Source organism: Ochlerotatus camptorhynchus, unplaced genomic scaffold (genome assembly GCF_037179485.1).
Source record: "Ochlerotatus camptorhynchus isolate MF236.1 unplaced genomic scaffold, CSIRO-AGI_Acam_v1.1 ptg000119l, whole genome shotgun sequence".
Lineage (NCBI taxonomy): Eukaryota > Metazoa > Arthropoda > Insecta > Diptera > Culicidae > Ochlerotatus > Ochlerotatus camptorhynchus.
In genome coordinates, this window is record NW_027040609.1 from 536510 (window position 1) to 608598 (window position 72089).

Consider the following 72089-nt stretch of genomic DNA (forward strand, 5'->3'; position numbering starts at 1 on the left):
TATAGCATAACATAAACCTAATGGTTGTATCTTAGCATTTCGTAGTCCAAATTGAGAGCGTTAAGTTATATTTAAGCTCTATAACTAGCTTGCTGGTTTTATTCGGTACAGCGAATCAAAACAAAACAAAAACCATGACCACCTGTCAAAAAGTCAACATTCCAAGCGATCCTCCTATTTTCGCTTGTAATCAAGATGTAAGAAATGCTTATTGGATCCACTAAAAGCTTTTTCAATACAAGGTTTAAAGCCGTGATGTCAATACTGGCCATCTCCAAACGGATTTAGTGAAACTGTCGGCGTTGCTTTAAGAAGGGTTCGTGGATCTTTCGGAAGTGTATCGGAAAGCCGCTTGTTCAATATTTTTAAGAGCTCCTTCACCGCACTGTGCCTTATGTAGGGATCGTATAACTGTAGTTCCTCCAGGAGTTTCATATTGTCGATCGTCTCATCTTCATCGTGTTCAGAAGCACTGAAGGGGTTTTCATTTCATATATCTGAATAGATTTGTTTTTTATAATGACAAAAAATTTCAGAGTATTTTTTGTTGTAGCAGTATATTTCTTATCTGTGAATCTTAGGCCTCTGATAAAGATGATAGTTGTAATGAAGCTTTAATGAAGGTCTAAGACTGCTTCAAGTTTTATATCGGTTATAAAAAGTGTACCATAAAACATAATTGTATGTTTTGTTTTGGTTTTATTCTTCAGTTATAAGTAGTGATGCAGAACCACCTTACAGCTACCGTTAAAACTATGAAGTCTGAGTTTTAATTTAGTAGTCATAAAACAGTTTTATAGATGGCTTGACGGCCTGATTTTATGACAAGCACACAAAACCGTAATACAACCACAGGCTGGAAGGGATGCTATGATAAAACAATGATAAAATAAGAATAAATCTTCCAAGCATTTAGATTGTTACTTGGGAATGATTCAATATGACGGAAATGAGCTTAGTTCCATATAATATTGGGTGAGCTGAGGAGACTTTTCTGCCCGAAAGATACTTCTCGAAAATGGAGTTAAAGCTAGTCTATCATATAATCATTATCAGAAAAATAGAGCTTCATACTATGATGAAATTACGTTTTTTAGAGTAAATAATCAAAATAATAATCGAAATCATTTTCTTCTTTATTTTGTATCGAAATGTAATCAGACACTTGAAGATAATTTTTAACACGCCCCTGGTTCACTCCTGCATTTAGAAGCTAGTTACGCCACTGAGAAAAACTTAATTTGGTCTTTAATTTAAGATTAATAGACCATCAATGCACCAACTGACTAGCTAAGTTGACACAATCAAAAATTAAAGTGCTGTGTTGCGGGCCTCTTGCATAACATACTTCAGTCACAAGGAACTCACTGAAATACGTGACATACAAACATGTAGCAACATTGATTAATTTGTGAGATACTCTGTATGTAGTCTGCTCACAAACAGACACACTTGAACTTGACGCGCATCATTACTATCACGTGGAGATGCTTACATGGTGTTTGTTAGCTCGCGAGTGATGACGACTGTTTGCTTGTTCGTGGTGATTTGCGCATTCGCGACGCCCACCAACTCGCCCTTAACACAAGGTTTTCATTTTCGCGAGAATTTGCGATTCAAACAAATGTAGATTTATTCACATAGCAGGGCGATATGCGATAACTTTTGTTTTTTTTTTACTTTAGAAGATCTTTATTTCTTTAATTTGTGTGGTTCACATGTATGCGTCTTTTCAACTTTAGTTCATTTGAAATTTTATAATTGGTATTTAATGTTCCTAGTCATATCAGGCCTGTTTTATAGAATGACCACCTTGATGGGATTGGTTTGTTTTAAATTGAAAAAGGAGACTACTTATAACTACTATTAACAACTACAACTATTATATACGTCTAACCTACTATATACAAATTGCTTATCAAAGCATGTTCTGATATATAATATTTTCCTTGATTTGCTTTACGTGCTGAGCACCAATGCTACCAACACCAGGGAGGCAGCTCCCACACCTGGACCCTACCTATCGAGCCATCAACTTATGAACCGGGAACCAACGGCTTTACTTCCCTTCCGAAGGAAGGCGCGATCAGAGATGTTATGCCTCAGCAGTGATGGAAAAGTTCGCGAAAACTCACTATGACTCGCGAACTTTTCCCTTGGTGAACTTCGTGAAATATCGCGAACTTTTCCAACACTGTGCCTCAGAACATCCCGGCAGCGCCGACAGGGAAAATGTAGTCTTAATTTCGTTAATTATGGAATCTATTTTGGTAATGTCTGCCTCTTCGTGCCCTAAGCACTCTGTTTTGTGCCACCTGGACTTTGCTCCTGTGAGTTTGAGCACTTTATTCCCTCACGATCTTCGGGATTTGCGACAAATCAGCGGATACAAACACCTAACTAAGCTTCAACACTTAACTAAAGTATTTTCTATATGCGAGTGGAACAGTAGCCTCTCATCGAATACCAGTCTAAGGTATGTAACTTCAGCAGACCACTCAACCCTTGTGCTATTAATGATTACAGTACAAGATGGAGCCGGTTTTAGTTTGGGCGATTGCCGATGGAGGAACATGATTACTTGAGTTTGTAGGCATTGATTTTGATTTTCCAGGTGTTTGCATAATCAACAAAGACATCGTTGAAGTTTGTTCGTTAATTCTAGAGGCATCTTTCCTTTGACGGCTATTGCGGTATCATCTGCGATCAGGAAAAACACACAACCGTCTCCGAGAGGAGGTATGTCCCAAGTGTAGAATAGGGTGGCCAGTGACTTTTTTTTTCCCGGTTCTTCCAGTTCAAATCTTAAAAATTTTCCGGTTGTTAATATTCAACAAAATACGAAATATACACATTTTTTTAAACGTATCCAACTGTAATTGTTTTGAGGTTATTTGTGGGAAAAATATAAGCAACATTACAGAAAGTATTTTCTAAAGTTAAAGGAAAAAAATCAACTCTATGAGTCGCTTAATGTGTTCAAAACAATGTATTGATCTTTATAGATACTTTGCAAAATCAAATTCTACCTTTTTTATGCTCAATACATCTTATGATTTCAAAGGCCTAGAATTTATTGAGTAACAGAGATTAAGGTCACTAGGCCAAATGCTATCTCTATCTGGATGAATAGGCTTTAAGACAGAATTGTGAAGAATAAAAGTTTCAGAAAAAATGAACTTGATACAAATGAGAATTAGTGTTTTAAACTAACGCTCAACAGGTTAATAGAAATGCTAAAATAAATAGGTGTTCTAGGTTATACGAGAACGCTCTGGAGTAAAGATCTTGATATCTGTTGTAGTTTATGGATGGGGTGATTATTATGGAGCTTCAAGAGTTTTTATCAGCTAGTTATTTTAAATTTAATTACAAATCTTTAATTATTTTTTTTGTCGTTTTCTTTCTGTAGTCATGTTATTGGAAATTTTAATTGAACTTATGTTTTTTTTTACTGATGACGGGAAATTAATCAACCTACCGAAAAAGAAAAAAATATTCTAGAAATTAACGATTTTTTAGTCTTCTTTACCTTTTACTACTCACTCTCGTCGAAAAGCACACTAATATAATGAGAAAATGCCTCGTCATTGTCGCTGGAATCGTTAGATAGATCTGGAACTAGTGTACATATGGGGGCGACCCCGGCGTAGTGGTTAACATCCATACCTCTCACGCCAAAGTCACGAGTTCAAATCTCACCCCCGGACAAGTCACGAATGACCCAAGAGTGTTAAAGTTACTGTAATAAAAAAAAAGTGTACATATGTAGCCTAACAATTCAAAGGCCTTTTCAATTGACGCTCATTCTCTGGTTCTCATGACTGCGACAGTCTACTGCAAAACCTCCAGAATTGTTTAAATCGGTATCATGGATTGGTATGGCAGCTTGTTGATGATCCGTTTTCTTTTTCAGTTCCAAGCAGTCATTTAATTTTTGAACATTTAATTACAATTATTATAATTTATTATTATTAATTATTTTTAGTATTATTATTATTATAATTATTATTATTATTATAATTATTATTATTATTATTATTATTATTATTATTATTATTATTATTATTATTATTATTATTATTATTTAATTTTTTGCGCGTTCGATGCATGGCACATTATCAATGAAAAAATCGCATAACGCTTCAGGTTTGATGATGCCTTTTGTTAGTTTTATGGGGAAAAATATCTGTTGGATTTTCAAAATGTGTTTCACATTTCTCGTATACATCCTTATTATCTTAATCCAGTTCATGCACAATTTCAATTAGTCGTCGACATCAAGTGATTCATACTAAAGCAAGACTTCCACATTTCTTTTTGAAAAGCCACCATCATTAATTATTTTCCCTAGCTGAATGCAGCGATTTTTTAGATAATATTAAAGTAATGTTGACAAATTTGTTTTTATTTTTACGAACATATCCCTTTCCAGAAGTTAGTCGTGATTTTTCATGAACAAAAGAAAGTTTGTATGGAAACCACTATGTTGAGTTTCAAAATTGGTCCTTATACTTATACTGAACTGATTGGTTCAGAACCGTCCACTAACTCTAGCGCACATTACGATCATTTCCGGTCAAACTTGTTGTGCTGAACAAGTTGCGTGTCCAAGTGGGACCGAAATTCAATCTCGAGCCCAACTTAGATTTAGCTGGAAGAATAACTAAGAATGGTGCCACTTTAAATTCCTATAAGCGTGCCTCATAGAAATTGACAACACCTGTTTTGTAACCCGAAAGTCGCACGACCGTGATACGTTAATGACCAAAACATACACAAGCACCTGTTTCAGCTTCTACTGCTTGGAACCAATATAGCGGAAAAGCGGACAATAATGGTGGTAAGCTCCAACCGGTACTAACCTAGCATAAAATAGCGGCGCTGGTGGTGTAGTGGTAAGCGTGATTACCTCTCACCCCAGCAGACCTGGGTTCAATCCCAGTTGGCACCACCGGGATGTTCTGAGGCATAACATCTCTGATCAGGGAAATATAAAGCCGTTGGTCCCCGGCTGATGAGCTGATGGGTCGATAGGTAGGGTCCAGGTGTGGGAGCTGTCTTCCTGGCGTCAGTAGCATTGGTGCTCAGCACGGAAAACAAGATCGACGGAAAACAAAACAAAGGAAAAAACCTAGCATTAAATCCCGATCAAGAATGTCCGGCATCTTTGATGCCTTCATCAGACTTAATCAATATAACTAGCCAAGGGCTAACAATCTCTCTTGTAAAGTCAAAAAAAAAACATAATCAATATGATTCTAAGCAAACATTTTGCAAATCATTCAAACGGGGATGGGATTATTAGTTAATCCGAGTTGGAGCTTACTGCCATAAAAGAAATAAATTATGGCTTAAAACGTGATTTCAAGACTTATCTTCACTCTGAACTTGAAAAATCCAGCCGTGTCACTTCGTTGTCGTCATCATTATCACTCACCAACAGCACCAAATGTGCGTCGCGTGTGTGTTCGTATTTTTCGCTTGATGTGCAAACTTAAACACTTCATGCGTCGCGCCGGTCAGTCGGTAGTTTATCGAAGCCGACGAGCAAGCACACTAGTTCCCGGTTGCCGGTCGATCGCGGTGCCATATTTTCGCGGTATCTTAAGTAAGCGTGACCGGTTATCAGCGACGTCGGTAAACATCGGGTTGTGAAGCTCATCGAATTCGATGAAGTGATACCAGTGCACATCTTGAACCCTGTGACAACAGGCGCCGATTTCCTCTGTGTGATTCTTGAGGGATACATCTTCACAATGACTGAAGCTGCTAAATCTATCAATTACATCCAATCGGAGCTGATTCCGGAAATGGTAGAACGCTGTGAGTTGACCATCGATGGAATCGACCGGAATGATACCGTGCGATTGGATTCTGTAGAAGCCAAACCTTTGCAGGCTGATGGAACGTTCATGCTGACAGTTTTGTACAAGGTCAAGGTAACGTTGAGCAGTGCAAAAGATGGTCATCTTCAACAAGAACATCGTTTGGTTGTGAAGGTAAGTTTGTCTTCTCACTAATGACATGTTTTTGTTAACGTAAACTCAAGTGATAAAAGACTAGTAAAGTGAATTGAATTGACCCTCCGCAAATAATGTGATTCCATCAGCACGTTTCATCATTATCAAGTATGCAGAATAAAATCAAGTGATGAAGTGCTCAATCGCGTAATTGGTATATGAAAGGCTTGGCAACAAAAACGTGACTTCATTGCAAACAGTGTTCGCCCTACAGCGCGTTATACAAACACATTTATCTTAAAATTTTGCAACACAAATATGTGAAGACTAAATGGTCACTTGTGCATATTTTACAAGATGTCGGTTTGGTAATTTCCGTTAAATTTATTTCTGCATTACATATCAAATCGTAAGTTTTTTGAAAAGTTTTTCAACACAACAAAATCCTAATTCTCAGCGGTTAATTACACTGTTTTGAGATGACAATTATTTCATTTAAAGAATTCTCGATTGCTTTTTCATAGGGGCATATCTGCTTTTGTAAACAAAGATTCAATCGTCAATTTGTATAAACTTAGCACTCCTACGCAAACTAAACCCTTTGGGGACGGCCCCGACGAAGTGGTAAACATCCATACCTCTCATGTCAACGTCACGAGTTCAAATCTCATCAATGGATAGGTCATGAAAGACCCAAGAGTGTTAAAGTGACTGTAATAAATAATAATAGCGGTGCCGGTGGTGTAGAGGTAAGCGTAATTGCCTCTCACCCCAGCAGGCCTGGGTTCAATCCTAGTCGGCGCCACCGGAATGTTCTGAGGCATAACATCTCTGATCACGCCTTCCTTTGGAAGGGAAGTAAAGCCGTTGGTCCCCGGTTAATGAGTTGATGGCTCGATAGGTAGGGTCCAGGTGTGGGAGCTGCCTCCCTGGTGTCGGTAGCATTGGTGCTCAGCACGGAAAAAGTATAATAAATAATAATAATAATGATAATAATAATAATGATAATAATAATAATAATAATAATAATAATATTAATAATAATAATAATAATTATAATAATAATAATAATAATAATAATAATAATAATAATAATAATAATAATAATTTTTTTTTTATAATTACTTTATTTGTACAGGCTCAATCGAATAAACTTTACAGAGCCGAATTATCATTTGCGTTATACATTATTACTGTCTTAAATTTAAAGTTAAAGGAACTGGACCGAGTACTCGCGGTTGTCTCGAGGTTAGTGGAGATTTACAATTTTTTGGATGGGAAAAGGGAAGAAGGAGGTTTGAAATGTGGTTTACGATACAATTATTTAATTAATCCTAAAGCATGAAATTATTTCTATTCATCTTGAAAACAAACATTGAAAAAAAAAACCCACACGTACAAAATACAAACTAAACACAAGGTTAATCAAACTTACAATCTAAGGTTAATATCCTTAAAGTAAACATATATGAGTTTCATAAACTCCAGATCGCGTCTAGCCAAAATATCCCGAACTGGAACATTAGGTTGTCTACCTCGAGCCCGAAGGGAATCATAAAAATGTGATCTGACTCCACGATACTCCGCACAAGACCAAAGGATGTGATCAGCGTCTTGGTAACCTTGTCCACATTCACAGAGATTGCTGTCTCCCAACCCCACACGGAACAAGTGAGCGTTTAGACAATAGTGATTGGACATGAGACGAGACATCACGCGTATGAAGTCTCGACTCAAGTCCAACCCTTTGAACCATGCAAACTTCGACACCTTAGGGATAATTGAATGTAGCCATCGTCCCAAGCTAGCGATGGTGTTTTCTTACGAATAGACGATCGCGGCACCGGTCGTGTTTGAACTTGAAGTGCGCTGTCAATGATGAGATTAGAGAGGAAATTATATTCCTCCAACGGCGGAAGCTCTTCCACTGACGATACTGTATCGTTTATCGTTAATTGGAACTTAGTCCAATCGATGTTACGGGTTAGATCATACGCGACGTTAACGGATTCTGACGAGTTGAACCCACTGGCAATCGAAATTTTGATCGGCAGATGATCACTACCGTGCGGATCCTGGATTACATGCCAAGTGCAATCCAACGATAGTGAATTGGAGCAAAAGGTGAGGTCTAATCTGCTACCATTCGAGGATGGACCAGCCAAACGTGTTACTTCTCCATTGTTAAGTATTGTCATGTTGAAGTTGTCGCAGAGATCATAAATCAAAGTAGAACGGTTATCATCGTACAGCTCCCCCCAGCCTGTACCGTGGGAGTTAAAATCTCCCATGATCAACCATGGAGCGGGAAGTACCGCACATATGTCGAAAAGTTGTTTGCGATTAACAGAGACTCTAGGAGCAAATATATACAGAAGCAATACAAAGGCTCTTACCTTTAATGGTAGCCTGACATGTGACAACTTCAATACCGGGGAATTCGGGAAGATTCACTCTATTGAAGGAATGGCACTTTTTGATCCCTAAAAGTACCCCTCCTCCACGTGAATCCTCACGATCCAATCGAATAATGTTAAAATCAAAAAAAGGGAGATCAATTTCTGAAGAGAGCCATGTTTCACAGAGGGCAAATGCATCGCAATTATTGTTATGGACTAAATACTTGAACGAATCTAATTTCGGAATAAGACTTCGACAATTCCACTGTAGAACAGTAATCAAATCCCCGACCTCGTTTGGAAAATTATCCATCGAAGGAGACGATAGCTGCAAGAAGGGGCCATTTTGAAGTCAATTGCTTCAAGAAGGATTTCACAGTGGGAAGCAATGTGAGGACAATGCTTTTCAGAGGATCAGAAATGTTGAGGTATTTGAGAATACCGTCCACAATGTCATCAAATGAGAACAGCCCAGATGAAGAAGGGGTTTCTGTTCTTAAAATTGGGGCATCAGGGGTTTTGGATGTCCCCGGAAGAGGTGGAAAATCCTGGGTATAATCAGTTCTGCGGAATCCAGGAGGAGTAGAAGTCTCCTTTTTTCCACCACTCCTTGATTTGGGCAAGCTGATTTGGGGTTCTTGATCTGCAACTTTCCGCGAACGGATGCGTTTTCGTTTCCGGGCAGAACCTTCCGGAAAACTGAAAGAAACTCCCTCCTCAGCCAAGTCAGAGCCAGACTCGTCATCTGACAAAAGAGCGAAGGGATTTGTTTCGTTGGTCGATGGCTTGGCTGTCTTAAGCATTTCTGCAAAAGACCGCCTGGAACGTTCCTTAAGGGAGCGTTTCATTTTGTCCCCGAGCTGTTTGTACGCCGGGCACGACGAGAGAGCATGAGGAGGAGTTCCGTTGCAGTACACGCATTTTGGTGCAATAGCTGCGCAGGCGCCATCCTCATGCTTCTCCCCGCATGTGGAGCAGCGTGCCTTGTTGCCGCAGTGAGAGGCCGTATGTCCCAACCGCTTACAATTCTGGCAGTTCATGACCCGAGGTACAAACAACCGCACAGGAAGACGAAGTTTTCCCAGCTCGATGTATTGAGGAAGGGCAGATCCAGAAAAGGTCACCCGAAACGAGTCTGTGGGGGTAAAACTCTTTTTACCCTCGCTGAGCGATACTGACTTCATTCTATGAACGGCCAGTATCTTTACCGGAGGAAGCAAGGGGTTCTTGAATCGGCCAACCGCTTGCTTCTCCAGTATCTCGGGGTTCAGGCTCGCCTCAGTGACCACGCCTTCGATCTCCACATCAGAGGCTGGAATGTACACCCTATATTCCAGTGTGAAAAACTGGGAAACAGCAATTTCATTGGCCTGTTTCAGGTTAGCGACGGTCACACGAAGTTTGTTGTGCCTAACCTTCGTTATTTCGGTCACGGCAGAGAATCGCTTTGTCAGATCATCAGATATCTGAACAACATTCAAGGATTTGTTTTTGGGCTGAAAATAGACAACCCATGGGCCAGTCGAGTCATTCGGGTAGGCCCGCAATCTGGAGCTTTTCTCAGCCTGCCCATTGTCAGACTGAGACGACGAACCATGGATGACATCATCATTTTTCTTAGATGAATGGTCATCCATGTCGTCTTCTGACAAAACATCCATTTTGTTCAACTAGTGGGAGCGCAAAACGCTCTCCCACTGAACGCACAGAAAACACTACAAACACAGAAATACAAAATGAAAATTTAACTAATGGGGGAGGAAAAGAAACAAGAAAAAAACAAAAACTTATCTGATAATCCTATACTACTACCACCGAGCGTTATATGTGTAGGCGTTTACACAGATGGCTGGAAGAGACGCGCTGCGTGGATGACCTTCGTTGTGGTGCACTTGATCGAGGCTCGGTACTCAGCGCACACAGGCGCACGATGATTGATGAACGATGTAGATGTAGAAACGGGTGCTCACACTCGATGATGATGATACGTGCGCGGGTATGCGTAAGCGCGTATGCGTGACCACGCAACGATGATGCCCAAATTGGTTCGCGAATTTCCAATAGCACGGATAACTCTTTCCGAAAATGACACTTTCTACTAAAAAAAACTCACTTTTCGATCAATTTACCGGGAACTATGCCAGGAGTCACTAAGTGAGAAAAAAAACTGATAATTTATATCAAGCGAATACCGAGAAAACTTCCAAAACAACGGAGCGCGAAACAAGTCGACCGTACTTCTTGCTAGGACGCAGTGAGAGGTGAATAATAATAATAATAATAATAATAATAATAATAATAATAATATAATAATAATAATATAATAATAATAAATCGTCGCACTTCAGACTAAGATTGGTCGGTTGACACAGTACAAGAGGGGAAACCGATCATCGAGGCTAGTTCGTCACGTTGCTGAAATTGTCAAGCCCGCAGAGCTCCATGACCTCACTGAAGCCGATATATCTGAGGTGCTCGACACCCATGTACAGCAGTTGAGTGCTCTTGATAAACGGATGCGACGTTATGGAGAAAGTTCGAAGCGGAAGAAGGAAAATCGAATGTTCAGCACTAACGAAAGGGAGTTCTACAACCACATCCGTAACAACAAAACTGACTATACCCAAGTAACAATTTTGGTTTTATAAGGGTTCTAAAGACCGTGATTTAGACTTGTAGCATGCTTTAAAACCTCGATAAAACTTGCAATGTTACTTGGGTAGTGAAAGACTCCCGGAGATTGGCGATGTAACACAGTTTTGGGCCGATCTGTGGGAGAATCCTGCTCAACATAACAGTGAGGAAGAGGATAGGAGTAATGGAATTGTAAGTATGCCCACGGTCATTGTAACCGCTCAGCATATTTGGGAGGCTACCCGGTATACCAGGAATTGGGCTGTACCAGGACCAGATTTTGTGCATAATGCTTCAATATGGTACTAGAAAACCTCCAACAGAATTCATTACCAGAGGGGTAACCTATCTTCTTCCCAAGGACAAAAACACGGCTAATCCAGCCAAGTACAGGCCAATAACATGTCTCTCGAGCCTGTACAAAGTGCTCTCATCAGTAATAAATCGGAAGATACAGAACCATTGCAATGTAAACAACGTTATGGCCCAAGAACAGAAGGGCTGCTGGCAAAACACTCAAGGCTGCAAAGATCAGGTCATCATCGATGCAGTTATTGTCGGTCAGGCGAGCCAGAAAAAGAGAAACCTGAGCATGGCGTACATCGACTACAAGAAGGCGTACGACTCAGTACCGCATTCGTACCTTCTCAAGGTACTGCAGTTGTACAAGGTGGACGATGGAGTCATCAGGTTTATGCAGCATGCAATGGGAATGTGGAGCACATCTCTCCACGTTACTGACGGAGCAGCGGTGTTACGGTCCAGAACTCTCAGCATAAGAAGGAGGATTTTCCAAGGCGATACCTTTAGTCCACTATGGTTCTACCTTGCGATGAACCCCCTCAGCAGAGCACTCAATCAATGCAACTTATGGCTACCATTTGAAAAGTGGAGGAAGAAGCACAAATGTTACCCACACCTTCCACATGGATTACTTGAAGCTGTTTGCGGAAACAGTGGAGAAGCTTCACCGTCTCTTACAGCTTGTAACGGTATTCAGTAATGACATCCGGATGGAGTTTGGAGTCGATAAATGTCGAACAGTTAATATCCGTCGGGGTCAAGTAGTGGATACTGGCAGTTTCCGCATCAACGAACAGGAGGAGATTCGGAATATGGTTGAAGGCGAAACTTATAAGTACCTAGGGTTCCTGCAACTGAAAGAGATTCGCCATACAACGATCAAGAAGGAGCTGCAGGAAAAGTTCTCGCCTAACTTTTCAAAAGGTCCTATCTAACATTTCACTCTTTTCGAGAAAAACGAGGTTGAAGATTGACAAAATCTTTTTTGATACTATTTTAAACCAAATCAACTTCTGACATTTAAGACCTTTAATAGTAAAATGCGATAGTAAAATTGAAATTGAAATTATAATCTACCCGTTTCATACATTTTTTTCTATGAAAACGTGCAAAATGTTACATAGGACATTTTGCTCTTGTCAGGTGTACATTGGACATGTTATATAGGACGTTTTGTTATAATCACAGTTACATAGGTCATTTATGTTTTCAACATTATTTGTTTTTTGTTTTAAGCATTATGAGTGCATAATTTAAGTTATACGAGTTAAACGAACAATATGAGTATTGGACAATGCATCAACTTTTTTTAACGGTATATCGCAACACTGCCCACAGATTGTTTTGGTCGATCGTTGGTGGTCGCGTGAGCTGCTTTTTATTTGATAACAGTGTTATTTTACGGGCTGTTAATTAACTACGTAGACAGCTTTTCGGTATTCTTGACCCCCCCCCTCACCATGCGTAGACAATTGTCCATATAAAAATTTTAAAATTTGTCTGGCCGTGGATAATTGTCAAATCCCCCCCCCCCCACGCGGAAATAGTAGAAAAATGCTTGACATGAAAATTCCGATGTGCACAATCACATTGTTTTGGTTTGTTTGATCATTTTAGACGTTTGATTCGTATAAACACAAAGGACCGAAGTACAGATCTGCATTGTTTTGGTTTTTCTGATACTTCAGACGTTTGTCTTGATGAACATAGTCAAACGTCTTATGTAACAGTGAAACATTGTTAATGGAAATTTGGACTTCAGACGTTTTGTTAATTTAGAATTTTCTCAATTCAATTGACATTAATCTGAATGTGTGTGTGCATAAAGTTCTAAGGTACAAATGTTACAATGTGCATTTATAAACTCGATTTGTTTACATTTGTTACTTAGGACCTTTTGAAAAGTTAGGCGAGAGCTTTTGTATCGAATCAATCGTGTTCTGAGGTCGTTCCTGTCGGCCGGCAACAAGATAAAGGCGATAAACACATTTGCCGTGCCCCTGTTGACCTACAGCTTTGGGGTGATCAAGTGGACCAAAACAGACTTGGAGGCGATAGAACGAGCAGTACGAGTGGCGTTCACTAAGCATCGCATGCATCATCCAAAGTCGGCCGTCGAGAGAGTCACCTTGCCATGTAATGAGGAGCAAGAGGCATCACTGATATCCAAGCGCTATTTGTTTCCCAGATTCAGCAGTTGCGAAGCTACTTCGTAGAAAGCCAGAACCGTCACGAAGTCTACCGTGCTGTTTGTGAGGCAGACCACGGGTTCAGCGCCCTGCATCTGGCGCAGGAAGACTACCAGTTGAATAGCGACCTAAAAACTGTCGAAGATAAAGTCGCATCGTGGAAGCTGAAGGAGCTGCATGGGACGCATCCCCATCAGTTGGAACAAGCGCATGCCGTTGTGGATTGGTATGATTTTTGCTAACTTCCAGATACTTGGAAAGTAGTGCATTTCCAAGCATCTGTTGAAAATAGCGGTTAGAAAAGACTGCACTTTCATACTGAGTCTCTTCAAGATCAAGTTGAATATACCATCAAACCCGGGAGCCTTCATGTTCTTGGTGCATTTCAGCGCTGAGAAAATATGTTATACTGTAATCAAATCCGCCCGAGGCACGATACAAGGAGCGACATCTAGCTTTTGAACGCTTTACGCAACCTGATCTTCGAGCGGGTTTTGGATAGTCGAGCCAAGCAAATGCGATGAAGTGACATGCTCGCCGATCGGATTTGCTTTCTTCTGTGGGGTGATTAAAAGCCGATCGCCATCATTGTATACTCTGTTAGGAGGAACGGGTTTTGGATGAGTTTTCAAGACGTTGGCTACCTTGCGGAATGGTCTGGAGCCCTTGTCCAGATTCTGGACAACACATCCGAAACATTCATTTCGGAGTGAGTTCATTCTGGAAGCAATCTGCCTGTTCAGATCGGATAACGTATTTTGCCCAGGTCTCCAGTCCTCTGAAACTGGCGTCTACGAACATTTCTCAACCGAATCAGTAAGTCGGTGTGGGAATCAATAGCAACAAACTAACCCCTCACCTCACAGGAATTTGTCGAACACACGCCTCGTCAGCTGTTGGAGACCTTCCAATGTCCGGTCGATGTCATCTACTGTGTCGAGCGGTGGATTTTCAGCGCTGTTGTTGTTTACCATTCATCCGTACTGCACCCAGTTGACATGGTGGTAGTCTTCACGCAGGCAGCTTCTAGCAGGAACCACGTTGACACCGATTTTAGTCACCAGGTCAGGTTGATGGTCGGAGCTGAGATTGTTGTGTGCTTCTGGCTTGGATAGTAAGATGTTCGACAGGAAAAAATCCACGGTGGAGGGATTTCCCGCTGGAGAGATGAAAGTTGATTCATCCGGAAACTGCACAGTGTAGTGCATGTTGTGCGTGGTCGAACATCAGACATCCGTTCTTGTTCCACTGGTAGTTCCACCAAGCTTCATGGTAGGCAATTAGGTCACCCCCAACGATGAATCGGGAGCTAGTATGCGTGATGGTGGTCAGGTTGTTCTTTAATTTGATTTCTAGTCCGTTGCTTGTGGTACACTGGCGTGGGCAGTAAATAGAGATAAACCGGACGTTTCCAGTTGGTGATTCCAAATCCATACTAAGGGCCTCGATGATAGAAGTGCGGATGTGCGGCAGAGTGCAGAACTTGATCCCTTTCTGACGATGACCGCTACACCACCCCCCCTGGAGCTAGTGCGATCAAGCAGGATAATGTTGTGGTCACCGGAATTTAGGTGGGTTTCGGTTACAAGACCCACGTCGATGCTGTGCGTGCGGAAAAAGTCGGCAAGCTCAATCTGCTTTGCTCTTACATGGCAAGCGTTACAGGTAGCAATAGTTAGTGGTTTAGACATCATACTGAATGATGAACTTACCGAGAACTTGGATCTGCTTGGGTTTATTGCGGCACTTACGAAGAGCATCGGTCATGTTGACGAAAATTTCCATAAGTTCATCCACTGAAAACAGATCGGGGTTGTTGTTTGCATTGTTGGTTGTCTCCAGAATCCAGGTGGTGGAGAGTTTTGTCCAGCAGAAGATCCAGACGTTTCTTGAGGGGGAGAGGATTGCACCCATGAATTCGCTTGTCCATGAAGAGGCGGAAAGTCCTCCGCCCGAAAGCTGGGATCTTATCCTTCCTTCGTTCTGGTTGAATGTTGGTAGATGCCTATTTTCGGATGCGCTTTAAATCCTCGCGTTTAGGGCACTGTTTGTCGAACCGTTGATGAGCACCACCACAGTTGGAGTATTTGATGCCACAGCTTCATCCGCATCACATTCGAAGGAGACATCGTCTTGAGTACAATTTCCGTAGCGTGGCTTAATGTTGCAGTTGCGGGTGCCGTTTGGTACGATCTAAACAAATCGGTTGATGTGCTGTATGAAGCGAGCTATCCACTTCCATGGCCAGCCTTTGTATTAGTCGTCGCCGTTCTCGATGTGGCTGCCGTCCTCGACGTTGGGTAGAAGAAAAAGAAGATGTCGAGGAAACAGCTGTACTAGCACCGGTAGCACCTGTTACAACATTTGTTACTATATGTGGATTTTCTGGGCTTTTACGCTGAGCTCATCCATGCTTTTTTGTGCCTGCACAGCAAAAGATTAATTTTGATATCACATCAAAGCGGCTGCACTTCAATCGTGTCAAATATGTGGTGTAATATTACTTGCCAAAAAGGACAAAATTATCATTAATTGAGTGCGTGAACTGACATTACGCTGCTTTTACTACATTTGTTTATTTTAGTGGTAATAAAAATTACATGAGATTTTCGACATGATTGGAGTGCATCCTCTTGGATGTGATATAATTTTTTTTTTTTTTTGCTGTGTGGTCTGTGATTTCATTCGTGCAAGTAGCTGAAGAACTGGCCAGTTATTTCATCTCCATATCCCTATCACCCAATCGAGACCCCGGTGGCCATTACCGGCGTTGGTGCTAATGTTATTGGTCAATTATTGGACGGTGGCCTCCTGCTTCAGCAGCATCTTGTCCGGATCGGTGGGATGTGGCGCGTAGCTGAGCGTTTTGTACACCGACAGGAAGCTTCCGAAGGTCAGATCTACGGTCTTCAGCGTCATCATATTCTAAGCTGGATACACGGTTCCCTGGCATAGCACACAAAATATCATTTGGAACTAACTAATTGATATGTATGCAGAACGCAGATAACAACCGTATTGATTGGATTCGGGTACTTGCGCCTGGGTACAATGATATGTATGAATACATACTCTGAAGTCCAGATTTTCAGAGACAAAAACCTTTTGCGGAACTAAAAACTCGAAACAACGAACGTGTCGCTACAGCTTGTATTCTAAAGTGAGCAAATTAATGGTCGTCTTCAGTGGCCGCGGCCGGTCGCGGAAAAACTGGCGTTTGTCAAAGAACAGGCAAACCCAATATTGATACCCGGTTCAGGTTGGAATTGAATCAAAATCGAATTCGGTATTAGTAGTTTAAAATGGGGTAAGATCAGCGAATCCAAACACATAAAGCAACCAACGACACAGATAAAACGGTTGCTACGACTACCATGACAAACTCGCTCTGTAACATAGCTCGATCGGAGTGGTAGATGGATAATGATATATTGCTTGCCTGCTTTGTTGCAATATACATGGATGAAGGCATCGCTTGATCTGAATCGAGAAAAGACAGAAAAAAAATCCCATTAACACGTGTTTTATCTTCGGCTTTATTTCGTGAAGCAGCTTGCCAACAATTTGCTCGTTTCCTTCTACCGCCCCGAGCGAGCTGTGTCGCACGGGCAGCTTGTCATGAAAAAAGGAAGAAGATTATATCATTATTGCTTTCCACTTCTGACATAGCTTTATCAGTCGGTTCGTTGATCACTTGTCATTTTGTCATTTGAAGATATGTTTGATTTTTTGGGCAAGATACACGTCCGGAGAAAAATGACTCTAAAATACACTGATAAAATTCTGAATTTTCATTGTGATGTAAACATTCATTCACGTAAACTTGTATTTCATTTCACGCAACCGAGCAACTTGTAAACAATGGCAGCCCTACATTTGCTCAAGAAAACAGATGAAATTATCCTTAAGAAGTAAAAAATCCCCTTAAAATAGATCGGGTTGCTTCTTAAATGATTAATCAAAATACGTTAAAAATCTTAAAATGCTCAGTAAATATCTAAAGTACGCTCCCTAAAATAGAGAAAACTGTACATTAAGCATTTGAAAATGCTCCTTAGGTGCTCCATGGTGCTGAGGTGAGAGGTAATCATGCTTAACACTACCCCACCGGCGCCGCTCTATCAACTTTACATGATGTATAATGTAAACTTATATGATATGTGACGCTCCATTTATGTGCATCATATTGAACAGATATTTATGCTTCTTTTTCTAACTGTGTAACGTTTTTACCTGAATCGACTCGAGAGCGCCATACAGATCGGGTGTGTTTAGTGTTAGCTCCTGTAATGTCTGCATTGTCTGCATTATTATTATTTTTTTCGGTTGTTTTTGTGAAACTGTTATCTAACTATAATATGTTCAAACCTCGAGGTAATAGTTTACTCTAATGCAATGAGAACTTTGCAAACGCTTTTTTCTTCAATTGCTGCTGCAATAAAGGGTGATACGGTCAAAATTTGGTCAATATCAACTTGACGTATTTCTTTCAATTTTGCATTTAAAAAACCTGAACACCCCTCATTTTGAAGGTGTGTGTGTAGAATGTTGCTCCTATTTTGATTTTGGAATTCACTCTTCAGTTGTCAAAATGCCGCCCAAGCAAGAAGAGCAGCGTATCAAAATTTTGCTCGTGCATCGCGAAAATCCGAGCTACTCGCACGCAAAGTTGGCAAAATCGCTAAAAGTTGCCAAATCAACCGTTACAAATGTAATTAAAGTGTTTGGGGAACGTTTGTCGACAGCCAGGAAGTCTGGATCGGGGGGAAATCGAAAACCGGAAGCCGCTGAGACGACAAAGAGAGTTGCTGGTAGTTTCAAGCGAAACCCTAACCTCTCTCTCCGAGATGCCGCAAATAAGCTGGGTGTATCGTCTACAACCGTGCATCGAGCCAAAAAACGAGCCGGACTATCGACTTACAAGAAGGTAGTGACTCCAAATCGCGATGATAAACAAAATACGACGGCCAAAGCGCGATCCCGGAGGCTGTACACGACGATGCTGACGAAGTTTGACTGCGTGGTAATCGACGACGAAACCTACGTCAAAGCCGACTACAAGCAGCTTCCGGGACAGGAGTTTTATACGGCAAAAGGAAGGGGAAAGGTAGCAGATGTTTTCAAGCACATGAAACTGTCAAAGTTCGCAAAGAAATATCTGGTTTGGCAAGCCATCTGTACCTGTGGCTTGAAAAGCAGCATTTTCATAGCTTCCGGGACTGTCAACCAAGAAATTTACGTGAAAGAGTGTTTGAATAAACGTCTGCTGCCTTTCCTGAAGAAACACGGTTGTTCCGTACTGTTTTGGCCGGATTTGGCATCTTGCCATTACGGTAAAAAGGCCATGGAGTGGTACGCCGCCAACAACGTGCAGGTGGTTCCCAAGGACAAGAACCCTCCCAACACGCCAGAGCTCCGCCCAATTGAGAAATACTGGGCTATTGTCAAGCGGAACCTAAAGAAGACCAAAAAAACTGCTAAGGGCGAGCAGCAGTTCAAGGCAAACTGGCTTTCTGCGGCGAAGAAGGTGGACAAGGTGGCTGTACAAAATCTGATGGCAGGGGTCAAGCGTAAGGCCCGGCAATTCGGATTTGGAAAAGCGGAAGCCTAACTGAATATTTTTCCTGAATTTTATACTAATTGAACTTGAAAAAGAAATTTAATTTGATTTTTTAAATAAACGATTTCACCGATTTACACGCGTTTTCCCTTGACCAAATTTTGACCGTATCACCATTTAGTGCTTTATTTGCTGCTCTAACATTCGCTTTTGTTCGCGACCACTTGTAGTGTATTCATCGGTGCACAGAAGAGTAAATAGGACATAAAACTGGCCAAAACTATTGACTACTATTTTGAGTGATATTAGGTACTGAAACAATGTAAAACGTATACGCAAACCATAAATTTATTACATTCAATGTTAGCTGGATTTCCTATCATCCTCCGTAGCAAATACGGCAGAGACCGGTATAAGTTGGTCATGCAGACGATGCAATGATTTTATTTATTTTTTATTTCGTGTTCTGTCTACGCTTTCGACGATACCACCAGCTTTTAATTTATAACATTGTAGAACGACGCACACACTTGCTTCGATTCTCTCCAATTCGCGTTCAGCAGAAAAAGCATGCATCAAATTATTGTACTATGAGCGCTTCTTACTCGCTTTTAGCAGTGGAAAAAGCACAGGTCTGATAATCGCAACGTTCATGGTTCGAGTCGAGTCGGTGTCAGTTGTATAAGGGACAATATTTCATTGCATATTTAAAGAGTATACGATTCGCAGATTTTTAAGGTTAGCATATTTTTATCTCATATGAAGCAAGCAATAAAATACATGATCCATCCTTCATTATTTGATGCCATCATGAACATGGCAAAATGTGACGGCAACAACAGGTAATCAGATTTTACGATGAATCGATAGCGCTTTCCACTTTCACCTTAAAATGATCGAAACGCTGGTTATGCTTCTTGATAATGCTAATATGGATGGAAAGAAGCAACACGTGCCAGAGGGTCTTTTATTGCCTGTCATCCAACATCCTTTTTCGCAAAATACAGGGAGGTTTCAAATTGCCATTCAAATTTAATTTAGGAAGCAATGTGCTGAACGTTGGCAGCTTACTGGCACATGGATCGGTTGAATTTTTGATTGGCATGCCTAACTAGAAACAACAATAACCTTGGACGTCGATTTCAGATTAAAATTCCCTTGTGGAAATATTTTCCAGATTACCCCTCAATGCGCAGAGGAGATGTACATAGGATGTCAATTTGATACTTTGTTCGAGAATGAAACAACCGCCTACACCGACATCATTCCAACTCTAGGAAAAGCAGACCTGTATCCCAGGTATGAAATCAAATTTACAGCAAGCATTTCAACAAATAAAACTGATGGGACCTCTATCACTCGAATAGATATTTTTACTCACATCGTAAGCCTTTTGAAGCTGTTATGGTGCTCAGTGACTATTCCATCGACGGATGGAAAATGGCTCCGATGGTTGTTAATCTACCCCTGGAATACTGTCTGCTGGGAGGTGAGCAAGAGCATAACTTTTGAGGAATTTATCATCATTCAAAAATTATCTGTTTCAGCTCGGGCGTTGGGACGATTTCATGGTGAGTGTTACGCCTTGAAAGAGCAGCACCGTGAATCGTTCGATAGTATCATTGGCAAGTTTAAGGAAGCACGCTACGGAAGTGATCCGGGTAATATGAAGTGGATGGACATCATGAAAACTGGACCAGTACGTGCGGTGAAGGCCGTCCGTGAAAGCGCTTTCGCCGAATTGATTCCGGATGAATTTCTGCAGCAGTTTGCCGCTTTGCTTTCCGATCCTTGGGAGTATCAGAAGAAGAGTGTCATTCCGGAGGAGCCACTGGCAGTAATTTGTCACGGAGACTACCTGCGTAATAATATTGCATTCAAATTTGCTGATGGAAAGGTATGTCTGGATACTTATTTGAGATACAGCATTTTTACAGGTAGAATGTGCTTTGTGAAGGTGGAATGGATGGATGGATGTTTAAGATTTTAGAAATATGCACTCGAGAATGATCAAGTCAAATTAGATTTTCGTGGGATTGCTGTTCAATAAAATAGGTTTTTATATGATGATGTCATTTGGCAAACATAATACACTCAATTATGTTCTGCCTTACCGAAATATTTTTATTTTGATACGTAAGCATCAAAATGTAATGAATATGTCCGAAAAGAACTGGTCTTTAGACGTCACCTCGAATATATAATACATTAAATACAACAGCACCGGCTCTGTTCTTAAATTCAGAACATCATCCTTGTGAACACAAAACCCGGTACTCGAAACCAGATCCGCACCGGTGCGGTTTTGCTTGCAACAATAAAACCGAACCGATCTATACCGTACACGTAGTACAACAGATCAACACACCGGTATTTATTTAGAAATCCTGATATTTAGGTGCTGAACCGGTGCTTTGCCCATCACTGGGACCACGAGTGCCTCTTAGTAAAGTTACGGTCGTTTTCTGTGGTCTCCTGTAGATTTTTCTAAACTATGAAGTGCCTATTTACAAAAGCGGATGGTGGACGGAAAACAAAATCGGCTATGGTTCAGAAGGCCATCCACATCAATTTTGGTGATATTTTTATTATGATTTATGTTAGGATACAGCTCACCGATACGTTGCGTGCTGCGTTGGTCGACATGTTTGTTCTCTACTGGATTGTTGTTGGCTCTGGCTTCGGAAGAATAAAGGCCTCCTGATATTCTGACTTCTTCTTGTTTTGCTGTAATCCACAGTTCCTGTGACGTTAATGGTGTAATGGCCAATTTTAAATAGTAAATTTCAATCAATTTTTACAAAAAATCTATTTCATTTGAAGACTTTGAAAACACTTTTTAATCGTATGTAGCATATTGATTTTATCAGGAGATAAAAATATAGGCCACTAAATGATCGAATTGAGGACATTGGGGACAAAACCCGCGGAAACCTCATCTTACCGTACATTGATCAAAACGAAACAATTTCCATTCGATTCCTCGGCGTTTCTGTCATTGAGTTTGCCAAAGTTTTTTTTTTTTTTCATTGATATTAATGTAAAGGCTGAACACGAAAATAACCCGGACACATTTAAAACGCTGTCATTGAGGCATTTTTGAGCAAAATTTTTCAAAATTTTACTATATCAAGCTAATAGTATAAAGAATCACAGTAGGCATTGTTTGTCAGAATAAGTTCATTTGTTTACATCATGGCTTCACCGGAGCAAGCACGTCGCGATTCGATCCTGCACGCTCGAAATGAAAATCCCAGTGTATCCGCTCCTGGCAGTTTTCGATCAAAGTCCTGGTTCATACCTCGGCTGACCGGAAGAGTGCCCCGGAAGAATAAAATCAAAAAGATGTTGAAATTACCCAAAAAGACACGTAATCTGCAGTTGTGGGATAAAAAGTGAAACTTTCCTTACTTCTACACACTTAGAAAAAAATAATGTAAATTTAGGTGCTCTGAGACTGACATATACGAGCGTCAGTTTTGACATAAAATTGAGTCAGAACAAACGCGCAATTCAATTCAATCAAACGTACTTTTCGACGAGTAACGAACATTTCAGTCTCGGAGCACTTAATTTTACATGTCATATTAGTTTACGTTTGATCCTTTATGTCAAACATAGATTCCGTCACGTGTAAAATTAATTATTTCTAAGTGTGTAGAACCATGAACCAACAAAATTACCACGAGGAGTTCCTACGGAAGAGACTACTGTCTTTTCTGCAGCAGCATGTGGTGGATTGCCTATTATGGGGTGGCTGAAAATAAAAATATCTGACGCCATTTTGATGCAAACGTGTAGAGGTGTTATTTTGAAACCGGAAGTCACCATCTTTCATTCCAAAATTTGTATTTTTGGAATGGAGTCAACAAGTAAAAGCATAGAAGATATTTAGAGGTTAAAAATAGATGTCTGATGCTATTTTGGAATCCACGATGGCTACTTTCGGTTTGAGGAAAAAAGCAGAACACCTTGCAATATTGGTATTTTCGGAATCAGGTTGCATTTTTCCGAAAACCAGAAGCCACCATCTTGTATTCTAAAATGGCATCAGACCTTTTTTTTCGGTCTCTAGTCATCTCCTTTGTTCCATAAATAGCATTCGACTTATTTTGCAATCCAAAAGTGATCATGGCAAAATGGCAATAGTATCTAGCTATTTCGCAAACCGGAAGCCGTCATCTTGGATTCCAAAATGGTGTCATACAATTATTTCTGGTCTCTACAGGTCGGCCTTGTTCCGGAAATACCCTGTGCGATTTTTGTTGCATCTCGAAAGTCACTTGCACTATTTATCCGAAACCACCCAATAGTGAACCAATCCATCGTTTATTACCAACCAAAATTTTCAAAATAATCACGTTCATTAAAACATAATTTCAAATTTCCCAGACTCCAGATAAACCAACCCATGCGATGATGTTCGATTTCCAAACACTCCGGTACGCATCGCCGATGATTGATTTTGCCACTTTCATAGCCAACTCAACGGGGTACGACGTGCGGGAGCAGCATTTCGAAACCATATTCAAAACATACCACGACGAGCTGGTGCAGACGCTTTGCAGTATTATCGAGACCGATCCGGGTGACTTACCGCAGCATTACAGGTGAGGAAGCAATTCCGCTGATAATACAATCGGACCGGCTTGTCTGTGAATCCTGACAGGTGCATATGTTGTCCTGTCGAGATTATTGCTGTTGTTAATATATGAATAAGATGCATTTATCATTTATGCTGCTCCACTGATTGGCCATTTCTCTGTTTCATGTTCCGCGATGTGTGATGCGATGCAGCTATGAGTCGTTCCGGAGGGAGTTTACGCATTATTATATCTATGGATTTCTGATAGCTAGCAGTTTCCTCATGATTCTACATGAGCCAATGGAAAATATTTTCGCAATGGAAGACTGGACCCTAGAGGAAACCATCGAGGATGCCATGAAGCGTGGGGGAGCCGTCCTTGATAAGGAGCTCGCTGCAATGATTTATGAAATCTACAAACTACATATTAAATTCGGAATGGACCTAAGATAATCGGTGTCAAAGTATTTTTACTGGCATTTGTTATTTAATGGGGTATTATGATTTTTTTTCTTTTCACTAAAGACTCAGATTAAAAAACATAAATGTGATAAAAATACAGGAAATGGGATAAAGCTCTTTTGAGTATATTTTGTTGAATCGATATCAGTCCCTCATAATCAGGATATTACGAAATGGAGAACAATCAATAACAAATAAATTTTTTTTTACTAGTTCGTTTATTTACTAGGCTTAGTCGTGTGTGACACTTTGCGCAGCTAAAAATCCGAAATGTTTTAATTAACATTTTAAACAGTAGTAAATCTATGTTAGTATTGGGTACCAATTACTCGTGGCGGGCTCGAGGTTAATTGGTAACAATTTCGATTGGAAGGAGCTAGGCAGGAAACAGGGTTCTGAAGCCTCCTTCAGATACTACTCTAGAATTGGTTGACCAAATCCTGGCTGGGCAGGGGCAAGTAGCACAGAAACAGGTGGATAATAAGACTGGGACACAATGGCTGGAAAATGTGCGGAAAAGAAGGGATGATCACAACAAACTTGTCAGACAAACAAAGGAATTCGTAGATCACCTGCATGTAGGGAAGATCACGGGTTCCCAATACATCTCTCTACCATCTTGTCTACCTCGGGCCACTAGGGTATCCAATAGTCGTGCTCTGAAGGCGTCATTATCCGGGTAATGCCAAACTGCGTGATCGGTGTCATCATAACCGGTTCTGCACCTACATATATTGCTATCAACGAGGTTTATTCTGTAGAGATGTGCGAATGAATCCCCGATTTACATCCAGACTTTGAACCACGGTCTCGAAGAAACATTTGGAGTAATGGAATGTAACCACCGCCCAAGAAAATTAATTGTACAATCGTGTTGCCAACTTAGAAGATAAATCTGACGAACTAATGGGAAAAATTCATCATGTGAAAATCTTCAATCATAATTCTCAACTTGTTGTGCGCCCACCTTTGGGAGAGAGTCTGCATTCTCATTGCCTGGGATTAAGCAATGTGAGGGGACCCACACAAAGGTAATCGTATATGTTCTTTCAACCAGCAAACTCATCTGCTTCCTTACCTTTGAAATGAAATGAGATGAGTGCCTACCATGTTTCATCGACTGAATAGCGTCAATCGAACGGATACTATCCGAGAAGATGAAGTAATGGGACAATTACAATGTTGCGTGACTAATATTAACTGCGGCTTAACTTGATCGAAAATTTGGACCCAGACAACCAGAAGTCGTATAACAATGTACAGACAGTATCGTAAATAACTACAGTTTAAGTCAACATCGCGTATAAGTATGACATACATCGCATTATGTGTAAGTTAAATCGTATAGAAGGCAAATTTCCGCTTTATATACGATGAATCATTTTTCCATCGTACTGTATCACCAATTAAATCGGATTACATCGTAAGACTTTTCAAATTCAAATTGTTATTACAGATAAAATCGTATATGATGTCAAATTAACTCGTTCTAAAACAGAAGTTCAAATTTGCACGTATATGGCCTCCACTTTTGTAAATATAAACCCTTTTTTTGCATTCTATACGATTTGTTTGTTTGTATATATGTTTGTATATCACAGAAACAACTTTGAATATACGTGCATTCTGGTTGTCTGGGGAGGTGACAAAATGTGTTGCATTTGTTGTGGACTAGGGACATGATATGTAAAATGGACTTGTTTCGCTCTGTTTCTGATCAAAATTGTTCATTTGGCTTGTTTATTATTTAAAATAGTATTCTAAACCGGTGAAGAGTCCCACACATGGGAAATGCAACTATACTAGCCTTAGTGAGTGAAAGCGAGCATTTTTGTCAGGGGGGACGGAATGGAAAAGGTTGAAAACCATTGGTTAAAAAAAATCCTTGATTTGTTTTCCGTCGATCTTGTTGATACGAATGCTACCGACGCCAGGGAGGCAGCTCCCACACCTGGACCCTACATATAAACCCATAAACTCATGAACCGGGGTCCAACGGCTTTACTTCCCCAGAGATTGTATACCTCAGAAAATCCCGACGGTGCTGACTGAGATTGAACCTAGGCTCTCTGGGGTGAGAGGTAATCGCGCTTACCACTACACCCCTGGCACTGCTAATGGTTTGTAATGATGAGAAAAAACTGAGACCAGCTTCATTTTATAAAAGTAAAACAAAATCCTCATTGTATTTTATGAACTCATTTCAAGAGTCGCAAACAAATGAAAAACTACTCAACAGAACTCAAACCCGAAACGAATGCTGTGAAGGAAAGTTTCCATAAATGAAAGAATGTCCCACCAGCAGCAGAAACCCAGGAAACGCGTAACGTTACGAAATGGTCGTCAGATGGGGTCAAGGACCATTGGAATACTTCTAAAGAGTGCCACAGTTTCTTCGCTCAGCAATGTTCAATCAATTATGAATTTTCTTTCCTTCACCTTTGCTGTAAGCCCGTTGGTGCCCCCGGTTTGCTAAATAAGACCGGGAATGCGAAAGTGCACCGAAACATCTTCCAACCGGAAAAGTTTACATTTTCTAATTAAAAATATGACCGGAAAAAGTTTCGCGAGAAGCTTTTAACATTATTTATGCCCTCAGCAGGGTGGCGCACAGGTTGCAGTGAATATATTTCCTTAGATGAGATTTCCAAACGCTTGTCTGCTTTGACGGAAGAATTTCGAAGACTGAAACTATTTGCGGGAGTTGATTCTAGTTTGTGATTAGCTTGAGGAAACCAATGTTAATTGTTCCATGGTGTGTTGATACACTTTTATCAGTACTGGACTAGCTATTACTTTATTGGGCTATGGTGAGTCGGCAATGTGGAAACTGCGTAATACTTGGCTATTTCCGAAAATTACAAATGTTACAGAAATCACCAGAGCATGATATACTTTGGTGCATATTCGGAAAATTTAAACACAGTTTTTTTCAGGCATTAATCCAGATTGAAAAAAGCTGTCATCAGCTTATGTAAATGGTAGGAGTAATTCAATGACGACTAGTTTTTGCAGTAGTTTTAACTCAAATCTCATGACCAGTCACATATAAGAGCGTTGCTCTATGATCCAGAACCCGTTTGTGCCCTAACCATTTGTTTTAGGTAAATAATGTCTGCGGGAAAGCATTTTCATTTTATTTTAGCCAATGATGTTCATGACATTAGGATGGTTGATGAATTATAAATATAAACTATTGATTGACTGGCTTAACGTTCTACAAGTTCACGTTTGGCTGTAAACGTTAGCGGTTCAGTTCGTGCTGTCTGTGCATTTATTTTTCTCCCCTTCACTTGCTGTGTGCTGGCGTTCCGCCTCCCGAACGAAAGGCGCGTTGAGGTTGTGTTTCAGAAATACAATCGAAGGGTGCCATGGCCGGTATTAGACGCGTTTATTTTCGGTCACTTGAGTTGCCGGTTCTGATTTCGGCGTTGGTCGCGAGTTGATTCTGCCGGTGAGGTGCTGGCGCTGCGTTTTAACAGACTGTACTGGCGAACTAAAGTCATTGTGTCGCGAGTGATTGGTGATAGAAAGTGGACACAGTCCATTTTTCTCTGCTGAGATCCCTCTAGTTGGAGCAGCTAGTGTGTTTGGGGGTTTTTTTTTTAGGGTTTCCACTGCTGTGAGAGGAAGGAGAGGCGAGAGTGCGGCAGAATATATATGAGAGCTCTTCGTTCACCAGGGCGCCCGAAAATACAAAGGTGACATACAAGGAAGAAGTGTTAATTTGTTTACTAAAATGAACTATGCCCATTTTGTTATGGCAAGTTTTGCTGTAAGAAATGCTCGTCGTGTTTATTAGCGAAATTCACATCAAAGGTTGATTAATTGCGTAGGAAATCAGTTTGGCACGGCATTTGTGACCATCATACATCTTCCGGTCGTATGAAGCATGTCAAAAACTTTCCAAATCCACCGATAAAATTTTTTGTTTTGAATTTCTGTATGGCAAAATAGTGAACTTTTCGGGAACATCAATATTTAAAAGTTCAAATTTGAATACTTTTTTCATGGGCATCAATCAAGTAAAGGCAGGAATGCACAAATATTGGTCGACAAAAATCGTTTCGTTCAGTCAATATCACAAATATCTGCTTATTTTTCTTTTGGTAGTTCAATTCATATATTTAAAGGGAAAAAAAAAAGTTCGTTTATTTTTTTTGGTTTGCCAAATCCAAACTGCCGTGCCTTCCGCTTAACCCCTTTCATTAAATTTTGCACAGTGGTCTCATCGACCTTATTCGCCGCCGAATGCCAGTTAAATTTAAACTGCTGCTCGTTTTCTATGGATTTATTAGTTTTTTTGAGATTCCGTTTGACCAACGCCCAACACCGTTCGATAGGGCGGAGTTCTGGGCTGTTGGGAGGGTTGTGGTCTTTGGGTACCACAACCACGTTGTTCGCAACGTACCTCTCGATTGCCTTTTTCCCATAGTAACAGCGCGCCAAGTCCGGTCAGAACAGCACAGGGCTCCGCTTGCTGCTCCTCAGGTCTTTTTTATGCATTTTTAGCAGAAATACACCAATTTGAAGATGACCAATTTTTGCGCGTTCCATACTTTATAACCACAAACAAAGTAACAGACTTGAAAAATTTGGTGACGAACCTGCTATTGCAATTTTTCAGTGTACCACATGGCAACACTACTACTGGATTGTACTAGCATTTTCACCAAATGTACTAGAATGTTTTGGTTCTATCTCTTTCACTCTACTTAAAACTGAAATGAGTAAAAAAAAATACAAAATGATACACTCTTTTCACCCTGTCAAAGATCATTGCACACAAAATCAACTTTGTTCAAATTAAAAAAATACTATCCCATATGGTGGCTGATGGCATAAACTTCTAAGAAAATTCTATTAAAGCGAACTACATTATTTTAATTGATCTCTTCACCAGTTAGTCTTCTGTCACTTCGTTTGTGGTAATTCAAACAGAGTGGAACGTTAAAAAACATTATATGAATTCATAATAATAATTCATAATAAGTACAGATTTTACTACTTAAACAGTTGCTTACTTATTTACCAACAGGATCTATATACGGCTGAAAAAAAACGCATTGCATAATTGAATATAATTTCAGTTACTCTTTAATATAACCATCCCTAGTAGCACGATTGTTACAAATCAATTGTAGAAACTTATATACGACTTATTTCAGTCATAAACAAGTTGCTGTAACTTATTGTGATGAAAGTGCCGAGTAGCAGGATTACATTACAGAATAACTAAGCATATCATTTTACTTTTGCAGAGTGTTCAATATTTACAATTATAGATAACCTAGATTTTCGGTTTTTAGCTTCATCACTCAAAATATTCATAACATCGCATGGGGCACAGTATCAATATATGGCACATGTATAATGTTTGTGCATAAGTACTATTGAATTATGATGATTTAAGGGAAGTTGAATCACAAAAAATTAAAATCCAGTTTGTTTTTAATTTGTCATACTTATCTACTATCATATATTTTGTTTTACTATATATTTTAAACACATTACATTTTTAATTTTATATTTAAATGTAAAATATTAAATATTTCTGGAGGGAGCATCAGAGCATCATTGAAGTTGTAACTGGTCAATGGAGTGAAGTGCCAGCCGGAGTCTAGGAGGCAATGTGTACTGTCATTTTAGATAGTTGCATTTTACTCCAACAGTTGCAATGAATTTGAGCGCTCTTCTTAAACAAACCATCTAGTGGAAAGCAAATTTCGTAGTTCATTTTGTTGGATCATATTTTCGGAAGGAGATTCTCTTATTCCAAGGAGCACAACTTAGTCCTTGTTACTTTTTATGCCTTGTTGATAGTGACAAGACTGTCCAGCGAGGATGATCTTGAAACAAGCAAAAAATGAGTTAGTTAGTCTTCATCTATTTGATTCCTAATCTGCTATTCGTTGTTCCCTGGTTTGAAGTGGTTAAGACTAGGGTTCTGATGCATGGTCATAACCGGTGTCATTCCTTAATTTTGTTGCTAAGGAATCCAATTTTGCCTGACAAAGAGGCGCGCCTTTGGAGGGAGTTTCAACACTCCGAAGAGTATAAATAACGGGACTTTTCAATTAGGGTTGGATCCTTGCGATGAAGGCAAGAATGACAGCTGTATCAAAACCGAATCCTTCATCATTTCTCAATCGTGATTGAGTAATACGACATGCACTAAACTAAGGGGACGAGATATACTACAATAGATCAAATTACTGGTCACAGTGTTGTTAGGTCCCGAACAAAGGGAAAAAAAAGCTAGGTGGGGGCTTTTTACACACATACATACATACATACATACATACATAGACTGGCTTAACGTTCTACAAAGTTGTGCAATTTGTTTTAAAGAAACCATTTTATATTTCTGATGGTTCACGATTTACACTCGTTTTTAAAAAGTAACTTTCTTGACGGACTTTGACTGATATCATCGAGGCAATTCTATTAACCCCTGAATAGACCAAATTAACGGTGATCATAGCCAGTTCCAAAATAATTAACTTAGGGTGCTTCTTAAAAATATCCGTTTTTGTACAGTAACGTTACAGACCATGCTTTTTTATCATTATTATGGAGATTTTTAACCACGGGCTAGTTCATCTCCAATAACCGAGCATGTATGATTTTTCTAGTGATGTAGTGATCAGCATCCATGCCTCCAACGCTTGAGGTCACGAGTTCAAATCTCATCACCGGACAAATCACGAATAAGGTAAAAGGTGTTAAAGTGACTTTTATTTAAAAAATAGAATTTAGTTTGAACATAATAACATAGTAAATCTTTGTGTTTATAGCTTTTTTGGCAAGGAGTTTGCTTAAGTTACTCCTCTGTTTCACGGCGAAATATCCATTTCCCGTCTGTTTTTGTTATCTTTCATAAAATTCATTTTACTCTTGGTTGTTACCACAATCAATAGCACAACCCATTGATTATATCAGAAGGAGATAGAAAAGGGTCATTTGCATGCAAATGAAAATGCATTATTTATTAGTTCGTTTTATAATTTTATTGGCTCATAAGCTAGCCAATTTCATTGCACCTCACTGTTGCGTTTTGCAACTCTTTCATTTAAATGACCTACCTACTTCATTCCTAAAGAAATTTGAGGTAACCCTTTTTGGAACAATGCATCATCAGCCCAGCAATCCGCCGATTTGCATCTTCGCCTCCAGATCTGATTAATGCCTGTTTGAATTCCTCTGCGTGAATGTCATTATAAAAGTAATGAACAATTTCGTCGACATCTTTCTGACTTCCCATTATTACTGGTAAAAATTTTACTGCGATTATTGCTCCATAGATGAAGAACTGCGACAGATGAGCCATCATTTTGTGAAACCTAACAGAGATATTGATTGCTTTCAAAGTTCTTCTAGAAGTATAATATAATCTTATATACCTGTATGGTTCAAGTCGATCATCGGTTGAAGGTAGTTTGGTAATTTCCAGAATACATCTGAGCAACTCAGCGTGATAGCAGCAAAGCAGCTCATCCCAATGGGAATTTCGAACCTCTTCGTTCATGTTCATGTACATGAAAAATGATAAATCCAACGCAGGACACCCAAAACGATTCTCCTGAAAATCTATCATGATTACATCCGTTGGACTTCCATCTACATATTTGAACAGCACGTTATTCCTATTGTAATCTCCATGGAGAATAACTGAGTAGATATCGTCTCTCCGCAAACATCTCTGCATCAGCTGTGAAGGATTATTCAAATAAAGTTTTCTCAACATATCAATATCGGCGAAAACCTCGCTGTCACCGAGTTGATCCCGTATCGAATCAAAATAGTCAAACATTCTTTTCTGGGTGGCTCGAAACACCATGTCATAGCTTTCAAAGAACACTTTGCCATCCTGTATGAAATTGAGCGGTATTATTTTTTCCACCATTTGATTTAGTTTACCGTTTTCGATAATGCGTAGTGCATAGCTGCATGCATGAAATTGTGCAATTTTTTTAATCATTAAAGTTAGATGCATTTCATCTAAATCCAATCGAGGACCGGACATGAAACCATCCACTTGAGCGTTTTGCATTACTAGAATGGTTTCAAATTGATCACTGTATTGCGGAAAGAGCCCCTGTTCCGAGAAGAAAACTCTGGGATTCCATGTCTTGAAATCGATATTCGCCTTCTGTTTGGTTATCATTTGTTTGAATGCGGGTATTATGTTTTTATAGACATTAATTTCATTTGGGAACAGAATGAGACCCAACGATTCACGTCGGAATTTGTCGTCTCCTTTCATCACCTTTACCAGCAGGCTCAACTCGGAAATTTCACTGCAATGAATGGAATGATTTATTACTTGAATCATAATGGAGGCATCAACTCACTGTGTTTCCTCGTTTCTAACTGTCACGCTCAAACTGTAGATAGTCGCCATAAACCCGTCCAAGTTGGAGGGAACTTCCAGTGAGCATCGTACCACTTCCGAACCCCTTAGGTCTTCGTTTTCGGATAATACTCTTAGCAGCAGATTGGATTGCAGGAATTTTCGCTTGCGATCTTCACTCATCGTCGCGTTCCAGGGTTATCGTCGCAGCGAGTGTCGAAAGACTGCACTAAGCGTAAGAAATATGAATGCCAAAATGAGCTGCTTGCGTGTTTGTGTTGCCTCTTGATGAATTGGTCGAATTCTTATCATCGTAATAAAGTGCTGTCTCATTCAATTGTGTGGTGCAAATAAAACGATTGAAATTTAAGGATGAAAATCGTGCAAACGCTTCGTATTATTGTTATGCAGCAGATCAAAAATGTACCTCAAGTGCTTGAAGCAATTCTTATTAAATATTCGATAAGTGCGATATATTTTGGAATCATTCGTATTGGTATGGTGTCCGTTGAACAGAAATTGCGCTTAGCACCCCTTGCGAATGCTCACGATTTTTAAATTATTCACATTTGAGAGTCTGTATTCTGTATTCTGTATTATTTATTTTTTAGAGATTTTCAATAAACATGTTTGTACAGACAGCACAACCTGCACAACTGAAAAAAATACATAATTCTCAGTAGAACACTAACCAGAGGATTTTTTACTCCGATGGTTAATCAATGGAAGTTAAAAACTTTTGACTGTCCCTCCAGGGTGGGGTTAAGTTTTCAAAATCGTTGGGTGACATGTTTTCCCATGCGGAAAATGATTATTGGGCCTAATTAAGTAATATCTCAAAAATTTAGATTTTTCGTTCAAATTGAAAAGTGACACAAAAGGTTCAAGTCCAAAATGTCAAACGATGAACTTTTTCTAATAAAACATATAAGTAAACGTTCGATGTATATGGCATAGCGATGTTCCCGCTTACATATTGATCTATGGCAATCAGCATCCTTGCGGGGATAGATGCAGTGTGAGTAAATATGAGAATGAAAGAGAACGAGAGAAAGAGAAAAAGGGAAAAAACGAGTGAGGGAAACAAAGGTATACCTTATTACAGTAAACTATTTCTAAATAGATATATGCGAACCTAAAATCTTTTTTTTTATTTAATGGCTTGTATTTTGCAACTTGAGACTTATGTCGATTATCTCAAAGTAGAAGAAGCACCACAAGTGTATAACAAAAAAAAACATTAAATTGATACGTAACAGTAATTTGACTAAATTTACTACTCAACTAAAGTGCTCAATACTTCTCTTATATGCTGTTATCGAATTTATGTAACCTAATGTATGACTAATTAGTTAAACTATTTGGTCAAGAATTTTAGTGAACTGCACCTCGCACGAAAAATGAGTTCCCGTACTTTTATTAGCAATGTCTTGGCAACATGTATTTAATGGACCGATTGCTTTGTAAAGTTTGCAATTTTCTGCAGCCGGATAACCGGGTTATTTTGTTCTCGATAGACTATGCATCGATAAACAACAACGCAGCTTGCAAAAGTTTACCAAAGGGCCTCCTATTAGATGATGCTGCATGTGAGAAACACTAGAATATCTACTTGATATGAAAACATATCGAACACATGAAGTAAGAGCCACCTTAAGTTTATTGAACGGATGCATCATCGAGGAGAAAATGGCATGCTAAAAAATAAAGAAGAAAAAGGATTTCGAAAACTTTCCTATGAAGTTCTCAGAAGTGATTATGGTATGTAAAGTAAACGTAAAGAAGCATAAATATTTCTACATTGTGATAACACATATTTTTTCCATCCAAAATTAGATTGAATGTCGATACCCAAACTGGTTGCATTGTCGACATATTTAATTGTTTCACTGTCTCAAAGCAATGGAAGTTTTAATATATTTTGATAAAAACTATTTGCATTAAAATTTGCGTTTGTTTTCTAAAAATTCAAGGTAAGCATATTCTTTGCAGGATTCTCTTCCAATTTATATTAATTTCCTGAGAAATTTCAGCAACATAATTACTGAATTAATATATAACAATATAACAGCAGATGATATTTTCAATTCTTTATTACTTCATGGAGGTCATTAATGTACAACGAGAATAATATTGACCCAGAATAGAACCCTGGGGAACTCCAGATGTTATGGAAATAAATTGAGAAAATACTCAATTATTAAATACAGCCTATCCCTGCGCTTTGGTCAGAGATTGTATAGGGCACATCTCAAGTATTAGAGAGTCGTTATAGTTTTATCAAAAGTGCCTGAGAAAAATGCAAGTACTTTTGCAGATTACCCGAAGTCGCAATAGTGAAGATATGATAACAGACATGCAGATATAACACTCTAAAATATAAATTGAAATCACTTTTAACGACAAATTTAAACGTTTCTTAGTTGGTAGTACCTCAACTTGTGGTGCTTGTTATGTATGTTATAATACTGAGGTAACGTAAGGATAAAATAAAAACATTGCGAAATATAACGCATCAATTTCAGAAATACTTCACTTCGCAACCGATTAACCGTTCTGACGGCCATGGTAGTACCCAAGTAACCATATAGTCGTAATATAGCTTGTATTAACTGGCTGAGTATGATTAGTTGGAGAATCTGATTAAACTGTCACTTCTTGAAACTAATCCCTATCGTATTGCTTTCATTACCATTTTGCACTTTATATATAACACCATAATCTCTGCATTAATTCAATGATGCTCATTCCGAGTGCTCGGTGGACCAGCTACTTTAGACCAGATGACCATGACAATGCACGAAAATTAGTTTTCGTTGAAGGAAGCGTCACGTACCTGTGTTGCTATTATATATATTTACAGACAGTGACAGATGGTGTACATGAAGATCCAGTGGATGTGCCGAGCAAAGGTGTTATATCCTAGACAAATTGTAAGTTTAAAGTTTGCTGTTGTTGTCATGGTAGTCACCGTTGGCAGTACCATTCGTATTAATAAAACAGCAAAAAAGGTTATCTTCCATTTAATTCCACTTAATTAATTTTGGTATCCATGACAGATACGTATTTCGACTACAATGTGCAGTCTTCATCAGTGTCATTCCCACTAAAGAACTTATCAAAATCTAACCCCCTTAAGTACTCATCCCCTAGGTATAAAAGTCAAGATCACAGGTATATAAATGAAACTACAATGTGTTGAATCGGAACCTACCTAACTAATTAAAACCAAAGATTTAAGTAAGCTAAAGGAGAAAAATCTATTCAACTCTCTAATAAGGAAAATCCCAAAGGCTTGGTAGCCATCATAATGAAGTAATGAAATTGGGTTGTTAGCGGAATGCTTTAATAAAACAGCAAAAAAGGTTATCTTCCATTTAATTCCACTTAATTAATTTTGGTATCCATGACAGATACGTATTTTGACTACAATGTGCAGTCTTCATCATCTTACTTTGGGATTTTCCTTATTAGAGAGTTGAATAGATTTTTCTCCTTTAGCTTACTTAAATCTTTGGTTTTAATTAGTTAGGTAGGTTCCGATTCAACACATTGTAGTTTCATTTATATACCTGTGATCTTGACTTTTATACCTAGGGGATGAGTACTTAAGGGGGTTAGATTTTGATAAGTTCTTTAGTGGGAATGACACTGATGAAGACTGCACATTGTAGTCGAAATACGTATCTGTCATGGATACCAAAATTAATTAAGTGGAATTAAATGGAAGATAACCTTTTTTGCTGTTTTATTAAAGCATTCCGCTAACAACCCAATTTCATTACTTCACCATTCGTATTTTTAAAATTAATCATCAACCGCAAAAACTATGAATATGAACCAACACGTATCTCTGTTGTTCATTACATACCAAGCGGAAACTTAACCATATTCTAGCGTGGAGTGTTGTGGTTTTGAGATGCTCAATTACCCTGGAGGGATCGTTTTTGCTTGCGCAGTTGAAAATCAGTGGTAGTATTTTATTCTTATATTTTATATATTTTCATATAATCATATATTGTAGTGCCTGATTGAAGCGATTTGAATGGGGAGAGTGGAATTGCCAATCCATGTAATCCATATTGGACGTAAATCATAGAACGTAAACAAAAATTTCATGTAAAATTAAGTGTTCTCAAACCGAAAAATCAGCTAGTCGACGAAGAGAACGTTTGATTGAACTGATTTTCACGTTTCTTTCAACTGATTCTTATGTCAAAAGGCCCGCTTACATGTGTCGGTCACAGGGAACCGAAATTTGCATGACTTTTTAGTAGTGTGTATACATACACACATGCGACCACAAAGCAATTGGGGCAGAGTGAACATTTCCCATCGTCTGTCATCTATGAGAATATATATTGAACGAAAATATCCGCAATGTTTATTGCATTCATTTAACAATGTGCTTTAGAATTTCGGATAATGGCCTTACGGTTAAATTCGTTGTTAGCTGGTGAGCATCCATATTACTATAATCCGAATTAAGGATAATGTTTATTTAAAAATTGGCTGTAAAAATACATTCAAAGGACATTAATTTACAGACATAACAACTAGTGATTTTTTAATTTGAATTTTTTAAACATACATTTCCAGGTCAAACATCTTAAAAATTGCTAGAATCCCAATTCAAAGTACCAGAAGTTTATTAATGTCCGGAATAATTAATTTTAAATAAATTTCCCTGAATCTTGAGATTTTTCAAACATCAGGATCAAACAATAATAAAAACATGAAGTCTAAAAACGATCGAAGCCTCATAATTTCTATTTTGTTTGCAAATCTGGAATCTTGATTTGAATTTCTGTGTCCAGGATCTCGAAATTGTTATATGGAACATGGGGTTCCTTTATATTTTGCACCATAATACTCTTAAAAATAAAACTCTCTGAGTTCATTCAGCAATGCTCTTCATAGTAATAATAGTTCTTGCAGTGTATTACCTAGCAATTATTCGAAAAATACTCCTGAAAAAAATATTTGAAGTGCTCCTCAGCATTCATTCAGTATTGAACATGAGCATGACCATGATTGACCGCCCACGGTTGCTACTCAGTTATTGCAAGACCAGCTGTAATTACACAGAGAACCAATAGACGATGCTTGGCACTAGCAATCATCCTCAATGTGTAAAAACTGGTGATCTCAAACTAGGCAATACTAGTGCCGGCCGCGCCCGAACACAGGTCAAGAAAGGAACGGGTAGGAATGTGTTGATGCCGTGAATACCTCTGCACTTCCACGAGGAATCACTGGGATATTGGATAATAAGGTTGGGTTTGCAGCAGGGTTCGTTTTGGTAAACGATAAGCTGAATTGATGTCCTAACAATCATATAACGCGAAGGAGCTTGGGATTGAACCCACGGTCTTCTACTCAGTAAGCAAAAACGTTTGCCGCTTAGCAGACGAGCTCCTTTTTAATTATCAAGTGGCTGTACCATGTAGTCATGGTAACAAATAAAACAATTAAATAATCTTGAATGTGGATGAGATTGGACTCATGGTGTTCTGCTCAGTAAGCAAAAACGGTTGCTCTAAGGCCACCAAGCTCCTAATATCACATTATACCGTTACTCAAGTTGTTATAACTGTTCAAACCCGGCACCTCCCAAGCAACACGGCTTGTCATAAAGAAGTTGAAAATACTTTTTATTGAGCGGAGCTTATACAACTAAATACTGGTCTTATAACATGTTTTGGAAACATCAGAAAAACCAGCAGCAAAAAAAAAAACAATAACAAAAAAAAACTTGAGCATGGGATTTGATCACTGGTCCTTGGCGTGGTAGACTTTTCACTTCCTAACTAGACCAACTCCGCTTGATGAGAGGTTAGTTATAAGTATCTATGACGTTCTTGCTAATGACATATATAATTATGTTATGTAATATAAATATAAATATATAATTATATTCTCGTTCAACACGCTTTCGATCCGTGATAAAGATGTTTTGTTAGCAGCACATCTAATTGCCAGAGTCTTATTTGAAAGTATTTTCAACTCCTTATAAGACAACCTGCACATTTTCAGTTGTATTAATTTATGAGATGTCATAAAAAAAGTGTTTTCAACTTTCTTTATAACAAACCTCGGAATACCTCATAAAAAACTGTCAATCACAGCGTGAAGATACAGTCCGGCTCAATGGCACCGTCAATGTTCACGTCAATCTGGAAAGTGCAGAATTTCTTCAAGATTTTTAGAAATTCAACTAAGATTGATTTTGTATACGACAAGTGTTATAGTGGTATTAAAACAGTAAGATGCACTTTTAAATAACATTTAAAGATAAAAGCAAAAGAAAACTATTTTGGAACATGTTGAATCTAGGAAGTATGAAGAAAACATCTATAAACCTCATATATAACGTGGGATGTTTTCTGCATCACTTATAATACATTTATACAACAAGCCGATCTAATTATTTTTCAAAAAGATGTTTTATGTGTTACTTGGGCTACGAGAACGAAAAGTTTTACATAAGACACGATAAACAAGCGATCTTATCATACATTTTTATTATGAACCGACGATTTTTCAAATCCTAAAACTAAAAGCTACGAAAGAGTACTTAGGCCTTGTTTAAGTTCCATTTTCACGCAACGCTCAATGCTTCGATTTGCTCTTTACGCATGGCTCAGGTTATCATAGCTATTCAAATGAAAATAAGTTCTCGAATTTAACTTGGTGTGCAATGAACAACAAAAGTACGCGATATTTCATATATTTTCAGTGGTTGATGGTTGATTTTAAATATACTTATGGTACTGCCTACGGTAACTACGACAGCAACTACAGCGGTGTATACGACAGCGCCTACGACAAAGACAACAGCGAATTTGTTAGTTACCATTTGTCTAGTATATTACATATAAATGGTGTCCACGATGAAATTGCCACACACAAAATTGATTCGCAAAATTCGAGTTTTCATCCGATTGCCATCAAATTTTCAGGGATTGAGAAATAACTATTAAACTTCATTTTACCATTTTACTCGTATTTTATTTACAGTCCATACGCAAATGCCCGCACCTTGGCCTTAACCCCGGCCATAAGATTCTGCACAACCTGTGAATCAACCGTTTTTTGCATGTAAACCCATACTTTCTTCAGTTCCTCGACTGTCTTCACTACCTTAGGTCGTTTAAGAAGGTGCTGTTTCATAATCGCCCAGTACTTCTCGATGGGGCGGAGCTCCGGAGTGTTGGGAGGGTTGAACATTTTCGGCACGAAATTGACCTTATTGTCCGCATACCACTTCAGCACGTCCTTGGAGTAGTGGCATGAGGCCAAATCCGGCCAGAAGATTGTTGGGACGTTGTGGGCCTTCAGGAGAGGAAGCAGCCGCTTCTGGAGGCACTCTTTTATGTACACCTGTCCGTTCATCGTGTCCGTGTCACGAAAGGTGCACTCCGCTTCCCGTACGTGCAGATGGCTTGCCAAACCAGGAATTTCTTCGCAAATTTGGACATCTTCTGAGTGCGGACATGCTCCGGAACGCTGAATTTATCCTTGGCCGTGAAAAACAGGTTGCCGGGGACCTGTTTGAAGTCGGCCTTCACATATGTTTCGTCGTCCATGATGCAGCATTCAACGTTCGTCAGCATGTTGAGGTACAACTTCCTGGCACGGGTTTTGGCGGACTTGTTCTGCTTCTCGTCGCGATTAGGGGCTTTTTGTACCTTGAACGTTCGAAGCCCAGCCTTAGTTTTGGCCTTCTGGACAAAACTTCGGCTTAGGTGCAGCTTCTTAGCCACATCCCTAACGGAGGCGTTCGGATTTCGGTTGAAGGCCCCAACTACGCGGTTGTGATTTTTGGTGTTGTACGGAATACTTTTTCCTTCACTTCTGGGCTTCCGATCGGTGGTCAACCGTTCCTCAAACCGCTTAATCACTCGCGACATCGTGGAATTCGCGATTCCCAACGTTTTAGCGATGGAACGATGCGAGAGATCCTTGTTCTCGTGATGAATGCGCAAGATTTTATCACGCACGAGCTGTTCTTTCGACTCCATTTCTGCGAGTTTTGATCACAGGACTTTAAAACTTGCAGGATGTAAATAATGCACTATGAACTAAATCCACCCAAATTTTCATTAAATTGTACCCAACGGTTAAAAAGTTAGAGCAATTTCATAGTGTGGCAATTTCATCGTGGACACCCTTTATGCCCGGCACCTCAACTTGAACTTCATGTCTGCTATCTGTCACTTTTTGTAAAAATATCTAGAAACAATTACCTTTGTTGTAATACTTCCTGCATTTCCATGACCCTCTGGGAGGAGATTCGCGTCTAGTGCTTTCCCCAGGAACCGTTAACGGTCACCAGCACTTTCCCCTACCAATTTTCAAACTCGCACACGGTGACGAGACTCTCGATAGAACTACACGCTGAAAGCGCGACATTCGAACACGGTGAACCGGCCTCCCGGTAGGCAATGAAAATCACAAGCACACTTACACACCGCTGGTTACAAAAAAACACACCCGTGCAAAGAAACGGATCCAATAAACGTCACTTGCGAAAGCAAACCCGTCGTCTTCAAACGGCAAAAAAAGGAACTCAGTGAGCAATGTTATGATACGGAGTTTCCACTGAAAATCAACCGGAAATGCACGAATTTCACTACAACCAACTGCGAAACACGGTCAGAAGCACTTTTGATACACTTTCGGTATCAATTTCGGTCGAAAACACTTAATTTTTCGCAAAAATATTTGCGAGTGAACCAACATCAACACCGACCGTGTCGAGCTCTTTTACTTAAGGGGTTCCGCCACCCTAGAACAGAGGAAAATAAACCAATTTAATTAGTTTTTGTTGTTGCTTAAACAAGTTTTAAACTAAATGGGCTTATGTTGGCTAATTGCATGCGTCTTTAGGAGTACTTCCAGTATTTTTTCTTCAATATCAATAATAAATCGAAGATGGCAGCACTGCGTCTTTCTACCTCTGCTTCGCGTGTAATACTCTACGGCTAACAATCCCATCGCCGCAAATATCAACCTAAAACAAAACTGATTTTTATTTCGTTATCTCGATTAGAAAATCTATAAAAATATGCACGGAAAATGAACAATATGTAATTTTGGGTAAATGGGACGCTATTTTTGAAAAAACAAATCTCTTTTTTCACCAAAAATTTGTTTCTAACAAATGTCTTAAATTGCTTACCAGAATTGTAATTTTTTACTAATCAAAAAGTTCATACGTACTTCTGTAGATAATCCATTGAGGAATGAAACCAGAAAATTTCGCTCAAATTCATTCAAATTTAGAAATTTTATAGTGTTAGCCGTTTGTAAAAATATTGTTTCGAGAAAAACGCGGTTAAACGTCGAGGTACCGATTATTTGTAAAAATAAGTGCATGTAAACCTTCAGTCCACAATCCCGCGACACTTCAAAGTACATTTTTAGGAAAAAAACAATCAAATGTTTGAAATTTCTAGGGTGGCGTAACCCCTTAACCTTTTTTTTTCCAAATGGTGCGCTACTAATCACATGAGTTTGAATGCCAACAAATGCTCAGTAATTTCCTTTGGACGTAAACGCTCTGTCGTTTCATTTGATTATACGATTGCTGGAACATCTCTAAAGAGAGAATCGACTGTTAAGGATTTGGGTGTTCTGTTATCTTATTTTTTAAAGATCCTGATCGCGCACGGGCAGAACTTCCCTACGTTGTGTGATTAATAGATGGAGAAAATAAAACATGATTACTTATCGGGCCATCCTGCCATGGCAGAGGCATGCGAACTATTGAATTTATTTACGATCTTACAATAGAGAGAGAATAGATGCCTACTGTCATGATAACACTACGCTAGAAATCTTGTATATTCACTGTTTGAAGACCCTGTATTGTTCCTTAGCTCGTTCTAAATTGGAGTATGCAGTTGTGGTCTGGGCTCCTTACGATCAGAACAGCATATAGTAGATGCTATCCAACATAAGTTTATTCGCTTTGCTCTTCGGCGTTTGCCTTGGAATGATCCAAATAATCTCCCTAGATATGAAGATCGTTATATACTAAGTGACCTTGACCTTTCGGTTTGTAGGAATGTCACTAAGGCTTCTTTCATATCGGATGTTGTTCAATGTCACATAGATTGTCTTGTAATGTTACTTGAGTTGATACCCTCATACCGTCCGTTCTCACCATTTTATTCGTATATCGACAGTCCGTACAAATTATAACATTTGCCTTTTAGTAGTATGTGTCGTGTGTTCAATCGTTGTTACCATGTCTTTGACTTTCATCTGTCACGTTCAATTATTACAAATGGGTTCCGTGAAGTTCACAATTATAAGTAGTAGTAAGAAAATGGATAAGGTGATATTTTGTTTAGTCTTAAGTAAATACTGTACTTTTTTTGTTGATGCGAAAAGATGAGGAGGTTTTATGCCCATTTGAGAAAAAAAGCTTTTTTGTAAAGTCCACTCAAATGGGCTGCTCCCTGCTTTAAATAAAAAATAAAGAATAATTTTCTCGCATTTTTTCTAAAAAATTTTTGCCAGAATATCGTTGTAATACTATTTGGAAATCTTTTGAAATTTTCATCAATTTTTTGTTGAACTATCTTTGGAATTCGGAATTCAATACCCTTCGAATTTTCTTTTGAATGGCCTTAAAATTATCATTTGAATTAATTTGAAATACTCCTGGAACATAGCGGCACCAATGGTGTAGTGGTAAGCGTGATTACCTCTCACCCCAGCAGACCTGGGTTCAATCCCAGTCGGCGCCACCGGGATGTTCTGAGGCATAACATCTCTGATCATGCCTTCCTTTGGAAGGGAAGTAAAGCCATTGGTACCTTATGAGTTGATGGGTCGATAGGTAAGGTCCAGGTGTGTGAGCTGCCTCCCTGGCGTTAGTAGCATTGGTGCTCAGCACGGAAAACAAAATCGACAGAAAATAAATCAAGGGAAAAAAATATAACTATTTATACATATCGCAAATCTACATTAACACGATAAAAAACCAAATTTTCCAGAACATTCAAGATCACTTAATTAATAATTCATATAAATATCAATATTAATTCTACAACTAGACCCAAGCAACCACTTAGACAAAAAAGTGCTCCTATCCACCTTAATCTGGTCTATTCAAAATTTACAAATACTGGAATAGCCGTTGCTCAGCTATATAAAATATATGCAGGGTACATATCAAAAAACGCGAAAGAGATTGCCAATGGTTACTTTGAGTATTAGTAAGCGATCATAGTTCCCAAATGATATTGTCACTTCTATTGGGCATTTGTCAATTTTTATAGATCAGATAGATATTTTTGAAAAAAAAAATTGGCAGCCCTGATTAGAGGAGTGAAGTTTTCAACAGGCTTGTTAATCGTTTACGTCAGTGTTAACGTTTTCAATAGAAATTTGTTATAAACGTTCAAAAAAATCACAGTACTATCGTGTATAGTCGAGGACTCTAAAATAAAGTTTCCAAAAATCGAAGCAAACTATTTCCAAATTTGTAAACTCTATAGGAATTGTAAAAACAAGCTTTGCAGCTTGTAGATTTGAATGGACATTTTGGAGATAGTTCCATAAAATTGACAATAAAAATTCTTATGCACTTTACCACAATTTCAGGAAAATTCTGAAATGAACCCCGAAGAAATTCTGACATGAAATCCTAGAAAATTCAGAAACAAATTTAGTCGGACAGGAAGTCCAAGAAAATTCTGATTACATTTTAAAGGGAATCTGATTTAGGCTTCAATGGAATTCTAAGGAGAACTCCAATTCTGAAAATAGTATTAGAAAAAAAATCCCTTGAACTAAGCATTTGACACATTAGATGAGGAATCCAAAATAACTTCATTTTTAAGCAACCGTTAGCTATATTTAATAAATTAGGAAAGGGCGTCATTTTCATTGATTACCAAGGGCGCTGAAAACCATCACTTCGTCGCTGGATTTCTCATTTGCGCATCGAAGGCGATGTACATGAGAAAGCGAGGATCACGAGAAGAGATTGTATGTACCAGTGATAGATCTAGCGATGTGTGCCGCCATGTATCCAAACGAGCATTACTGTACGATCTGATAGTTCGTTTGGATAGGTCAGTTCACATCGGAAGGTCTTTATCTATGAGTGTCGATAGTGGACATCACACGGCTACACGTATCAATATTATTGACAATAGTCATATAGTCATTACCTCCGTCAATATCGTCAACACATCTGTATTGACAATTTTTTATCAATATTTAAATTCACGCCATCTATATTATTGTGAATAATTCCCCTTCGCATCACTAAATTGTTGCCTGTGGGTTCTACTTAAAGGTGAAATTGGTTCTCGAAAACGAACTTATTGGAGATAGGAAAAGAGGCAGCGAGCCATGTGGATCAACGAGGTTTCTGCAGATGGCGTGGCTGGAGACATGCTGAATCGAGTAGAAAACGACAACATATATGTACAACGAGTTTATTAAGCTTTACTGACGTCTTTTATTTGTCTATAATATAAAAAAATATACTATTCCCTGTAACTTACTACCCCTTATAATGCTTAATCGGAAAATATACCTTCCTGTGAGTACGTAATTATGGCAATATTCTACATTATAAGAAATGTTTTTCTTTGCGTGAGTTTTACCCAAATGAAATAATTTTATCTTGCATTTTAAACACATTTTCGATACTTATCACCCTTATCAGTTACCATCTACAATGGAAAAGTGTCCTAATTCACTCATGTGTCTAAAGATTTCAATTAGTCGTTTATCCACAGCCTCCCCACCGCAAATCCTGGTCCAGTGTTTCATCTCGGCTGAATTAATATCCTTGGTAAAGTGATACGACAATTGGGCACATTCTTCCTCCGAGCATATCATCCACGGTAAGAAATGGGCTGCCACCATGCCTCCATATAGGCCGAACTTGGTCAAGTGCTTCATGAAATTGCCGTAGTTGTATACAGCCAGTCGCGGATCGTCTTTTTCGCATTTTAAAATATCCGTCAGCGTATCCAGTAGACTATCGTGATAATGCTTTAGCAGTGGTGTCCAAAACTTTTCGCGAAAGCCCGTCGGCATACTCATGCACATAAAAAATGTCAAATCCATCGATGGGGAACCGTAGCGGTTCTCCTGGAAATCGAACATGCGGAGATCAACCGGTTTCTCATCCTCGTACTTGAACAGTACATTGTTTCGATTGAAATCACCATGAAGAATCACCGAAAACTCATTTAATTCCAAGAATTTTTGCATCAAATGTATGGGTTCTTTTCCATACTTGCTGCGAAGCTTAGTCATATCAGATTTGAACTGTTCACTATCCAATTCCGTAGGATGCTTATCAATGTATTCAAAAATGCGCTCCAAACCAAGCCTGAACAGAACGGCATAACTGTTGAAAATTTTCCCATCTTTGGCATAATACATAGGATTTATTCCATCTACCAACTTTTCTAGTCGCTCTTTGTCCAGAATCTTCATAGCATAGGTGCACGCATGAAACTGGGCAATCCTTCTTGCCATCAATACCAGATGGTATTCATCCAAATCATTTCTGGGCCCAGCTCGGAATCCATCTAATGTCATATTTTCCATGACCAATATCGTTTCGTAGATATCACTGAATCGGGGAATTTTCCCAGCCGTTCCATACAGTATCTTTGGGCACCAGTTTTCTCCGCGAACTGAGCATCCATTAGTTGCCAGTAGATCAATAAAGGCTGGAACTACTTTTGTATATATATAGATTTCGTTGGTAAATTGAGTTTTGGCTAAACTACTTTCACGAAACGCATCGTCTCCTTTCATTACCTTTACCATTAAATTTATTGTTTTCGTCTCGCTAAAACAAAAACCAATTAATCATTCGGAATGCAAGTGTCATTGCAAGATTGAAAATTACCTTGTCTTCTTATCTCTTGTGACTAGAACCAGGTTGTGTATAACAGACATGAATCCATCCAAATGTTCCGGTGTTGAAAGTTTAACTTCCAACAGTTCATCATCACTTCGATTCAATTTCAGGATTGTTTCGGTTAGTTCTCCTCGAATAAAATCTAGCTTTTGTTTTTCGCCCATATTGCACAAATCAGCCTCCAAAATACTTTCGCATTAGCAAACACGCACAATGAAATCGTAAATCTTACACGTTGGAAGTTTCAGCGTGCACTGCTGGTCAAAGCATAGAACTGAGTTTTATCAATAAGTGGCTTGCCGGTATTTGCAAACCGACAAGCGACCAGTGATAAGTAAACACCAACACCCACACTGCAGTAGAGGTGTTGCGAATTCGACGATGAGAGCACCAGCTACGGCAGCTGGCCAGGGTGAAGCATGACAGGCCGAATGAGGATGGTGCTAACGGGTAGTTCAAATGATGCCATACACGCTAACTTGAAAGTACCCATTAATGGTTAAAAAAGACCCATTTTGAAGAAAAGTGGCTTAACTCATTAAATGAGTAAATTTTTTACCCATTAATGAGTATCTGTTACCCATTAATGAGTAATTGTTAATCATTAATGGGTAACAGATACTCATTAATGGGTAAAATTGTTTAATCATTAATGAGTTAAGCCACTTTTCTTCAAAATGGGTCTTTTTTTACTCATTAATGAGTACTTTCAAGTTAGCGTGTAACACATTCGTATTATCTTATAATGTACATGGTTAGAAAAATGTACTCAAAATTAAGTTATTTTCACTCATCTCGGCACTATAGTGCAGGAACCCAAAAGTAGGTAAAGCGGGTCAAAGTAATTTTCATTTACTTGTGTGCAGTTTGTATGGAATTTTCAACTGGCTTTTTAACCAAAAGTAAGTTAGTTGTACCCAACAGTAGGTAAATATGATTATACTCAACGTTGGGTTCCCACACTTTACTACCTCTGTTGGGTGGTTTTGCTCCTCCGTTTTTGACAACATTAGAAGGAGAAAACGTGACAAACTAGTCAAAAGTAGGTAAAAGTGAACTTTCCGTTGGGTACTATTTTCTTACCTTGTAGGACAATGCAAACAAAAAATCAGGTGATGAATCTACACTAAAAAAATATTGAAATCTAAATAGTATAAAAATTACGCTAAATCGCAACTCTCCGTACCGACGCAAAGGTCGGTATAAAAGGAGAGAATGCAAACTTAGTATAAAAATGGTTTATGCGTGCCATAGTATAAAATCGAAATATACTTAAGGCCGGCGCGCATTAGATACATTTTCGGGTTTTTTGACAGATGGGCTAACTGTCATGGGCTAACTGTCAAAAAACCTGAAAACGTATCTATTGTACGCCGGCCTTTACAATGTATAGATACGGTTTATTCGAGAAAATGTATTTTTCGTTTCTCTATTTTATTTATGGCAAATATTATTGTTTTCAAATAAAAATAAAAATTGTATAAGGAAGGTTTTTTAATTATTTTATTGTTTATGAATATTATTTACAAAATACTTACAATTTCGATGTTCATCAGGATGAACTCGTGCTCACACAGTCTAGCTGCCCAGGCGCAGTATATCCAGCGGTACAAAGCTCTTCACCAGCACGAAGCTCCGAAGAGAATCCAGATGTTCTTTTTCCTATCATTTTAGTAAACACTGATCGAATTCCAATCCGTTAGTCGGACTTAGTATAATTTTGACGAAAAGTTTAATCGAACCAATGTATAAATTTTGAAAAACCATAAAATGCATAAAATTTAATCTATATTCGTTTTGTAATATTTTTGAGTGTAAGTGTGGATCGGATAGTGCTATAATTCAACCATGTAATTTAGCCGGCGCCGGTGGTGTCGTGGTAAGCGTGACTGCTTTCTAACACCCCTATGGGTCTGGGTTCAATCCCAGCCGAGTTCGGTGGGATTTTTCTGAGGCATAAAAATCTCTGGTCACGTCTTCCTTCGGATTACCTTTCACCCCAGCAGGCCTGGGTTCAATCCCAGTTGGCGCCGCCGGGATGTTCTGAGGCATAACATCTCTTATCACGCCTTCCTTCGGAAGGGAAGTAAAGCCGTTGGTCCCCGGTTCATGAGTTGATGGGTCGATATGTAGGGTCCAGGTGGGGGAGCTGCCTTTCTGGCGTCGGTAGCATTGGTGCTCAGCACGGAAAACAAGATCGACGAAAAACAAACCAAAGAAAAAAAAAATATCATGAAATAAGGAAGTCTCATACGAATTGTTTGAGAGTCATGTTTAGAAGAAAGACATTTGGAATACCGTGCCGATTCAAATTTCGGACACTTAAACTCGAATTTCGGACACTTTTAAAAGTTGATTATCTCGGTCGAATATGATCCACATGTCTTGTAAATTTTAAATTTTTTTGACTAGTGCCCTCCACGATCATCCAACATTATTACTTTGTTTCTAACTGGATGTAATATTTAATTAAAAATGAAAGTGTCCGAAATTTGAATCGTCCAAAATTTGAATCGGAACGGTACTTCCATTTGTTTTCAGATGATCAATTTTCATAAAATCTTAATCTTTCAATAATTTATTGATAGAGCTGGAATTAGGACGCAACAGCTTTTGTAAACAATGACTTCTATCGATGATTTCTCGAAAATCAAGGCACGCCCACGCAAACCAACATGACCAACGGGAAGGGGAAGTCTGACGTTGATTTGAGTAGGCGAGCCTTAGCTTGCTAGAAATCATCGAGAGAAGTCATTGTTTACAAAAGCTGTTACGCCCTAATTCCAGCTCTATCTAGATTTATTGATGCCACAATAACATACGCCAAAGAATAATCATCGAGACTCCCTAGTGGTGATTGGAGCGCATGCGCAGTTACGTATAGCGAATCTAGTTGACAGTTTTTGAAGCATTGGCCAAAGCATTGCTTCATGAATAAGCTTTATGGCACAGTGTAATAAAATCAAACGAGTGTGCTTTTATGAAACTTTTTTGGCAGAGCTCATACACAGAGGACTTCACATTCGGGTTTCCTATAGGTCCTTTCACTGTGACTGTAGATTATACAATCAGTGTATTTCGGCTACCGTAAACCAGGGGCTAATTGATCACTTGATATTGAAAATATTGATATATCTGTAAATTTCACAGAAAATATATTTCTCAAAATTGGAATCGTTTTACCGTTATTTATTAAATAATTCATAACACTTATGGCACTAATACTTATGAAAAAGACCACTTTCAATTAGGGTTGCGACCATTCGTTTGCTATGAAAAAAAGTTGAAGGGTCTGTGCACGGGTGGTGAGGCACGAACGGAAGCTTGACGTAGGACCGCTAGTGGACGGAACAAATATGTTGATAATTTCGTTCTTAACTCTTTCCGTTTTTGAATTGGTGGCCCTGAAAATAGCCGGTTGTTTTTCAAATGCTGGCCACACCAGTGCAATAGTCGATGCCGACCGAATGACGGCGGTCTAGTCATGCTGCCTACAGAGTTCTTTACCACCGTTAGTATTAGTGAGCAGTTTCACTAATACATGCGTTTTACTGGTTGAAAATAAAAAGAATAAACCGCTGTCAAGTCGAACACTTTGACAGCTGATCGTGGTTGAAAATAATAAACAAATCGATTTTACACGGCTACACTAGCAACGTTGTATTGGTGAAATCTTGCGGCAAGAAGTCAATTGCGGGTAGCCTTTCCTCCGGTCGATGTGGATGTTTTCGACGACGACGTATTGGCAACAATCAATACGAAACTAACGATTTTAAATTGGCTCACCACTTTAGTAGCCTATTGGTCCCAAGCAAACGATTAACGTACCCTATTCTAGTCGAAATTCTAGTACTACGCAATGTTTGTTTTGATTCGCTATGAAAGTTTGACAGATAACATCAGGGGTGTGTGGATTCATGCAGAACATGCAGGGGTGAGTGAAATAGCTTGGGACTGCTTGGGACCGTTGTTCTGGTACTGAGTGAGCCAAAAATAATAATGATTTTCTTCGGGACCCAGTGGTCTTAGAGTTACCTCTATGGTATTGGTGCGATGCGTGCTGTTCCACTCGTACGTCGTGTCCGACGCTTATCCGTCCGTTGCTTGAAAGCAAATGACGAAGAAAACGATATGGCAAGCGTTTTTATTACCGCTGCTTTTCTCCTCCCTTCCTTTCATTGGTGAAATGGTGAGTGGTTAACCGAGCATTGAGCTCGCTGATGTGAGAAAGGGGAATATGTCGCGTGTTCGATTTGCGCTCTATCGTTACGTCCGTGTTTGGAATTTTTCGTTTCATGTCCGAATTTTGATTTTTGTTTTAATGTGACCCCCAGTATAGAAATTAAAGACGTAGTCCTACGTCAAAAAAATTTTTTTTTTCTGATTTGACGAGGCTCGGTAGCTTATTGGTTAACGTTTCTGCTTTTATTTGCTCTGTTCGGGACATAAAACCACTGCGACCAGTAATTTGATCTATTGTAGCATATACCATGCCCTTAGTTTAGTGCATCTCTATTGAGAAATGATGAAGTATTCGGTTTTGATACAGTTGTCACTCTTGCCTTTTACGCAAGGAATCGATTCTAATTGCTATTTATACCCTTCGGAGTGTTGAAATATCCTCCAAAGACGCGCCCCTTTGTCAGCCAAAATTCCTTAGCAACAAATTAAACAATGACACCGATAATGACCATGCATCAGAACCCTAGTCTTAACCACTTCAAACTAGAAAACAACGAATAGAAGATTAGCAATCACATAGATGAAGACTAACTAGCTCATATTTTTCCTTGTTTCAAGTTCATCCTCGGTTGACAAAGCCGAGTATTGTCACTATCAACAAGATCATAATCATAATCATGATCAAGATTGACCGCCCACGGTTGCTACTATGTTATTGCCAGACCAGCTGTAATTACACAGAGAACCAATAGACGATGCTTGGGACTAGAAATCATCCTCAATGTGTAAAAACTGTTGATCTCAAACTAGGCAATACCAGCGCCGGCCGCGCCCAAACGCAGGTCAAGAAAGGAATGTGTTGGAATGTGTTGGAATGTGTTGACGACACTCGCTTTGATGGAAACCGAGAAATCCTCTCCACTTCCACGAGGAATCACTGGAATGTTGGGTAATAGGGTAGGGTTTGCAGCACCAACATCAACAGGCCTCTTCGTAGACTTTCTTCGAACAATCGCAGGTATCTCCTTCCTCCTTACGTGATAAATATAATCGTTGAAGGTCTGCTTGACATCAACACGAACCTGTCAGGGCTTTGGTAGAAGCTGCATGAAATATGAGCATGAGCATAATTGACCGTCCGCGTCCGCTTCTCCGTTACAGATAACCAACAGATGATGCTAGCATTCATCCTCAATGTGTAAAAACTTGTGATCTCATACTTTTAAAAGGCAATACCAGGGCGGCAGCGTCTGAATACAGTTCAATTAAGGAATCGGTACGAATATGTTGACGTGAAAACTCGTGTTGTACGAAGCCGAGAAATCCTCTACTCTTCCACGAGAAATCACTGGGATGTTGGCTAAGGACTAGGGTGGCCCAAAATAGCATTTTGTCAGGGAACCTGAGGGCTCACCCTCCACATGATAGCTTAAGGCGTCAGAAACAAACTTTTGTAATACGACAACTCTTGGAAATGTTGCATCGAGTTGCTAATTTGAGTTTTATGAAAAAAGTACCTTTTTCTTAGCTTATTTCAAAAAAAATATTTGTAATTCTTTGAATCTAGTGAAACCTAACACATTAAATTTTTTTTTAACAAATTCTTTGGGGTCCAAACTATAATAATAAAAATTGTCACGATTTGTTTTGTGTCTAACTTTGATGTTACAATTTTCTTAATTCTCTAAAACTATGATTTTTTTGGTACTTAATGGCATTTAATCAGTGAAAGTGAGGTTCAAACATAGCGCTAGTATCAATCTAATAGAATAGATGGGAAATTTTATCACAAACAACTTTGTCAAAGACAGTTTGGTCCTATCTTAAACCTCGCTGAGATATTTACAAAATACTGGAGGAATAAAACAATACATTTTTGCAAGTTTTCATAATTCTTCATATATTTACTATGGCAGGTTGTGTTTTTCATCATGATTAACCGTATTAGTGTTTTCAGCTGATATACAATCAGTTAGAGAGGTCTTTAAAGAATTATTCTGATATTTATTTATCCTAGCTTCGGCCAATATTGGTTGATGTTTGATCATTAGTCATCCCCTGTCAATCCTATAGGGCACTTTCTGTTGGGTCATTTTAGCTTTGGTGTGTACCTGTGTGTACATAACTTTGATAGGCTACAGTTGCTTAGCAACAGTTACTTAGTTGTATCACACCTGAAAATTAAAAAAAAAAAACAATAGTGAGAAATTTCGAACGATGGGTTGGATGAGCTTATCAACTCGCAGATTAATTCTGCACAAATGGTTATCCGAAAAGTTGTCGTTTCGAGAATTGGCAAAAAGCGTGCAGTAAATCTACAGAGTTCAAGATTGTAAAGAAGTTTGGAGAAACGTGTTCTCTTGAAGATTTACCGAAATCTGGGTATCGGGCCAGAAAAAGGAGCTGACAGAAGTACGCCTTTTGAAATCGCATAATCCGTGTTCCGTTCGTGAAATTGCAAATTGATGTGCCGATCTCCCGTAAAAATCGGTCAGCATCTGAAATTTTTGAAATAAAATTGAGTTAAATGTGGGCAACATACTGCAGAAAATATCTTAAGAATTGTTTTTTAAACTGTAATTTTTTTTAAAACGAATGAAAAGCAAAGAATAAAGCAAATTTGATGGGATGATTTTTTTTAAACTAAAAGTCGATGTAGTCCTTACTATTTGATGCAGTACCAGAATATAAAGATTGTATTACTTCTAAACAATTCTAATATTACCCTGAGGTTGATCAGATTAACAATTTAATTTTTGACATCATACAACACACAACTCCCTATAGACCTGTAGGCAATTTTATCTTGAAGCAAAATTCACCTGGCTGAAGTGGGAACCAAAGTCTAACATCGTGGTACTCACACAAATATTACCTTAACTACGGGTAACTCCACTATTCGCATGACCATTAAGAATGATTGAAGGCCAAAGAATAATTGTATTATATTACTAAAATGAAAGTCTGATAGCGTCAGGACCTTGAAATGATTATAAATTCCGGAATTTCTATTTTTCCTGGGATCATGAACAACTTTGTTGGTCTGAATTTACTTGGAACTCTTCACAGGATATTTTCGCCTTTTTTTTAGTTCCATTTGAATGATCCTAGAATTCCACCATAATTATTTTCTGAATTCCCCTAAAATAATCTTGATAATATCCAAACTTGTCCAGTAACATTCTAAGAGTTTACAGCATTACTTCTTGTTATCTCTTATAAAATACTATCTAATTCCACAATTCCCTCTAACTGCTAATAATTCCCAAGAATTGGCATAATTTTGTGTCCAATATTCTTAATAATTTCTTTGGTGCACTCTTCAGAATGACCGACACACTCTTCTCATAATTCCCTTTGAACTGCTTTGTAGTTAAGGTCAGAATTATTTTGAAATCCTCTTCAGTATTTCCTAAGTACTCAAGTACTTTGCCAAAATGGCGTTGAAAGTCTCCCAGAAGTTGCGCATAATTCCGTTAAAATGTCTTAAAATTTGATTAAAATTCATCTTCATAGAAACATTGGACAGTGTTCCATTGAAATTATCCTAACAATCAGCATAGTCTTTAAGTTTCATCATAAAATTTTTTTTTGCTTTCTCTTCCGGATTGTATTTCCTATATTCACAAAATCTCCATGCAATTGTCATCAGACTTGACAAGACAATTGACACCGTCTTCAACCAGAGGTTGCACAGACTGAATATTTAATACTAGACAACGGACAACACACAACACTCAGTGGACCAGTAGGAAAATTTTCAGGTTGCCAAAATTTGCACCGGCTGGAGCACGAATCGAACCCTCACTTTGTGGCATTCACAATACGCCTGAACGACCACGAAGCCCAAAAAGATGGATGGAACACTACTCAGAATTAGCTTGAAGTTCTCCTTTGATTTCACAAGGAATTCGCCTCACACTTCACTGTGAACTATTTTCAGAATTACCTTCAAATTCCAATAATGTCCAACGTCGATGGCCTTTAATACTTAAATGAGTAAGTTTGGATTTTTTCGATGGTAAATCAATTGTAGTGATATTATTAAAGCAACATGCTTAAACAATCTGGGAAAATCTGGAACAAATTTAATAAATCTGGAAATATATATGGTCTGTCTGTGTATCTGACAAGAAGAAAATCCAGATAAATCTGGAATACTGGCAACGCTGCTTATAAAAGACCGCAGTATGACGTATAACCACGCAAAGTTGATGTATGTCATGCATTTTTAACTATTATACTTTATTTTAAATTTTTCAAGTATTTCAATGTTTCGGTTATAGTTCACTTTTTTTTCCTTGGCTTGCTTTCCTATCGACCCATCAACTTATGCACCGGTTTGGCGCATATAACTTTTCCGCGTTTCGGTTTAGTGAAACGGGACTCAAGGCTCATTCCTAATTGTGAATGGTGATCACGCCGTCCACCCTTTAGCCGTTGACTTGGTCCTGCTTGTTACATGACCAAGTGCCACGCCGTCCGAAGCGGTAATGAGCAAAAGCACGACAGTTTAGCGCTTTTTTATATCTTTTCAGGTGTAGAACGATGTGCAACCGCACCTGATAGGATTTCCCGCCGTTTTTTATGAATGGGGTTGGGCAGAAAGTAACTTTTGTGCAGAATATGTAAAACAGGCTGGACTTCGGATGTTAATCTAATTGCATATATAGAGGTACCAGCTATGTTTTACAGTCAGTTGTTGGTAGTTCACCAAGAGTATAGAATGTATGCCTTGTTTTAAGAAAAAAAATTCTCAAATTTGAAAGTTTTGGCGCTTTGGTAAGTGGTTAAAAAATTAACGGAATTCAACTTTTGCTTTTACATATAATTGTAGTTTGCTTATAATTTATTTCCCGGAATAAAGTGATAAGTCCATGTCTTTTTCGGGTTGTTCGGGTTGTTTAAGGCGAGAGGGTGGGGAGTGGGAGGGAGTGTTTTTTTGCATGTATAACTTTTCCAAGTTCCTCATTTCCTCATTGTGATAGGTGGTCACGCCATGATCCACCTTAATCCGCTGACTTGCTCTTGCTTGCTGCAGGACCAAGTGCCACACCGTACGAAGCGGTAATGAGCAGAGGTATGACAGCAGCGCTATTTTATATCTTTTCAGGTTCAAGCAGAACGATGTACAACCAAATGGTACTCGATTATGACGACTGGGTTAGGGAAAATCGTTTATTTCATGAAAACAGATATAAAATTATCATTTGTACATTTTTCAAATGTTTTTATGGAAAATTGAAGAAAAAATTGTAATGTAATATCCTATCGATTGGCGTATTTGGATTTTATTTTCATCTATAAATGACAAGCGTTCAAAACCTAACACTATTTCACAACACATATTTTTTTATTTGAACCCCAGTATAGTCGACAAAGACGTAGTTCTACGTCAAAATTGGACAATAGTGTCAGAACTGTGCAGAGTATCAAAAAACGTAACAAGCAGCAAAAAGTTCCCAAAAGGACGGATTAACAGAAAGCTTCTTCGAAAATACGGTCACGGAACTTGTATGACGTTCTCCTTCAAAAGCCGAACCGGTGCATTTTGATGGACGACGAGATGTACGTCAAATTGGATACCAGTACACTTCCCGGGCCGCAATTTTTCAACGCTGAGCAGAGGACAGATGTGCCTGATTATGTGCGATACATTTGTAAAAAAAAGGTTTTGGTGTGGCAAGCCATTTGCTCCTGTGTCTTGAAGAGTTCTTCGTATTTCACAACAGGCACAATCAATGGTGAAAATTACAGAAAATAATGCATCAAACAACGGCTTCTACCCATCTACCGAAAGCATACGGATCCTTCATTGTTTTAGCAAGATCTGGTTCCTGCTCACTATGCTTCTGCTACGTTGGATTCCCTCCCCATGGACATGGAGGTTGACGGTACTGAAGCAAAGGGTTATGTTTAATTTCTTTATATTTGCAACGATGATGATTTCCTATAGTGACACATATCACCTTCTTAATGCTTCAGTATACCTCAAACGATTAATTCTTGGTTGTTAATAGAACTTCCTTGATGCAATCGGCTGCATTATGCAGACTGAGCAATTCTGATTATAGTATCAGATTTGTTCTGTATACAGAGGAACTGGGAGGGCTTATTAAAAACTTCTCACCAATAAAGTAATGATCTTCTTGTAAATTTTGCATATAATTTTATTAATATTTTATTTTATTTAAGCATATTATTTTTGTTACAGTCAATTTGCATTAGCATATGATACAAGAGATTTAATATTACTTGCTCGTTTTCGCGTAAAATAATCAATATTTATCTTACTTGTAATTACCTTTGAAAGTTTTTTTTTCAAGTTTTTTTTTGTGATCTGAAAATTTACCCAGTTTGGTTAGAAGTTTCGAAGCTAACGCATGTCCACAGGCCTAATAGAAAGATAGGCAGAACAAGTGTATCATTAAGAATGGTTGCATGCAGGGTTGCTTCCACTCACTTGCTATAGATGAGTGATTTTCGGAGTTTTGAATTCGTTAGATGTTGTAATGGAGATTTGTGCTGTTGGATGCGGGTGGAGATTGGAGGGCGGGTGTTTGACGCATAGAGCCTGTCAATTTCGCTTTCAGAGTGTCGCAGTCAGCGGTTTTATGATTCGTGAGCGCTCGCGATTCGTAGAATCGTTGATTGTGACTGCAAGTGGATTTGACGGGTTTTGTGTGTCGGACGCTTGCTTTTTGGCCTCTTCTTGTGTCTAATATGTGCAGAGTATCATTATAACGTCTAATGGTTTTGAGATTCCTGGTGGCGTGAAATATATTTGTGAGAATATCTTTTTGAGATTTTAGCAGTCACGTTTTGTTTGTAGTTTATATTTTATTTATTTCATGTAATTATCGTAATTAATAGTTATTCAAAGCGCTGTGGATTATAAGATGCTCGATGACCCTCGAGGGATCGATTTTGCTTACTGAGCAGAAAATCATGGATTTAACCCCAAGCTCTTCCACAGCACAATAAATCGCCACCATCATTTGTATATTTGATATTGAACATTAACCTCGGAAACTATTTGCATATCAAGCGAAAACGTAGTCCTGTATTGTCGCGAAGCGTTATGGTTCTGAGATGCTCGATGACCCTGGAGGGATCGTTTTTGTTTACTGAGCAGAAAATCATGGGTTTAATCCCAAGCTCTCCATCATGACTCTTAAAATTCATTATCACTAAACAAAATTAATATGTTCTTTCGATAGCCGGCTATCGAGAGATTAAATAAACAACAAATAAACAATACATACTTTTGGTTGCATCGCCAACTTGAGGTGAATCCTAACCGAATACCCTACCCAACCCTCCAACTCCGTAGCACTTATGAGGGTGTCGCTAAGTCGGTGGCCTCTCGTTAAGTAAGTACTACATCAACATTTCCTTCCCTATCCCTAGTTATGGTAAAGATGGGCGTGGCCGGGAATAGCGACAGTCATGCTTCTGTTACTCTTGTTTAGATTGGAACCAATGTTTACTCCTCAGCATTATTCCTGAAAGTAGTCTAACTGAGAATTTCAGAAGAGACGTGAGTGTCGCTAGTATCCAATCTACGAAGTATATCATAACAACGCTAACGCTAACGCTAACGCTAACTATGCTTCTGCTACGTTGGAGATGCTCAAGAAAGAAAAGGCGGTTTTGTCGAAAAATTAAAAAATGCCCCAAACTACCCTGAACAGCGTCCTATCGAAAGATAGTGGGCAATAATTAAACGGCATACTAAGAAAGATGGAAGAGAAGCAAGCTCGGTTGATTGCTTAAAGAAAATTTGGTCTGCAGAATCTAATGGGTGGTATCAAGAGAAAAGTTCGAGCGTTCTTCAGAAATGAGAAGTAAATATTCAAACTCACGTGGAATCGGTCATATGTATGTTGATTTTCATTTATATAGAGTAAACTTAGGAATTTGTTCGAAAATAAATATTTCACTTTGAGAAACAGTTGTCTACTATCATTAATGAAAAGTCCTTATAAGGGTTCTGTTTGTTTCGGTAGACGATACGCTGCATTAAGATAATTTGTTCAAGTTAATTTAAATTTCTGGATTCGCCTCAACGAAATCTGAAATAAAAATCATCATTATAATATAAATCCAAAGATCCAACATCAAAGAGCTGAAAACACATTTGAACAAATCCAATCAATACATTCAACCAGAGCAAAAAAAAAGATTGAATCATTAGAATATAAATCTAATGATGTTCCATCATTAAAGAGCTGAAAAGAAAAGAGACTCATTATAATGTTAATCTAAAAGTGTTCCATAATCAAACAGCTGAAAATACATTTTAAAACAACCAACAATAGCGGCGTGGGTGGTGTAGTGGTAAGCGTGATTGCCTCTCACCCCAGTAGGCCTGGGTTCAATCGCAGTCGGCGCCGCACAGTGGGACGAAATCAAAAAAAGTGGGACATGGCTATTTGCGATGAAACTATTGGCTGTAACTTTTTAATGTCTTCTAGAACGTTTCTTTATTTTTAAAGTAATTTATTTAAAAAGTGAAAAATTTTGGTTAAGGAGAGTATACACTCAGATAAAAAAAATAACTTTTTTATGTCTTGTTAAATTTGATGAATGCCTATGGAAACATTGAAGATGAAGTCTTTTTAAGAAACTTTGATCAAGGATTAAACTTTCTATCTCTCAAGTGGACGAAGTTATAGGGTGAAAATGGACTATAAACGGTAGTACCCCCTTAAAAACGTTTTTCACCATAACTTTTTTCTTTGAATTTTCTCGATTTTTAAATATTCCACAAAGTTGAAAAGGCTTAGAAAATCCACATTTTGACATTTTTTTTACACTATCTTAGAGTTTGAATAAATGTTTTATCACCTGCTTAATTGCCGTTTAATTTTGATAGCTAGTGCAAATGTTCACCATAATTATTTCTTTCGTCATAATTAACAGCAAGCAATACGTTTTTTGTCTTCGTGTACCTATGTACATTTTTGGAAAAAATCTTCATAAAAACAGCAAACGTAACAAAACATTGAGGAACATTTTTTGAAAATTTATTAAGCATCCCCTTGGATCCTCCTATGAATTGTATATGAAACAGTAGGGTATAAGTTTCTGAATGAAATGACGTTGTCATTAGCTGCTAATACCTGCTAACCTACAAGGTACACCCCACTTTGATTTTTCAAAAAAATGCATTTTTTTTGGCTTAAAATTTTCTTTGGGATGTATACTTTAATTAAGAAAAGACTCCAAGTCTGCCAGAATATTCCTTACCGCTTTACGAAGCGAATTCCTCAAACATGTACCGGTGCGCTGAGAGAGCAATTTTATCTTTAAACGTGTTTATCTAGAAACGGGGTTTTTCAAACTGGCGTGGGAAATAACTCTAACCAGTTATCATCGAATTTGGATATCGCCTAGGTTTTCTTGTTCAGAATTTAATTCTGCTTAGAAATACGTATCCTCATTTTCGATTTTGTCAAAAATGGATTTTCAATCCACGATTTTGTAAGCATTTTTAGGGTAAAAAATGGATTTTTTTTCCTAAGGCCAAAACTTTTGAAAAATTTAATTAAAAAAAAATCGGAATACGTATTTCTAACCCATCTTCATTCTTCATTCCTTTATTTAACGTCGGTCTCTGTTCCGCACTCTAGTGCCAATCACCGACGGACATCGATTGCCATCCATTGACGACAATCGAATGTGCAGGAAGGCAGCTTCCACACCTGCGTAGGATATCGCACCCATTCACAACACACATGGGCCGGGACCAACGGCTTTACTTTTCTTCCGAAGGAAGACGTGACCAGAGATTTTTATGCCTCAGAAAAATCCCACCGACCTCGGCTGGGATTGAACCCAGACCCATTGGGGTGTGAGAAAGCAGTCACGCTTACCACTACACCACCGGCACCGGCTTATTTCTAACCCAAATTTCATTACTAATCAGGATTTTTGTTCGATTTATGTTCCAGGATCACATGGAAAGAAGTATTTTCCCACGCCGTTTTCCGACTTCCGCGCGAGGACGCCCGCGCGACCTGGTGCACCGGCCACGGGGAGACGCCAATCGAGTTCAAAAAAATACAAATTGTAGTTCGAAGGATGACTAATAAATGGGTTATAACATATTTGCCCTCCCTGAGTGTTTTATTGCTTAAAAAAATTAACGAAAATGCCTTACTTTTTGGACGTTCAAAGTGTACTACCCCCTTAAAGATAGTTAAAAAAAATGTAAAAGCTGGCGTAAATCCTTTCAACATAGAGAACGCGATTTACTGCATGGTGCAAAAATTTGCATTTTTTAAGCACTTACAACTTTGCAGAATATTTGAAAAACAAGAAAATTCAAAGAAAAAAGTTACGGATAAAAAACTTTTTTTAATGTGATACTAACGTCTGTAGACCATTTATACCCTGTAACTTCGTCTACTTGAGAGATAGAAAGTTTAAACCTTGGACAAAGTTTCTTAAAAAGACTTCATCTTCAATGTTTCGATAGGCGTTCATCAAATTTAACAAGACATAAAAAAGTTAGTTTTTTTTATCTGAGTGTATACCCCCCTTAACCAAAAAATTTCACTTTTTAAATAAATTACTTAAAAAATAAAGAAACTTCCTAGAAGACACCAAAAAGTTCCACTCAATAGTTTCATCGCAAATAGCCATGTCCCACTTTTTTTGATTTCGTCCCACTGTGCGCCGTCGGGATGTTCTGAGGCATAACATCTCTGATCACGCCTTCCTTCGGAAGGGAAGTGAAGCCGTTGGTCCCCAGTTCATGAGTTGATGGATCGATAGGTAGGGTCCAGGTGTGGGAGTTTGCCTCACTGACGTCGGTAGCATTGGTGCTCAGCACGGAAAACAAGATCGACGGAAAACAAATCAAGGAAAAAAAAAACCATTCTAGAGATGTTTCATCATCGAAACTGAAAGCAAGCTTTAACAATTTAAATCCATACATCCAGCATGAATGAAAATTGAAAAAAAATGTATTATTATTATGTAAATCTAATGATGCCGTATATTCAAAGAGCTGAAAATAAACTTATATTATTAAAAACAATGGATCTAACACGAGTAAAGGCTGAGAAAAACTAATCCTTACGATCTTAAATATAATTATCAACAGCCAGAACAAAACAGTGATAACTGATCATCTTGATTCATTGCCAAGTGTTCCGAAATTATGGGCAAAATTACCAATATGTTGCAGTTTTTCCACAAACCCTCGTAGGGTAGAGCGCTACTTCATCGTAATCGTCCATTTCCGTTCTATCGAGCCGAAAACATCGGTATAATCAATGATTTCACCGTGCACAAATCAGTAATACAGTAATAAGCTAATACAAAGCAACACAAAGCCTATTAGAGCGTATTATGTGAATATTTACAACCCGTTGTTCTCAAAACAAAAGGAAGCGCTCCTAGCGAACTTGCTTTTTCTACCTTCATCCGTAGGACGAAGAAAATCCAATGGCGTTTCAATGCGTTTGGACGGAATTGAAACTCGTAGGACGAATTTGGAATCAAGAAGCTGTGTTAGATTTTTAACAATATATCAACAATGTGTGGTTCTTTATCAAATTTCAACGGTACTTATGGAAAGGAGAATAAATTTAGAAGTCATCTTTGATAGAAACATTTCATTTATTGTTAAAACCCGTTCAAGAAAGAGAGGTAAAGCGCGGGTTGTGTAGGACGGAAATTAGATCCAAAACCCTATAACACGCGTTGTTGTCTTCGATTAGTAACAAAGATTATATCAGTTCCATCATCTGAAAGGGGCGCAACCGCTTGCGTCAACAACGACTTTGGCCATCGATCCCCGGGGAACAAAAGCTAACACATGCAAATCAACGACATCATCAGGCAAAGGAATGCTTCCTCTTCCAGCTGGCATCGCTAACCTGCAGGAGTGACCCTCTATCCGTGAAAAATGGCAGCTGAAGCCATTGTCCACATAAAAAGACTCGCCCCAACGAAAAATAATAATAAAAATCAAGACACAGTGCTTGGATTTTGATCGATCCAAAACCCCCTTCTTTCCATGGTAAGTTTAATCTCTCCAGTGCCAATAGCTCAAAATGCACTGGTAATTCCGCGTTTTAATGAGACACTGGACGCAGGATTTAAATAAGGTTGTTTATTATAACCACTTCTCTTATTTTAGGTCATTCTTGACTCGTAAAAAAAAAATCACCGTACATTCAACTAATCATAATTTTTAAAACTAGTAACGAATGCTCAGTGATGCAGGTATGATTGTTCAGTCAGAGCAAATTTGAATAATCTCAACCTTTCTCAAAAACAATTCCTCTGAATTATTGCTTTGTTGACTTATTTTTATTATAAACTCAGTATGGATTTCATTCAGGTATGCTATTTTTTTTATCACCCACAAACTCTGACACCACATACTGGTATATTCGCAGGACCACAATCGACATCCACTCAGAATATGCATGAACAGAAAAAGAATCACTCCAGAGTGCTTCGAAAATCGAAATTGTCTATCCGAAATAAATCATTTTTAATATGAATTTATTGTAATGGGTCTCGCACATCTTTCCTGTAACCATTTTTTCACGCACCCGAGTGAACCTTCGTTGCTCTTGTTTGCAGCCATCAAAACAGACCAGGTGTTTGTATGTAGGTATGTGGGAACATTTAGCGAGGGCGCATAGTTCACTTGGTATAAATAATGGGTTCCTGCAAAAAAAAAAAGCTTGGCATTCGCTTGCACATATGCGGCCGGGTCCATCGATAAATTGACGATTGAGTGAGCAGGAGGCGGATTTAGGAACATAATAATTTTAAGATACCAACCGAGGGATTTGGAAGAGTTTCATGGACTGAAATGTGTCCGTTTTAAGCTCTTGAGGGCTTGAACCAGGCTAGGGATATCTGTGTGAAATTAAATAAAGCGTACATTTCTTTTATTATTATCAGGATTTGTTTTATTTTTCATTAGTCATTATAGGTAAATATTCATCGGTGCCTCAATATTTTCCGTGGGCGTAGTAGCCTGGATGTAACATTAAAGATTATTCGATAAAGTATGTAGCATAACAACAGCTTTCCAGAGAAAATAGCAGTCTTTTCTTTTTCCTTTGGTTTGTTTTTTCCGTCGATCTTGTTTTCCGTGCTGAGCACCAATGCTACCGACGTGCCAGGAAGGCAGCTCCCACACCTGGACCCTACCTATCGACCCATCAACTAATGAACCGGGGACCAACGGCTTTACTTCCCATCCGAAGGAAGGCGTGATCAGAGATGTTATGCCTCAGAACATACTAAAATAGTAGTCTGATGGATTCTTCTTTTGACGTAGGACAACGTCTTTCGGGAAAATGGGGGTACACTTTATGAAAACCAAGAAATGAAATTATGAAAGATTTTGAACGTTAATAACTTAGCTGTCTTTGGACCAATTTCAATAATTTTATCACCAACCGATCAGAAACTTTTCTACGCATCAATCACATTGGTTTTGACTGTTGATTTTTTAATTGACACTATTGAAAAAGTGGTAAATGTCAAGCATTGTCCAAAAGTTTCGAAATAACTGCTGCTTCCCCAACACAGTCATCAGAGAATGGTTCCTAGATGAAACAAGTCAAAGTGACATTCGCCTCCGATCTTCGGGCGTGTACGAATAGGAAGGATGCAATTGCGGAACATTTTGTTGCCAATTCAGAACCACACGCCTCCAACGACCACACAAAATGCTCTCTGTTTATTTTCCTTGGATTTGTTTTCCGTGCTGAGCACCAATGCTACCCACACCCTACCTATCGACCCATCAACTCATGAACCGGGAATAAACGGCTTTACTTCCCTTCTGAAGGAAGGCGTGTTCGCTCTATAAAAGACTTTTTGATCCGAAGAAAAGCAGCTTGCGTTTCAATAAATAGCCACCAAGTTCCAGGAATGTGAATCAATTCGATTTTTTGTATTTTAATATTGCGGGGTTGTCAACAAACTACGTAGCATTACGTCAGATTGTTGAGGAAAAACGTCCTCTTTTAGTTTTCTTATCTGAAACTCATATTGTAGAAACTGAAGCTTTTGATCAGTATAGTATTCCGGGATATATTGTTGCTGCTTGTTTATCACATTCTAGACACACTGGCGGTGTTGCTATTTATGTCAAAGAATCAGTTCAATTCAACCTTCGTACCAAGGAAGTTATTGATGGCAACTGGTTCTTGGGCATTACAGTTGTACGTGGCATGAAGATGGGTAATTATGGTGTTTTGTATCATTCTCCCAGTTCTAGTGACCAGCGTTTTGTTGAAGTTTTAGAGAACTGGCTCGAGACATTCCTTGATTCTAGTAAATTAAATATATTGGCTGGTGATTTTAATATTAATTGGCGTGATAACCATAATTCGAATCATTTGAAGCGTTTAGCTGAGTTTTTTAATTTAAAGCAAACGGTAAATAAATATACGCGTATTTCCAGGCACAGTAGAACTTTAATTGACCACGATTATTCCAATTTTGATTCCATTTGTTCAGTTACGGATACTGATTTGAAAATAACCGATCATGAGACTTTAGTGACCATGTTAACGATAACGATAATTTTGTAAAATTGAAGTGCTGGAGGAAATATTCGAAGCAAGCTGTTTCGAATCTTGTTGAGAGAAGCCTGGATTTTGCATTCGCGGCCGGTAACTTAGATGAATCTACAACTGTTCTTAATAACGCTTTGAAAACGTGTACCTATCAACTAGTTGAGCAAAAGTTTGTTTCTTTGAAAAACTCGAACAGCTGGTACAATTTGAATCTTTTGCGTCTTAAACGGGAAAGGGACAAATGGTACAAAAAGTTTTGTAGATCAAATAATGACAATCATTGGAATAGGTACACAATCGCGCGTAATAAGTATTCACAATCGATAAAGAAAACTCGTTGTGAATATGTTCAAAGGAAGATTGATCAGCATCAAAACAACAGCAAAGAGTTATGGAAAATTTTGAAATCTTTATTAAAACCTAGTAATTGCAAACCACGGTCCATAACTTTTAATGGCACATTAGAACAGTCAGAACAAGTAATTGCAGCTAAGTTTAATGATTATTTTGTAGACAGTGTTCCATTGATTAATCAATCAATTGAATTGGTCGATGAACCTGACGAAATAAAACAGCCAGTTAATAGTAGTTGTAGATTTGAAGTTTTTCACCCAATTACATTAGATAAACTTAGAGTTATTTGTTTTTCATTAGGAAAATAGGCTGGAGTAGATAATGTTAATGCTAGAGTTATTCAAGATTGCTTACATGTCATTGGCCACATCTTGCTAGACCTTATTTTGAAACAATTTCTAGGCCCTTATTGTTGAGATCAATCAAGCGCTTTGGAATTACGAGTACTGCATATATATGGTTTGAAAGCTATTTGTCTGACAGAACTCAACGGACTGTTTTTAATAATTCTGTTTCCAGTCCCGTGGGGAATAACCTTGGAGTGCCCCAGGGAAGTGTATTAGGGCCCCTGTTATTTAATATGTATATTAATGACTTGCGACGGTTATCCAGTGATTTTTTTTATGAATTGAAAAATTATGTATCTTGACGAAGTTATCTCTAACGGATTATTTTATATGGATAGCTGTCATAACGACTTTTAATAATTATTGTAGCACTCCAAAAACTATTTCTGTTCGCCACGATGATGATGATGGATTTTTAATATTTGATTTAATAGAAGATTAATTAAAAAAAAAAAAAGTAGTCTACAAAGGTTTGAGCCTCGCGTGCGTATTACGGATATAGAGGACTGAATTTAACATTTGATAAAAAAAATGCAATTTTGAAGCTTATTTGGAAGATACCTTGAATTAGTAGTAAGTTTTCTGGCAAATGTTGGGGGTTCGTGAGCATTCCTGACGTTGCTGAAAATTATGATAGCATCATATTGCGGGGTTGCTAGTGTAATAGGATGCTTTGTTGATTGTTCATTAGCTCTTGATTGCTTGTAATACTTATACATATTTTAGGTCGACAAAAAGGTGAACTAAGAGGTGGACGCCTGAGCTTTTCCACATTTATGTCGCTGTGAAGCAACTGTAAACTCTAGAGGGAATTTATATCTGTAACTGAAACCAGTTCGATTTTGTTTTGCAAACCTGGTTAAATTGTCATATTTAATTATCTTAAAGATAAATCGTCCAGCTAAAACCTTTGTAGAGGTAAGAGGTGGGACCATCATCATCATCATGATCAGAGATTTTATGCCTCAGAATTTCCTCTTTTCTGAATTGAACTTGGTGGCCCTGAAAAGGGCCGTTTTGTTACGTTGGTGATAAGTTTTAACCTCCGAAACCGTACAGAGTGCGTCCCTGTCGCTTCAGAGCGTACACGACATCCATGGTCGTGACGGTTTTGCGCTTGGCGTGTTCAGTTTAGGTGACGGCATCACGGATCATATTTTCTAGGAACACCTTAAGCCCCCTTCCATATAGGGAAATTGCCGTAAAAGCTCTACGCAGATGTTGCCATTGCATGATAATGGTAATGTTGATAGGCTACATAGAAAATTCATGAAAATGAGCATTAATTCATAATTTTCATCAAACCTACAAAACATCCTTTCAATACATCTTTCGAATGGTGTTAGGAAAACTTCATTCCAACCAGACTTCTTTGCATCTTTGAGTTTTCCAGTTGGATTTTAATACAAAATATTCATTTTTAATGAATGCTCATTTTCATGAATTTGCTATGTAGCCTGTCAACATTATCATCATCATGCAGTGGCGACATCTGCGTAGAGCTTATCGACAAAACGGCATCACCATGACTGTATATAGCCAATGGGAAGCGAGAAGATAAGGTACCGCTATAGCTGGTTGTCTATATAAGAGGTTGCTAACTACGCTTTTGGCTTAGTTTCGATTCACCCGTTCAACGACAAACAACACGCATCAATGACTGGTCGTGGCAAGGGCGACAAAGGTCTTGATAAAGGAGGCGCCAAGCGTCATCGGAAGGGCCTGCCATTCGTCGTCTGGCTCGACGTGGTGGTGTCAAACGTGCCTCCGGTCTGATCTGTGGTCCGAGGTGTGCTGAAGGTGTTCCTAGAAAATGTGATCCGTGATGCCGTCACCTACACTGAACACGCCAAGCACAAAACCGTCACGGCCATGGATGTCGTCTACGCTCTGAAGTGACAGGGACGCACTCCGTACGGTTTCGTAGGCTAAAACTTATCACCAACGTAACAAAACGGCCCTTTTCAGGGCCACCAAGTTCGATCCATTCAATTTGTCAGTAAATACATCAAAATGATACAAAAATCAAATAATTAGTTTAGGAAATAAATTATGTTCTATTTGTAGTCTTATCGGTGGGTTAAATTTATTCCGTTTCACTTTCATAAACTGACATCTTCGAAAACGTCCGAACCGTTAAATAATACAGAGTACAGAGAGTACAGACTAGAGAATCCTACTAGTCCTACGTCAACAATACGGTCGTGTCTTGTACACCACCCTCCAACTTTTTTTTCTGGTTCGTTTTATTGCTACGTTCGCGTCGTGGAAGTGCCGTAATCGACAGGCACATTGGCAAGTCTAATTGCACTTGCCAATAAACGAAGCATGGTACGCAAGCGTACTACTGCTCCTGCATCGGAGGGCCCTAGCAAGAAGGCCCAAACGGATCCCAGCGCTGCTTCGGATGACGCAGCAAATCGGCTGCTACAGAGCAACCAATTCTCGGTGCTAGGAGTAGAAAACGGCGGTGGTGACGCCGCTGAAATTGCGAAAAAGGAACGGATTCCCCTGCTGTTTACCGCGATGAAGGACGTCGCCCAGCTTAGGGATGAGCTGGCAAGACGCAAGTTGTTCCTGCGATTCAAAATCTGTAGCGTTGGAACAAAGATCATGTGCTCCAGCCTACAGCAGTACACATCGGTCGGTGATCTGCTGAAGAACAGCACAGTGGAGTTTTACACTTACGATTTGCCTTCGATGAAACCATTGAAGGTTGTTTTACGCGGTCTGCCGTCGTACGAAGCGGCTACCGTAAGGATGAACTGGTGAGGCTCGGATTGAAACCAGAGGCAGTCCACCCAATGAATCGACGGCCTATGTCCAACACCAACTATCGTGACGAACTGTTTCTGGTCCACCTCACGAAGGGCTCCAGCACCCTTGCTGCGCTCAAGAGTAACATACGTGATCTGTTTCAGGTCATTATCGACTGAGAATACTACAAGCCACAACACCGTGATGTGACCCAATGCGAAAGTTGCCTCGCCTTCGGCCATGGCACGAAGAATTATTATATGAAACCACGCTGCGACAAGTGTGCTATGGCCCACTCGACGGCGACCTGTGCTCAAGCTGATGACACCGACCCGAAATGCGTGAATCTCCGTTAACATCAGAGGAACTAGTAACGCTGGTTGCAGAAGTGATCGTCATTCTGTGCACCTGCAAGACTCGATCTGAACAGCTTCATGCTGCCTTGTCACTCGTCACCAAATATGGACCGTGAAGCTATAAAAATTCCAAATTGGAACGCTTGCTCACTGACGAACAAGCATAGAGAGCCACTCGATTTCCTCAACACCAAGGAGGTCGACATTGCTATCATCACCGAGACGCATTTGAAGCCCGAACTGAACGTATTCCTTCCCGACTTCCCGCTCGTCAGACTTGATCGCACCTGCTCTGGAGGTGGAGGAGTGGCCATCGCTGCAAGACAGAACATCAGTTGCCGGCTGCTACCAAACTTCCAGCTGAAAACAATTGAAGCCATCGGAGTGGAGGTGAGCACATCACTTGGCCCAATCACCATTATCCCGGCCTACTGCCCCAAGCAAACCAACATTAGGGACGGGTCATCAGTGGCCCTCCAGAAAGACATCATCAAACCCAAAGGAGCGGGAACTTTATCATCGCTGGCGATCTGAACGCAAAACACCAAGCTTGGGGCAACGGTTGGAGCAATAGAAACGGCACCACCCTGAATGAAGACCTGCAAGAGGGCCACTATACCATCTTGGCCCCGGACTCTCCCACCCGGTTGAGTCGGTCTGGGGTCCATGCGACCATCGACATCTTCGAAAGCAACATGGGACACAACACTTCGCAACCTGTGGCATTCCAGGAGCTGAGCTCGGACCACTACCCGGTGGTGGCCGAAGTTGGATCCTCGGTAAACCGATTTGAAGCTTCCCGGCGCAACTACACTTGAGTTCCAGATTCTACAACCATCTGGCACTGATTTTTAATCAGTGCCTCAGACTTGGCTACTTCCCCTCGTGTTGGAAGTCACCTAAAGTCATACCCATCCGGAAACCTGGGAAGGATCCGTCCTCTCCTTCAAGTTATCGACCAATCAGCTTTCTCTCAGGGTTATCCAAACTGTTCGAAAGAGCAGTATACCACCGGCTCCTAACATCTGCCGATGAAAACAACTTGTTACTCAAGGAACAGTTTGGTTTTCGGAAAGGTCGTTCGACCATCCACCAGCTGACTCGAGTAACAAACATTATCAGACGGAACAAGTCTGTTTCGAGAACATCTGCCATGGCGTTGTTGGACGTTGAAAATGCGTTCGACAATGTCTGGAATGATGGCCTGGTGTTCAAATTGCAGCAGTACGGTCTTTCAATCTTCCTAGTGAAGATAATAAACAACTATCTATCAGACAGGACGTTCCGAGTCTCTCTGTATGGCATCACATTGGATGCTTTCAACATCGGTGCCGGGGTTCCACAAGGAAGCATCCTTGACCCCATCCTTTTCAACCGATATGCTGGCTCTCCCTGATGGTGGATCGTTGTCTCTGTTCGCAGATGACACATCCATCGTCTACAAGGGTAGGGTCATCGGAGCTCTGTCTGCCAAACTTCAGAGAGGCCTGGACGTCCTGTTGGATTTTTTTTTAAATACTTGCTTTGATGGTTCTTTTTTAAATTACGCGTTTAATAATCATTAATTTAAGTAATGTTTATTTTTCTTTGGATCATATTCTATATATCTCCTGAATAAAGAAGACGGATACAATGAAATATTAAATAAGTTACATACTATTTTTGATGTCCATTTTATAACTTGATCAGCCCTTATGCATAATTCAGAAATAAGCATTTTACTTTTCACTGAATGACGACCTGAGCAATTTCGTCGGAATTTTAATAAGTAAGAAGGATCAGATCTCACCATAGGTGGATACATTCAGGGTTTTAACATCAACAACTTTAGAAAAAATATTGATTTAAATTGAGCGACAACATTAGCAATTATAGACAACCAGGAGGAGTTATTGCGTCAAAATGCAATGTAAAACTTATACTCGTGTAGAGTTAGAGATCACTCTGTCGCTGTTATATCTGCAAACGAGAATTTTTCCTGCTGGTGTCATCACTACTCGTTGGCGATTCTTCCAGCACAAAGCTGTAAAGATCGAATCCGGCTAATGTTCGAGAATGTCCGCCACTACTACTGCAGTGCATCGTAAACCAATGCAGAGAGAGGTGGTAATAAATTTAGGTATCAAATGTAATAAAACAACAAATCGCAAATCTATTCGTACCCAATAATTCATGTGAGACAACCGAGTGAAGAAACGTTGGGGAAATAAAAATCTCCCCTTACCAGGCCATAAGATATACCTACGTGTACGGCGATGTCGATGAGAAGAAAAATAATCCACCGTCATGACATGGTATGAAAAATTCTGAAAACAAAAAGCGAATCGCTTGGGGGATAGACACATTTTTTGTTCACCGATAATCTTTTGTTCCTTCTACGATTTGTGCTTTGCTTTCCGATGTTCTCTTCTATCAGGCACCCGAGTTAGCAACAGCGACTACGGCGAATGCTGCTAGGGCTCAGAACCAACGTTGCTTGTCAATTGAAGGAAATGCTCAATATTCCTCATTCGGAAGTTGCCTTTTACGAGCTCTGCCTGACCTGGGCGGCTGTTGGGTGGTGCTGGTGCTGATAGACTTGCATATGGAGCACTTGCATAGTAGCATTCGAATCGAATGTTTATAAGGTGGAAGGTCCGCAGTGACTAGGATGTCAAGAAGGATAAAAATGTATTGAAAGCAAGCGAAGTGGATAGTAAAAACTACGAAGTTTTCCTGCCAAGGTCTGGATTGGCGGTGAGTTCTAAACGACGACAACAGAAGCAGCAACAAGCGGACATAAACGGGGTAGCCTTGGCGGCAGAAAAGGGTAATATATTCCCCCATAAAGAACATTCCTTTTTGTTTTGCAGCCTCGTCGGACACAGTCGAACGATCACACTTCAGCTAATTTCCCAGGAGGCGCACCTTACTTGCCATACGAACGGTGCAAGCGCATCGCGTGCGCATCCCTAATTTCGCTCAGCTAAAGACATTTCGATTCCCGAAGTGGTAAAGGTGGATAGACAATGATTGCATCGCGATGGCACGTACCTACCTACCTACATATCCTACCGTAGGTAGTGCGGAAAAGTGTAATCAGCTGGTTTGGTTTCTTTGTGATATGCTAATGGCGAAGATTGAGCTGGCTTCATTTGAAGCCCCAAATGAAGTTCACGAGGGGATACCGATT

At 39.1% G+C, this 72089-nt stretch overlaps 3 protein-coding genes across 3 annotated transcripts; 1 reads left to right on the plus strand and 2 right to left on the minus strand.

The window, feature by feature from the left end:
• Positions 1 to 5553: 5553 nt before the first annotated feature.
• On the plus strand, positions 5554 to 24154 carry LOC135699845 (uncharacterized). Its single transcript, XM_065220198.1, has 6 exons — positions 5554 to 6002; positions 20226 to 20347; positions 20416 to 20537; positions 20596 to 20945; positions 23441 to 23658; positions 23846 to 24154. The coding sequence occupies exons 1-6, from the start codon at positions 5760 to 5762 to the stop codon at positions 24084 to 24086; spliced, it is 1296 nt and encodes a 431-aa protein (XP_065076270.1). The 5' UTR covers positions 5554 to 5759; the 3' UTR covers positions 24087 to 24154.
• Positions 24155 to 31053: 6899 nt separating this feature from the next.
• LOC135699846 (uncharacterized) lies at positions 31054 to 32668 on the minus strand. Its single transcript, XM_065220199.1, has 3 exons — positions 32450 to 32668; positions 31499 to 32395; positions 31054 to 31438 (listed from the first exon to the last, which is right to left on the minus strand). The coding sequence occupies exons 1-3, from the start codon at positions 32629 to 32631 to the stop codon at positions 31192 to 31194; spliced, it is 1326 nt and encodes a 441-aa protein (XP_065076271.1). The 5' UTR covers positions 32632 to 32668; the 3' UTR covers positions 31054 to 31191.
• Positions 32669 to 45037: 12369 nt separating this feature from the next.
• Positions 45038 to 46612, minus strand: LOC135699847 (uncharacterized). The gene is made up of 2 exons (XM_065220200.1): positions 46346 to 46612; positions 45038 to 46285 (listed from the first exon to the last, which is right to left on the minus strand). The coding sequence occupies exons 1-2, from the start codon at positions 46519 to 46521 to the stop codon at positions 45139 to 45141; spliced, it is 1323 nt and encodes a 440-aa protein (XP_065076272.1). The 5' UTR covers positions 46522 to 46612; the 3' UTR covers positions 45038 to 45138.
• Positions 46613 to 72089: the final 25477 nt, after the last annotated feature.

Bases quoted from the DNA above. Each gene is read 5' to 3' on its own strand.
- LOC135699845 (XM_065220198.1), top strand. From the start codon at position 5,760: ATGACTGAAGCTGCTAAATCTATCAATTACATCCAATCGGAGCTGATT. The intron at 20,348-20,415 runs GTATGAAATCAA...TCACTCGAATAG, and splicing joins AAAGCAGACCTGTATCCCAG to ATATTTTTACTCACATCGTA. The intron at 20,538-20,595 runs GTGAGCAAGAGC...TATCTGTTTCAG, and splicing joins GGAATACTGTCTGCTGGGAG to CTCGGGCGTTGGGACGATTT.
- LOC135699847 (XM_065220200.1), bottom strand. From the start codon at position 46,521: ATGGGCGAAAAACAAAAGCTAGATTTTATTCGAGGAGAACTAACCGAA. The intron at 46,286-46,345 runs GTAATTTTCAAT...TTTTTGTTTTAG, and splicing joins ACAAGAGATAAGAAGACAAG to CGAGACGAAAACAATAAATT.
- LOC135699846 (XM_065220199.1), bottom strand. From the start codon at position 32,631: ATGAGTGAAGATCGCAAGCGAAAATTCCTGCAATCCAATCTGCTGCTA. The intron at 32,396-32,449 runs GTGAGTTGATGC...CATTCATTGCAG, and splicing joins GTTAGAAACGAGGAAACACA to TGAAATTTCCGAGTTGAGCC. The intron at 31,439-31,498 runs GTATATAAGATT...TATCTCTGTTAG, and splicing joins GATCGACTTGAACCATACAG to GTTTCACAAAATGATGGCTC.